Below are 72,089 nucleotides of genomic sequence, written 5' to 3' on the forward strand. Positions count from 1 at the left end.
ATGAGTTTGATAACTCAAGAGTCTCCAATTATTTAACCAAAGCCAAAAGGGAAGAAAGTCTACCTGAATGAAAATAACTTGGATAAACACAGAGCATTAATAAATTAAAGAGAGCAATCATAAGTCTGAAATACCTCAAATTATATTAAATAAAATATTCAAATCATAACATGGAAAGGTTCAAAAATTAAATTGGAAAAATAAATAAAAATAAAGAACCTGGGATTGAGAGTCACTCCTAAAGCTAAGAGAAGTCCTAAATCCTAATTCTAAGAGAGATGAGAGAACCTCTCTCTCTAAAAACTACATCTACTCCTAAAAGTGTGAATATGAGAGCCTGTCTATGAATGGATGCAATCCCCCACTTTATAGCCTCTAATATGTGTTTTCTGAGCCGCGAACTGGGTCGAAAACAGCCCGGAAATTGCTGGAGAAGAATTCAAACACGCTGATTTCCGTCACTGCGACGCGGGCGCATGGAGCACGCGGTCGCGTCACTTAGCTTCAAGGCAACTATGACATATTATATATCAAATCAAAGCCCTGGACGTTATCTTTCCAACGCAACTAGAACCGCATCATTTGGACCTCTGTAGCTCATGTTATGACTGTTTGAATGCGAAGAGGTCAGGTTGACAACTTTGCAGTTTCTTCAACTTCTTGTATTCCTTCCACTTTTGCATGCTTCCTTTCCATCCTCTAAACCATTTTTGCCCTGTAATCTCTGAAATCACTTAACACACATATCAAGGCATCTAATGGTAATAAGAGAGGATTAATAATAAGCAAATATAAGATCAAAGAAGCATGTCTTCAATCAAAACACATAATTAGGAAGGAAATATAAAACCATACAAATAGTATGAATAAGTGGGTAAAGAGTTAATAAAAACCACTAAATTGAGTACAAGATAAACCATAAAATAGTGGTTTATCACTCATCACCATATATCTCTTCTTAAATTGTTAATTGTCTTGCAAGTTTGTAAAATATTTTACCCATCTCAATTGTAAAAGTGCTTTAACAATATCTAGGGTTTGGCTATGTATATATGATTCCTTGAGGATGTGAATTAATTTAACTACGTATAAGTTTTATATACAAGTGAATAACAATTAGAATTTCATGATTCATTTAGGTAGTTGCATTTAGGATAGATTGCATTGTATGAGATTCCACCACTTTAACCTTACCTTACTCTTTATCTTGGACTTAGCATGAGGACATGCTATTGTTTAAGTGTGGGGAGGTTGATAAACCCATATTTTATGATATATATTGTGCTCAATTTAAGTGATTTATTCAACCCTTCACCCACTTATTCATGTAAATTGCATGGTTTTACTTTCCCTTCTTTATTATGTGATATATGTGAAAAACATGTTTCCTATGCTTTAAAAATAATTATTTTAATTACCCTTTATTACCATTCGATGCCGTGATTTGTGTCTTGAGTAGTTTCAGATCTTCTAAGGCAGAAATGACTTAAATGATGAAAAGAAAACCTACAAAAATAGAATGAAAGCACAAAATGGAGTTTTTGAAGAAACTGGCAGCGACGCAAACGCATGGACGACTCGGCCGCATGCCTAGCGCGAAAAAAGCAGCGACGTGAACGCGTGACTAACGCGGATGCGCGCCTTAAGCAGAACACAGATGATGCGGACGCATGACCGAAGTGAACGCGTGATAAGGAAAACTCCAGATGATGCGACCGCGTGACCCACGCGGACGCGTGACAGATGCCACTAACCAGAAACTGCAGAAAACACCTCCAGCAATTTCTGAAACCCTTTTTGGCCCAAATCCAAGTCCAGAAAGCACAGATTAGAGGTTATAAAGTAGGGGAATGCATCCATTCAGGAGGAGACCTTCAATTATTTACTTTTCATAGTTTAGATGTAGTTTTTAGAGAGAGAGGTTCTCTCCTCTCTCTTAGGTTTTAGGATTAGGATTCCTCTTAAGGATTTAGAATTTCAACTCTTCATCAGGTTCAATATTCCTTTTACTTTATATTTCTCTTTTACTTTCAGATGCTTTAATACTTTCATTCAATTACTTATGTTGCCAGATTGATTTATGAACTCTTTATGTTTAGATTGATTTTCTCTTATTAATGCAATTGAGATATTTCAGATCTAAGATTCTTATTTAGCTTTTTATATTATTGGCTTTAATTGATTAACTGGAAGCTCTTGAGTTATCAACTATCCGTGATTGGTTGTTATGTCGGCTAAATTGACTGGTATTCCACTAATTCTAGTCTTTCCTTAGGAGTTGGCTAGGACTTAGGAATCTAACTAATTAGTTCACTTAACTTTCCCTTGCTTTCATAAGGGTTAACTAAGTGGGATTAACCTCCATTCTCATAGGAGTAACTAGGATAGGACTTCCGAATTTTCATACCTTGCCAAGAGTTTATTTTATAGTTATTTATTTATTTTATTTGTCATTTAAATTACTTGTTCCTTACCTTTAAAACCCCCAATTTACAAAACTCATAACCATTAATAAGAACATACCTCCCTGCAGTTCCATGAGAAGACGACTCGAGGTCTAAATACTTTAGTTATCAATTTATTTAGGGGTTTGTTACTTGTGACAACCAAAACGTTTGTACGAAAGGATTTTCTGTTGGTTTAGAAGCTATACTTACAATGCGAATACATATTTTTACATTTCTTTACCGATAGAAAAAATCGATCGTCACACATTCGGTGAGAGTTCGATGGCTCAACTACATGTTTTCACCATAATCATTCTTATTCATGCAATTTTGTAAATCTTTTTGATAATTCAATACAATTATGGGTTGGATTTGATTCCTATTGCTTTAGCCCTTATGCTTACATATGTTCTCTTGGAAGTTGATTTGTTTTGACCAAGCATTTGCATTTATATAGATAAGTTGCATTTAGATAGTTTGCATATAGTTTAGTTGCATTGAATAAATGTCATACCCCTTGTTTCCTTCTTGGTTTAGCATGAGGACATGCTAAGGTTTAAGTGTGGCGAGGTTGATAAACCCCATTTGTAGGGTTTATCTTGTGTTGAATTTAGAGAATATTGTTAACCTTTTCTCACATTTATTCAATAAAATAGCATGATTTTGTGATTGTCTCCTAATTTGTGCTTAAGTGTGAAAACATGCTTTTTAGATCTTTAATTTGATAGTTTTAATCTCCTTTTGATTCCACTAGATGCCTTGATGTGTTTGTTAGTGATTTCAGATTGAAAAGGGCTAGGAATGGATCAAAGGAGTGAAGAGAAAGCATGCAAAGCGGAGAAATCATGAAGAGCCAAAGATTTGGGATGCGCCCATGGACGCGCGCGTGCACTAGACGCATACGCGTGGATTGCACAATACTTCAAGGACGCGTACGTGTGCTGTACGCGTACGCGTCGATGTCCGCACGTGACTTCTTTAAAGAAATCGTGCCTAGCAATCTCTGAAGAGCTTTTGGCCTAAATTGGAGTTGAATCTTGGCGGGAAAAGGCTAAAAGACCAAGGAGTGAAGGGGAATCATTCATTCATTCCATCTTTAGCACATTACACACTTGAGATCGAGTTCTAGCTTGGTTTTCTAGAGAGAGAAGCTCTATCTTCTCTCTAGAATTAGGATTAGGTTTAGGTTAGAATTTCTTAGATCTAGGTTTTAATCTTTGCTTTCATCTACTTCTACCTTTCAATTCCTTGTTTCTACATCTTGCTCTTCTGTTCCCTTGTTGTAATTTCTTCTATTTTGTTTCTATACTTTGTTGTGGATTTACTCTTGTTCTTTTATTTTCTTTTAATGCAATTTGAGGTAATTCATGTTAATTGTGTTTTCCTTGACTGTTGTTGTTAATTCTTTTGCATTTAATTGTTGTTAGAATTCATTCTTGTTGTCAATTTACTATGCTTTCCTTTTATGCCTTCTAAGTGTTTCATAAAATGCTTGGTTGGACTTTAGAGTAGAATTTTATGTTCTTGGCTTGGAATGGTAACTTAGGAATTCTTGAGTTACTAATGTCGATGTAACTGATGATTGGGAGTGACGAACGGTTTTTCTATCGGTAAATAAATTTACAAAAATAATCGCATTGCAAGTATAGTTTCTAAACCAACAGAGAATCCTTTCGTACAAAAGTTTTGGTTGTCACAAGTAACAAAACCCAATAAAATTTATAACCGAAGTATTCAAACCTCGGGTCATCTCTCAAGGAATTACAAGGAAGTATGATTTATTATTGTTTATGGAAAAAGGTATATTTTTGGGTTTTTGAAATAAGGAACAGGAAAATAAACTGGCAACAATTAAAGTAAATTAATAACTAGAAAAACTCTTGGCAAGGTATGAGAACTGGAAATCCCATCCTAGTTATCCTTATCAGGTGTGATGAGAATTGTTTATCGCTCCCACTTAGTTAACCCTTACTAAATAAAGAAAATTCAAGTGGACTAATTAATTTGATCCTCAAGTCCTAGTCAACTCCTGTGGAAAGACTAGCTTTAGAGCGATCCAAATCAATCAGCAATTCCCAAATCTCAATCAACTGTTGAGTTTGACAACTCAAGTGTTACCAATTACTTAACCAAAGCCAAAAGGAGAAAAATCTAAATTAAATTGAAAGCATCATAAATAGACTAAAACAATCATAAATCTGAAATACCTCAAATTGCATTAAATAGAATATTCAAATCTTAACATGAAGAGTTCATAAGCCAATTGGAAAGATAAATAACAATTAAAGTAATAGAATAAACAAAAGTAGAAAACAATTTAAAGGAATATTGAACCTTGGATGAAGAGAAATAGCCTAATCATAATAGAAATCCTAAATCCTAATCCTAAATCCTGAGAGAGAGGAGAGAGCCTCTCTCTCTAAAAACTACATCTAAAACCTCAAATTGTAAATTATGAAAGTTGTATGAATTGTTGTTATTGATTCTCCCATTCTCTGGCTTCTATTATGTGTTTCTAGGCTTGGATTTGGACCGAAAAGGGCCCAGAAATCGCTGGGGGCGATGGTGCACGAAATTGTGATCATCAATGGCGCCAACATCATGGTACGCACAATTGTAATCTCAACTCTTTGTCACAACTCCGCACAACTAACCAGCAAGTGCACTGGATCGTCCAAGTAATAAACCTTACGTGAGTAAGGGTCGATCCCACGGAGATTGTCGGCTTGAAGCAAGCTATAGTCATCTTGTAAATCTCAGTCAGGCGGATTCAAATGGTTATGGAGAATTGATAATTAAAATATGAATAAAACATAAAATAAAGATAGAGATACTTATGCAATTCATTGGTAGGAATTTCAGATAAGCGTATGGAGATGCATTGTTCCTTCTGAACCTCTGCTTTCCTATTGCCTTCTTCCAATCATTCATACTCCTTTCCATGGCAAGCTTTATGTTGGGCATCACCGTTGTCAACGGCTACTTCCCGTCCTCTCAGTGATATTGGTCCAAATGCATTGTCACCGCACAGCTAATCAGTTGTTGGTTCTGGATCATGTTGGAATAGGATCCATTGATCCTTCTGCGTCTGTCACTACGCCCAACACTCGCGAGTTTGAAGCTCGTCACAGTCATCCCTTCCCAGATCCTACTCGAAATACCACAGACGAGGTTCAGACTTTCCGAATCTCAGGAATGACCGCCAATGATTCTGGCCTATACCACGAAGGTTCTAATCTTAGATTAGAAACCCAAGAGATACACATTCAAGCTTGTTTGCATGTAGAACGGAAGTGGTTGTCAGGCACGCGTTCATAGGTGAGAATGGTGATGAGTGTCATGGATTATCACATTCATCATGTTGAAGAACGAATGGATATCTTAGAACAGAAATAGGCTTGAGTTGAATAGAAAAATAGTAGTACTTTGCATTAATTCATGAGGAACAGTAGAGCTCCACACCTTAATCTATGGTGTGTAGAAACTCCACCGTTGAAAATACATAAGTGAAAATAGTCTAAGCATGGCCGAATGGCCAGCCTCAAAGGTCTAAGGACTAAACGCCCCAAGATGAAAATACAATAGTAAAAGGTCCTATTTATAGAAAACTAGTAACCTAGGGTTTACAGAAATCACTAAGTGATGCAGAATCCACTTCAAGGCCCACTTGGTGTGTGCTTGGGCTGAGCGTTGAAGCTTTCACGTATAGAGGCTTTTCTTGGAGTTAAACGCCAGCTTTGGTGCCAGTTTGGGCGTTTAACTCCAGCTTTTATGCCAGTTCTGGCGTTTTGACGCCAGAATTTCTATGCTAAATTAGAACGCCAGTTTGGGCCATCAAATTGGGCTTCTGTGGCTCCAGAAAATCCACTTCGAGTGCAGGGAGGTCAGAATCCAACAGCATCTGCAGTCCTTTTTCAGCCTCTGAATCTGATTTTTGCTCAGGTCCTTCAATTTCAGCCAAAAAATACATGAAATCACAGAAAAACATACAAACTCATAGCAAAGTCTAGAAATGTGATTTTTAATTAAAAACTAATAAAAATATAATAAAAACTAACTAAAATATACTAAAAACATACTAAAAACAATGCCAAAAAGCGTATAAATTATCCGCTCATCACAACACCAATCTTAAATTGTTGCTTGTCCCCAAGCAACTGAAAATCAAATAGGATAAAAAGAAGAGAATATACAATGAATTCCAAAAATATCTATGAAGATCAGTCTTAATTAGATGAGCGGGGCTATTAACTTTTTGCTTTTGAATAGTTTTGGCATCTCACTTTATCCTTTGAAGTTCAGAATGATTGGCTTCTATAGGAACTCAGAGTTCAGATAGTATTATTGATTCTCCTAGTTCAGTATGTTGATTCTTGAACACAGTTACTTTATGAGTCTTGGCCGTGACCCTAAGCATTTTGTTTTCCAGTATTACCACCAGATACATAAATGCCACAGACATATAACTGGGTGAACCTTTTCAGATTGTGACTCAGCTTTGCTAGAGTCCCCAATTAGAGGTGTCCAGAGCTCTTAAGCACACTCTTTTTGCTTTGGACCACGACTTTAACCGCTCAGTCTCAAGTTTTCACTTGACACCTTCACGCCACAAGCACATGGTTAGGGGCAGCTTGGTTTAGCCACTTAGGCCAGGATTTTATTCCGGTGGGCCCTCCTATCCACTGATGCTCAAAGCCTTGGATCCTTTTTATTTTACCCTTGCCTTTTGGTTTAAAGGGCTATTGGCTTTTTCTGCTTGCTTTTTCTTTTTCTTTCTTTTTCTTTTTTTCGCCATTTTTTTCTCTTTTTTTTTTCTGCAAGCTTTGCTATTCACTGCTTTTTCTTGCTTCAAGAATCATTTTTATGATCTTTTAGATTATCAATAACATTTCTCCTTTTCCATCATTCTTTCAAGAGCCAACAATTTTAACATTCATAAACAACAATTTCAAAAATATGCACTATTCAAGCATTCATTCAGAAAACAAAAAGTATTGCCACCACATCAAAATAATTAAACTATTTTAAAATTCGAAATTCATGTACTTCTTGTTCTTTTGTGATTAAAACATTTTTCTTTTAAAAAGGTGATGGATTCATAGGACATTCATAGCTTTAAGACATAGACACTAAGACACTAGTGATCATGTAATAAAGACACAAACATAGATAAACATAAAACATAAAAATTCAAAAAACAGGAAATAAAGAACAAGGAAATTAAAGAACGGGTCCACCTTAGTGATGGCGGCTAGTTCTTCCTCTTGAAGATCTTATGGAGTGCTTGATCTCCTCAATGTCTCTTCCTTGCCTTTGTTGCTCCTCTCTCATGATTCTTTGATCTTCTCTAATTTCATGAAGGAGGATAGAATGCTCTTGGTGTTCCACCCTTAGTTGTCCCATATTGGAACTTAGTTCTCCTAGGGAGGTGTTAATTTGCTCCCAATAATTTTGTGGAGGAAAATGCATCCCTTGAGGCATCTCAGGGATTTCATGATGAGGAATTTCCTCATGCTCTTGTCCATGAGTGGGATATCTTGTTTGCTCCATCCTTTTACTAGTGATGGGCTTGTCCTCATCAATAAGGATGTCTTCTTCTATGTCAATTCCAGCTGAATTACAAAGGTGACAAATGAGATGAGGGAAGGCTAACCTTGACAAAGTAGAGGACTTGTCTGCCGCCTTGTAGAGTTCTAGGGATATAACCTCATGAACTTCTACTTCCTCTCCAATCATGATGCTATGGATCATGATAGCCCGGTCTATAGTAACTTCAGACCGGTTGCTAGTGGGAATGATTGAGCGTTGGATGAACTCCAACCATCCCCTAGCCACAGGCTTGAGATCATGCCTTCTTAGTTGAACCGGCTTCCCTCTTGAATCTTTCTTCCATTGAGCGCCCTCTTCACAAATGTCTATGAGGACTTGGTCCAACCTTTGATCAAAGTTGACCCTTCTAGTGTAGGGGCATGCATCTCCTTACATCATGGGCAAGTTGAATGCCAACCTTACATTTTTCGGACTGAAATCTAAGTATTTCCCCCGAACCATTGTAAGCCAATTCTTTGGGTCCGGGTTCACACTTTGATCATGGTTCTTGGTGATTCATGCATTGGCATAGAACTCTTGAACCATTAAGATTCCGACTTATTGAATGGGGTTGGTGAGAACTTCCCAACCTCTTCTTCGAATCTCATGTCAAATCTCTGGGTATTCACCCTTTTTGAGCTTGAAAGGGACCTCGGGGATCACCTTCTTCTTGGTCACAACTTCATAGAAGTGGTCTTGATGCACCCTTGAGATGAATCTCTCCATCTCCCATGACTCAGAGGTGGAAGCTTTTGCCTTTCCTTTCCTTTTTCTAGAGGTTTCTCCCGCCTTAGGTGTAATAAATGGTTATGGAAAAACAAAAAGCAATGCTTTTACCACACCAAACTTAGAAGGTTTGCTTGTCCTCGAGCAAAAAAAGAAGAAAGAGAGTAGAGGAAGAAGAAATAGAGGAGATGGAGGGGGGTTAGTGTTTCGGCCAAGGGGGAGAAGTAGTGTTTAAGATGTGTGAAAATGAAGGGGTGAAGATGGGTTTATATAGGAGTGGGGAGAGGGTAACGTTCGGCCATGTATGGGTGGGTTTAGGAGGGAAAGTGGTTTTAATTTGAATGGTGAGGTAGGTGGGGTTTATGATGGATGGATGTGGATTGGTGAAGGGTTTATGGAGAAGAGGGTAGGATTTAATAGGTGAGGGGTTTTTGGGGAAGAGGTATTGAGGTGATTGGTGAAGGGTATTTGGGGAAGAGTATTATGAAAAGGTGTGAAGAAGAGAGAGAGTGAGTTGAGGTTGGTGGGGATCCTGTGGGATCCACAGATCCTGAGGTGTCAAGTATTTCTCATCCCTGTACCAATTAGGCTTGCAAAATGCCCTTTGCTGCCAATCCTGGCATTAAACTCCAGGTTGCTGCCCTTTTCTGGAGTTAAACGCCAGTCTGGTGCCTATTTCTGGCGTTAAACGCCCAGAATGGTGCCAGATTGGGCGTTTAATGCCCATTATGCTGCCCTTACTGGCGTTTAAACGCCAGTAGACTTCTCCTCCAGGGTGTGCTGTTTTTCATTATGTTTTTCAGTTTGTTTTTGCTTTTTCAATTATTTTTGTGACTTCACATGATCATCAACCTACAGAAAACATAAAATAACAATGGAAAATAGAAATTTAACATAGACAAGTAAAATTGGATTGCCTCCCAACAAGCGCTTCTTTAATGTCAGTAGCTTGACAGTGGGCTCTCAGGGAGCCTCACAGATACTCAGAGCATGATGATGGCCTCTTAACACCAAACTTAGAGTTTGGTTGTGGTCTCCCAACACCAAACTTAGAGTTTAAATGTGGGGGTTTTGTTTAACTCTGTATTGAGAGAAGCTTTTCATGCTTCTTCTCCATGGTTACAGAGGGAGATCCTTGAGCTTAAAATACAAGGGAGTCCTCATTCACTTGAAGGACCAATTCTCCTCTGTCAACATCAATCACAGCTTTTGCTGTGGCTAGGAAGGGTCTACCAAGGATGATGGATTCATCCATACACTTCCCAGTATCTAGGATTATGAAATCAGCAGGGATGTAGTGGTCTTCAACCTTTACCAAGACATCCTCTACCAGTCTATAAGCCTATTTTCTTGAATTGTCTGCCATCTCTAGTGAGATTCTTGCAACTTGTACCTCAAGGATCCCTAGCTTCTCCATTACAGAGAGAGGCATGAGGTTTATGCTTGACCCTAGGTCACACAGAGCCTTCTCAAACGTCATGGTGCCTATGGTACAAGGTATTGAGAACTTTCCAGGATCTTGTCTCTTCAGAGGTAATTTCTGCCTAGTCAAGTCATCCAGTTCTTTGGTGAGCAAGGGGGTTCATCCTCCCAAGTCTTATTACCAAATAGCTTGGCATTTAGCTTCATGATTGCTCCAAGGTACTTAGCAACTTGTTCTTCAGTAACATCTTCATCCTCTTCAGAGGAAGAATACTCATCAGAGCTCATGAATGGCGAAAGTAGATTCAATGAAATCTCTATGGTCTCAGTGTGAGCCTCAGATTCCCATGGTTCCTCACTAGGGAACTTCTTGGAGGCCAGTGGAAGTCCATTGAGGTCTTCCTCAGTGGAGATCACTGCCTCTTCCTCTTCTCTAGGTTCGGCCGTGTGGGTTATGTTGATGGCCTTGCACTCTCCTTTTAGATTCTCTTCTGTATTGCTTGGAAGAGTACTAGGAGGGAGTTTAGTAAATTTCTTACTCAGCTGACCCACTTGTGCCTCTAAATTTTTAATGGAGAACCTTGTTTCAGTCATGAAACTTTAAGTGGTTTTAATTAAATCAGAGACTACAGTTGCTAATTCAGAGTGGTTCTGCTTAGAATTCTCCGTTTGTTGCTGAGAAGATGATGGAAAAGGTTTGCCATTGCTAAACCTATTTCTTCCACCATTATTATTGTTGAAGCCTTGTTGAGGCTTCTGTTGATCCTTCCATGAGAGGTTTGGATGATTTCTCCATGAAGGATTATAGGTGTTTCCATAGGGTTCTCCCATATAATTCACCTCTTCCATTGCTGGGTTCTCAGGATCATAAGCTTCTTCTTCAGATGAAGCTTCTTTGGTACTGACTGTTGCTGCTTGCATTCTAGACAGACTCTGAGAAATCATATTGACTTGCTGAGTCAATATTTTGTTCTGAGCCAATATGGCATTCAGAGCATCAATCTCAAGAACTCCTTTCTTTTGACTTGTCCCATTATTCACAGGATTCCTTTCAGAGGTGTACATGAATTGGTTATTTACAACCATTTCAATGAGTTCCTGAGCTTCTGTAGGCGTCTTCTTCAGATGAAGAGATCTTCCAGCAGAGCTGTCCAATGACATCTTGGACAGTTCGGACAGACCATCATAGAAGATACCTATGATACTCTATTCTGAAAGCATGTCAGAAGGACACCTTCTGATCAATTGCTTGTATCTTTCCCAAGCTTCATAGAGGGATTCACCTTCCTTCTGTTTGAAGGTTTGGACTTCCACTCTAAGCTTGCTCAATTTTTGAGGTGGAAAGAACTTTGCCAAGAAGGCATTGACTAGCTTTTCCCAAGAGTTCAGGCTTTCTTTAGGTTGTGAATCCAACCATGTTCGAGCTCTGTCTCTTACAGCGAAGGGAAAGAGCATAAGCTTGTAGACCTCAGGATCAACCCTATTGGTCTTGACAATGTCACAGATTTACAAGAATTCAGCTAAGAACTGATGAGGATCTTCCAATGGAAGTCCATGAAACTTGCAATTCTGTTGCATCAGAGAAACTAATTGAGGCTTAAGCTCAAAGTTGTTTGCTCCAATGGCAGGGATTGAGATGCTTCTCCCATAGAATTCGGGAGTAGGTGCAGTAAAGTCACCAAGCACCTTTCTTGCATTGTTGGCATTGTTGTTGTTTTCGGCTGCCGTGGCTTCTTCTTGTTTGAAAGTTTCTGTTAGGTCCTCTATAGAGAGTTGTACTTTAGCTTCTTTTAGCTTTCTCTTCAAGGTCCTTTCAGATTCAGGATCAGCTTCAACAAGAATGCCATTGTCCTTGCTCCTGCTCATATGAAAAGAGAGGAGAAGAAAATATGGAATCCTCTATGTCACAGTATAGAGATTCCTAGAGGTGTCAGAGGAAAATAAAAATAGAAGGATGAGGTAGAGAAGAGAGAATTCAAACTTATCAAGAAGGACAAAGTTCAAATTGCTGATAATGGAGAAGTGTTAGTCCTTTAAATAGAAAGATTTGGGAAGAGGGGAAGAATTTTTGAAATTAAAGTAAAAAGATTTTGAAATAATTAAAAGAAATTTTGAAAATTTGGTAAATGATTTTCGAAAACTAAGATTGGAAAAGAAATTAAGTGATTTTTTGGAAAAGATTTTGAAATTAGAAATAAAAAAGATATGATTAAAAATTAATTTTGAAAAAGATGTGATTGAAAAGATATGATTGAGAAGATATGATTGAGAATCAAATTAAAAAGAGAAATTTTTTTTAAATTAAAGTTGATTACTTGACTAACAGGAAATTAAAAGATATGATTCTAGAATTAAAATTTGATCCTTTCTTAATAGGCAAGTAACAACTTGAAAATTTTGAATTAAATCATTAGTTGTAGCAAGGATTTTTGAAAATAATAATAATTTAAAAAAATGGAAAGAAATTGATTTTGAAAAGATATGATTGAAGAGATATGATTTGAAAAAGATTTGATTTTGAAAAATTATGAATATTTGAAAAAGATTTGAATTAAAAACAGAATCTTCCCTCTAGTGTCCTCCTGGTGTTAAACGCCCAGAATGGCATCCATTCTGGCATTTAACCCAAAATGCTACCTTTTTAGGCGTTTAACGCCCAGCCAGGTACCCTGGCTGGCGTTTAAACGCCAGTTTTCCTTCCTTACTATGCGTTTTGAACGCCCAGCTTTTTCTCTGTAATTCCTCTGCTGCATGTTCTGAATCTTCAATTCTCTGTATTATTGACTTGAAAAGACATGGTTGGAAAACTAAGATTAAACAAATAATGCATGAAGGACACCAAACTTAGAAGTTTGTATGCTAAGGACTATAAAAATTTGAAAATGCATATCAGAAACAACAAAAGACACAAAACAAGAGAATTTAAAGATCAGAGCAAAGAAATCATCAAGAACAACTTGAAGATCAATGAAGAACATAATGCATGTAATTTTCGAAAATTAGAAGAATGCAATTGACACCAAACTTAAGATTAGACACTAGACTCAAACAAGAAACATAAAATATTTTATATTTTAAGATTTTATAATTTTTTTTTTTGAAATTTTTCGAAAATTAAAAGGTAAAAAGCTTAAACATAAAATAAAATTACCTAATCTGAGCAACAAGATGAACCGTCAGTTGTCCAAACTCAAACAATCTCCGGCAACGGCGCCAAAAACTTGGTGCACGAAATTATGATCATCAATGGCACCAACATCATGGTACGCACAATTGTAATCTCAACTCTTTGTCACAACTCCGCACAACTAACCAGCAAGTGCACTGGGTCGTCCAAGTAATAAACCTTATGTGAGTAAGGGTCGATCCCACGAAGATTGTCGGCTTGAAGCAAGCTATGGTCATCTTGTAAATCTCAGTCAGGCGGATTCAAATGGTTATGGAGAATTGATAATTAAAATATGAATAAAACATAAAAAATAAAGATAGAGATACTTATGCAATTCATTGGTAGGAATTTCAGATAAGCGTATGGAGATGCATTGTTCCTTCTGAACCTCTGCTTTCCTAGTGCCTTCTTCCAATCATTCATACTCCTTTCCATGGCAAGCTTTATGTTGGGCATCACCGTTGTCAATGGCTACTTCCCGTCCTCTCAGTGAAAATGGTCCAAATGCGCTGTCACCACACGGCTAATCAGCTGTTGGTTCTCGATCATGTTGGAATAGGATCCATTGATCCTTTTGCGTCTGTCACTACGCCCAACACTCGCGAGTTTGAAGCTCGTCACAGTCATCCCTTCCCAGATCCTACTCGGAATACCACAGACAAGGTTTAGACTTTCCAAATCTTAGGAATGACCGCCAATGATTCTAGCCTATACCACGAAGGTTCTAATCTTAGATTAGAAACCCAAGAGATACACATTCAAGCTCGTTTGCATGTAGAATAGAAGTGGTTGTCAGGCACGCGTTCATAGGTGAGAATGGTGATGAGTGTCATGGATTATCACATTCATCATGTTGAAGAACGAATGGATATCTTAGAACAGAAATAGGCTTGAGTTGAATAGAAAAATAGTAGTACTTTGCATTAATTCATGAGGAATAGTAGAGCTCCACACCTTAATCTATGTTGTGTAGAAACTCCACCGTTGAAAATACATAAGTGAAAATAGTCTAAGCATGGCCGAATGGCCAGCCTCAAAGGTCTAAGGACTAAACGCAGGGAGGTCAGAATCCAACAGCATCTGCAGTCCTTTTTTAGCCTCTGAATCAGATTTTTGCTCAGGTCTCTCAATTTCAGCCAGAAAATACCTGAAATCACAGAAAAACACACGAACTCATAGTAAAGTCTAGAAATATGATTTTTAGATAAAAATTAATAAAAATATAATAAAAACTAACTAAAATATACTAAAAACAAACTAAAAACAATGCCAAAAAGCGTATAAATTATCCGCTCATCAGGCGACTTCTGCAATTTTCTGCACGTGGCGTCTGTCACGCGTGCGTGTGGGTCATCGAAACGCGTCATCTGGAGTTTTTTCTTATCACGCGTACGCGTCGCTTGTGCTTTTTGCTTGGCACGCGTTTGCATCGTCCATGCGTGCGCGTCACCTGTGTTCTGCGCGAGGCACGCGTCCGCATCGTCCATGCGTGCGCGTCGCTACCATTTCTTCAAAAACTCTATTTTGTGCGTTCCTTCAATTTTTGCATGTTTCTTTTCTGTCCTCTAAGCCATTCCTGCCCTATAAAGCCTGGAAATACTTAACATACAGATCACGGCATCAAATGCTAATAAAGGATAATTAAAATTAATATTTTTAAAGCATAGGAAACATATTTTCACATATATCATAAAATAAGGAAGGAATTGTAAAATCATAAAATTCATATGAATAAGTGGGTGAAGAATTGATAAAAACACTCAATTGAGCACAAGATGAATCATAAAATAGGGGTTTATCAGGGAGCCATTAACTCTATTTCTCACTAATTGGATTAGTGGAGAGTTAGGACTTATGGACATGGATTGATATAGCTCATTTGACTTTCCTTTACTACTAGTTGGAGGATGATTTAATGGGATTGATCCTTGCCAATTCTCATGTTGTGGTTAGTGATAAGGATAGAGTTCCTTGACCACCAAACCTTGCCAAGACCATTTTATAATTTCAATTCCTTGCAATTTACTTTTCTTGTCTCTTATCCAAAACCCCAAAATATACAACTCATAACCAATAACAAGAACACTACCCTGTAATTCCTTTGAGAGACGATCCGAGGTTTAAATACTTCGGTTATTAGATTTACTAGGGGTTAGTTACTTGTGACAAACAAATTTTTGTATGAAAGGATTATTATTGGTTTAGAAACTATACTTGCAATGAGATTTTATTAGTGAAATTCTATACCACACATTTTTCCGTTCATCAGGTTCCAGCATTCTTTAGTCCAAAAGGAATTACTACATAATAATAGTTATCATTGGAAGTGGTGAAAGAGGTCTTTTCTTAGTTCAGCTTATACATTGAGATTTGGTTATATCCCGAGTATGCGTTCACGAAGGACAAATACCGATAACCTGAGGCCAAGTCCACCAGAGCATCGATGCTTGAGAGCGGATATAAATCCTTGGGACAAGCTTGTTGAGGTCGGTGTAGTCGATACACATCCTCTACTTTCCATTTTGCTTATTTACCAGAACCACATTAGCCAGCCATAATGGATACTTTACCTCTCTTACAAATTTGGCTTCCAATAATTTTTGCACCTGTTCTTCCATGACCTGTGTCTTTTCAGGCCTGAGTTTCCAAACCTTTTGCTGGATAGGTGTATAACCCAGGTAGAAAGCGAGCTTGTGAGACATCAAGTCGGGATCTATACCAAGCATGTCAGAGGCTTCCCAAGTGAATAGGTCAGAGTTTTTTTGTAGGAGTCAACGAGCTGTGCTCTCACACCTCCTTCTAGGTTATCCCCTATATTCATTGTCTTTTCAGAATGATATCCGATTTACACTTCTTCTACCTTTTCTCCATGTTGGGGGCGTAGTTCTTCCTGAGTTTGAACACCACCGAGTTCGATAGTGTTGACTTCTTTTCTGCCCGGGCTGCCTTTTAGATTAAGGCTTTCATTGTAGCACTTTCGTGCCAACTTTTGATCTCCCTTTATGGTGGCAATTTCCTCTATCGTGGGAAACTTCATGCACAAGTGAGGTGTGGAGACAACTATTGCTAGTCGATTTAAAATAGTCTGATCTATTAGGGCATTGTATGCTGACGTGACTGATGATCGGAAAATTGATGGTGTAGAATTTCACAATTGAAGTCTTGTTGCAAGTATAGTTTCTAAACCAACAATAATTCTTTCATACAAAAATTTTGTTTGTCACAAGTACAAACCCCTAATAATTTTAATAACCGAAGTATTTAAACCTCGAATCGTCTCTCAAAGGAATTGCAAGGTAGTGTTCTTGTTATTGGTTATGGATTGTATATTTTGGGGTTTTGGGTTAAGAGACATGAAAAGTAAAGTGCAAAGGAAATCAAATAACAAAGAGGTCTTGGCAAGATTTGGTGGTCAAGGATCTCTATCACTACAAGGAAACCTAATTTCAGCGGCTATATTAGGGGAGCGGTCAATTAGAACCGCCGTCGCTGCTACCCTAATTTTACATACCCGCGGTTGAGAGCAACCCGCCTCTGAAAAACAAATCCAGCGGCGGCCATCGTTTTCACTCCACGGCGGTTCATGGAATTCACGCCATTCTATGCTTAAACCGCCTAATTTCTCTTTCGTTCGCACTTCTCGCTAGCTCCACTACCCACTATCCGCCATTACCTCAGTTCTTCATTTTTCCAAAACCTAGCTTGGCACCCAAAACCCCAATTCCAGTGAACAAAACCTCTTCGTGCAGAAGGAAAATCTGCAAGGAATCATGGCTTAGCAAAAGTATACGGATTTTTTCCTGTCTCTGGTAAGCTAATTGTGTTTTTCTTTGTTCTTTTCCAATTCAATTTTATACTTCTTCTAGTTAATAATCACTGATAACTCATTATCTTATTATCTAGTTGTTTCTCCTTCTTGTTCATCACTGTGAGAACGCACGAATTTCTCTCCTGGAAGTGCAAATTTCTGCAATTTAAGGTTACTCTGTCTCTTTCTCTACTATTAGGAATTTAGGGGTTTATTGGATATAAACTGTAAAGAGGAATTCGTACTTATTACTTAATAATGTCTTGATTAAAAGACAATCTAGCTTGAAACTAATAACAGGAAATGGTCCGATAAAGTAGTGCGCTTGAAGAAGTTCTTTATGTGATTTAATTTGTATGCAATCTGTGTAATTTCATTAATGAATTCATCATTGGGATCGGATCAGAGTTGCATATTTGATCATATTTTCTGTTTAAATTAGTTCTCAATTGAGGTTTAAATTATGAAGTAAAATGAGCAACTAAGAGAAGAAATGAGGGTGTGTTTGTTTATTTGTGAGCTAAGTAAAAATTCTACAGAGAACAATAATCATGACAAATAAAAAAACAAACAAAATCTGAGATACAAAACACAAGAAGAAATAGACCCAAAACTGATTGTAGGTAGAATCTGACTACAATAGAATAATAAAACTCCAAAGAAACCACCACGCATGCATATCAGAGAGGTATTTGATTTGTTTGATTAATTGATTAATTGGGTTTTGCAGGTCTTAAGCTGAAATAGTTATCCTAACAAAGGAAGCCAAATTGAGTCAAGACCAACTTTGGCACAGGTAATAATTATTAGTATTTTAAGATTTGTCTAATTTTGTTGATGAATATTGATAATTAAAGTTAAAAAATGGATTATTTAGTTTACTATGAATGCTAGCCCTGTTTTCTGATGTATTCATACTTCTATAGTCAAATAGCTACTGCCAAGTGTCAATACTAAAAGTATAGATTATATTATTCCTATTCCACCACAGAACACATGCAAGTAACCAATAAAATGCTGTTTACTAATTCTCCTATCAATCAAGTAAATAGCTACTACCCCTTTGTGTTTGTCTCGTCTATACTTGGTAAAACTTTGGTAAAATTTTTTGTTGTAGTGCATCAAGACAGGATCTCTTCCATTCTCAACCTTTGAGGTTCTTACAGCTCATCTCTGGAAGGTAAGTTAGTTAAGTTTGTTGCGTGCTATTTATTTATCTATTTCTTTATTGATTATTATTAAAGTTTAGCTAATAATGAGTTCTTTTAATGAAACATTTTCAAATATTTAAAAAAAATGTTTTGACAAAGATCTGATTAGCTGATATGAATGTTTATTTGTTTCTTGACCTCTTTTGTTTGCTACTTATTCAAGGGAAGTAAGTATGTGCACCCACCATTATAATTGTTGAATCTAATAAACACAATGACATAAACATGATTTGGCAAGTTTTTGAAAGTATTAGCACATGCAACAATAGGCAAGGGATCCACTGTTCATGTAACAAGCGACAATTGATATTCTTTAGTTTATCCCTTCTCTAGTTTATCCCTTCTCTATTTCTGTAAATTAAAAAAAAAAAAAACCTAGACAATTTAAACAAAAATGCCCTTTAAGATAATAATTTATACTACCATCAAGAGTTAAAAACTTGATAAATGGCAAAGACAATAGATTTATGTCCATGGATGAAAAATGATTGTTTCTGTTTTTTATTGATGTCATAAAGCACACATGCATCTGCTGCTGTCTTCGACTGAAACCAAAAAGGTGTTATGGAAGATTTCAGGATTTAAACTAATTGACAACAAAAACAACCCAAGAAAAGAAATTGGAAATAAGTGCAAGATAAAGAATAAGTTAACCTGATTTTTTTATTATTACTTTACATGCTTTTCTTTGATTAGAAACAGAACACGTGCACACACATTTAGAGGTCCAAAAGGCTTGAATCATTATATAGTTATTTGTTAGTTTGGTGCCTCTTTATACATATATATGTGAGTCATTTAGCTTTTACAAATTTTTATAAACTAAAATAGTTCATGAGTACTCAGATAAGATGGATGAAATTAGTTCTTTGCATAAACTTAAAACAGCTGATTTCCTATCCACTACTTCTCTTCCATGTTCGGTGTTGTGCACTTTCTTAATTGAAATTTTACTATATGCTTCAATAATAGATCATATGATGCAGAGACTCCATGCAGAGAACAATAAGCATTAGTCTATTGAAGCATAGACCATTCAACTTTACATAGCGAATTTGACTAAAACAATTAGTATTATGCTAACTGCGTAGTTTAATGGAGACATCCTCATCAAAGTTGGTTGGTGATGGGGATTAGCCTGTTATTTTTTTTCCGATAAACTGATTTAATTAGTAATTTTATCAAGTGTTTTTAAAGTATATATTCGTTAAATTATTTTTAATTTATTATTATATTTGTTAGGAAAAAATTAAAGATTTAGCTAGAGAATACTAGAAATAAAAGAGAAATAGTATTTTTTTTTAAGATTGATTCACTTATTATTTTATTAGTATTAAATTGAAGATGAGTTGTAATTAATTGAAAAACAATGATATCAGGGGCATTTCTCGGAAGAAAGAAGTAGATCAGGAATTTAATAGTTGAAGCATGTAATGGGCTATTTTGTGCAATAGGTTTGTGTCTATTTAAAATTCACACGTAGTGATATCATTGACATTTTTGTATACTTTTACATTAGGACTTTTCATGAATGAGAGCTCAATGAGTAAAATTACATCTTATATGGTTGACTAAGGACTCCAGACTAGTTTTGAATATAATTAGTACTTAATCAAAGGTAAATCAGAATGAGTACCTAACTTCTAAACATGACAGATAGCCTGGTAATGGAACGTAAAAATTAGTTAACTTGCATAAAAACTCTAGATCATAAATTAATTTATATAATCATTCATTAGTGTGTTCTCTGTGGTCTGCGATTATTTAGTTTCACTTGCTGTAAACAACACCGGACGTGCATTTATTCTGATCATATTTTCATGCATTTGCTATAGAGATATTTATTTTGTTGTTAAGATGGTCTTGAAGTTATATTGTATAGTTTTGAGTGCATAGCTAGCTAACTAATTATGAACTTTTTTTTGGATAGAATTGAAAGAATGGAGAATGTATAGTAAATAGTGATGATGCATTAACAGTTAAGTCTTAAGAGTAGTACCATCTCTCTCTTACTTTCTTTGTGAAACTGCAAATGCTACTGCATGTGGAACTGTTGCGTTTTATGTCTGAAATTGGTGCTAAGTAAGAGAATATTTATTCCAACCCGTAAGAGCAATAAATGCATGCAATGATATCCAATTTTTATTATTTTAAGAGAGGGGGAGGGGGCAAGGAAAACTATGATTTGAGTTGGTTTTTGGAATTGTATTTTTGAGGTGCGTTTGGCAGGATAACAAGCCAACCTCTTGTGGTTTTTGCCAACCTACATAGCTACTATCTTTCATCCATGTTAATTCATTTTTCTGATTCTAATTCTAATTCTTATTTTATTATTTTTCTTTCACAGTGAAGGCTATTTTGTTTGGAAGTAACATACCTACCTATTCCATTTTACTTATCTGCTGATTTTTTTTTTTGAAAAACAAGTAGCATCTCTTTCCCTATGGTTGGTAGATTAGTATTTTTAAAAAAATATATATTTACATAGTTGTTACTAAATAGTGCACATGGCTTTAAACCAGAACAAAACACTTTAAAGCTATGGAAGTTCTGGATAAATCGTGGATTAAGAGACCACGAAATTCTCTTGAGTATGCACAAGGTGTGTCAAGATTTATTGAGTTTGCTTTTGCACATCATTCTGCCGATGGAATAATCATATGTCCATGTAATGCATGTGCTTTTAAGAAGTGGCTAACAAGGGACGAGGTGTACGATCGTTTGATTTGTACACAATTTCCAATAGGATATACATTTTGGTTTTATCATGTAGAGCACTCGATAGGAGAAACTAGCAACGTCTCAAGTAGTATTTTTTTAGACTTACAACAAAATTCTATGGCCGACGAGCAACATCCTATGGTCGAGGTTGATCCAATTCGAAACTTGATTAGTGAAGGTCTAGGAGTTGGTGGGAACATCAGAAATGGAACACCCATCATAGCAAATGAAGTCATTGATGGTGGTGCTCAAAGATTGGATCCTACTGAATCTCATACAACTCTTGAAGCAAAAGGGTTTAGCGAGCTGCTTAAGGATGGAGAAGAGTCGTTATATAAAGGGTGTACGAGATACTCGAAGTTATCTTTTCTATTGAAGTTGTTCCATATTAAATCCCTTTGTGGTATGACCGACAAGTCCATGAAGATGATTTTAGAACTATTGAGTGACGCAATCGAATATGCAAGGATTCCAAGTTCTTTTTATGAGGTAAAAAAGATCATTTCTAAACTCAGTTTGGATTGCACGAAGATACATGCTTGCCCAAACAATTGTATGTTGTATTTGGGCGAAGATGAGAACAGGGAGACATGTAACGTCTGTAATAGGTCTAGATGGAAGACATATAAGAAAAAAGGTCCAGCTGAGGCATTGAGTATTATTGGTAACAAAAAGAAGAAGCATCCAGCAAAAGTTCTTCATTACTTTCCTTTAAAATCTCGATTGAAAAGATTGTTCTACTCGTCAAAGACTGCTGCTGATATGCGATGGCATGCTACAGCTGAGAATGAGGATAACGCAATGAGACATCCAAGAGACTCTGAGGCCTGGAAAAGGTTTGATTTGGAGCACTCCAACTTTGCATCCGATCCACGAAATGTGCGTCTTGCATTAGCTATCGATGGCTTCAATCCACATGGAACTTTGAGTACAAATCATAGTATTTGGCCTGTCATTCTCATTCTGTATAATACTCCTCCATGGACGTGTATGAAATCGACATCATTCATAATTTCAATGATAATTCCTGGCAAGAAAATGCTAGGAAATAACATAGATATTTATTTGCAACCTCTAATAAAAGAGTTGAAGGAGTTATGGGTTGAGGGTTGCGATGCATATGATGCTTTAACACAAGAAGTGTTTAAGTTGCACGCAGCTTTATTGTGGACAATTAGTGACTTTCCTAGGTTAGGGACGCTTTCTGGATGGAATACATACACAGGAATTGCTTGCCTATCTTGCAACTTCGATAACATCCCTCATCGTCTCAATCACAACAAAAAGTATTGTTTTATGGGTCATCGTCGCTTTCTGGATCAGAGACACAAGTTTAGATTAAACACCGTTCAATTTAATGGAAGACAAGAAACAAGGCTTCCACCAAGAACATTATCTGGCAGTGAAATCCTTTCACAAGTTGAGAATATTAATGTCACCTTTGGCCGAAGAGAAGAAGTAGGAAGAAGTGGTAAAAGATTACGCACTGGTGGAACTGTTGAAGGAGGTGGTACTCAACAATGGAAAAAGAAGAGCATTTTTTTGAGTTGCCATATTGGAAGTCTAATTTGCTACGTCACAATCTCGATATGATGCATATTGAGAAAAATGTATGTGACAACGTGCTATATACTTTGTTAAATAATAGTTCGAAGTCAAAAGATCACATAAATGCTCGAAGAGACCTTCAAGAAATGGATATCAAGCCTGATCTGTGGCTAAGGGAAAATGGAAAGTGTCCTCCGACAATTTATACTCTGAACAATTTGGGTAAGAAGAGATTCTTGACAACTTTGAAAAATGTCACTGTTCCCGATGGTTATGCAAGCAACATATCAAGGTGCATTGACCTAAAGTCTCTTAAGTTGAGTGGGATGTTAAAAAGTCAAGATTGTCATATACTTATGGAGCAATTATTACCGTTAGCCATGCGAACAGGGCTGCCTGATAAGGTCTCTGCAGTGCTTATTGAGATGTGTTCATTCTTTAGACAATTATGTGGTAAAGCGTTAAGTGCCCCCTGTTTGGAAAAGTTGCAAGATCAAATTGTCCTCACGTTATGCCACATGGAAATGTTATTCCCTCCTTCATTCTTCACAGTTATGGTTCACTTGATGGTGCACCTTGTAGAAGAAGCTAAACTTGGAGGCCCTGTCCATTATAGATGGATGTACCCTATTGAGAGGTAAAATTATTAGCTTAGATTGTTATTTATAACTTTGTTGGATAGTATTTAATCTTCATTCTTGGATAGGTATTTAGAACACTTGAAGTCATATGTACGTAACAAAGCACAACCAGAAGGATCTATAGCGCAAGGATACTTAATGGAAGAAATTCTTACATTTTGCTCCAGATATTTAGAGAACATTGAGACTAGATGGAATCAACCTCGCCGAGTTGATGATGGACTAACCCATGAAGAATTAAATCCTTGGTTAGATACTTTGTTTCCTCAAGTAGGTAAACCACTTGGTGTTTCCTCATATTTCACTTTAACAGCCACCGAGAAGTTACAAGCTCATAGACATGTGTTGACTAATTGCTCCATAGTTGACAACTATCTCCAGTGAGTATCTCAGCATGTTCTAATTCATATATGTAAAATTCTTTTAATGACCTTTAATCCTAATATTAAGACATATATAGAGAGTTTAGAAACATTGTACGAAAGCAATTAAGAAGTCGCACAAGAAATACATCAGAGATAGACAAAAAAGTTCATAGAGAGTTTACAAGTTGGTTCTCTACCCGTGTGAGTCAAATTCTTCCTCGTTGAAGTTATTTTTTTCAATTTCCATCATATGAAGTTGATAAAAAGTTCATCATGCTTTCTTAGATTGTTCGAGATCTTGATAAAATTGAAGAATCTAAGAGAATGGTATTTTTTAGTCTTGCTAAAGGGACGATTGACCAAGCCAGAAGATTTTCTGCATATAATGTCAATGGATACAAGTTTAGGACTGTAGAACGTGAAAAGGTTTAAAAACTCAAAACAGTAATATTTTTGGGACATTTGGAACAAGAAGTTACTCCCGCAATAGTGATCCCAATATGAGGTTTGGAGCAGTTCCTTATTATGGAAAGTTAGTCGACGTTATTGAACTTAATTATGATAGTATATTCTTTGTAACCTTGTTTAAATATGAATGGACTAACACAACAAACCCAAAGGCCATGAAAGAAGACAAATTAGGTTTTACCTCTATCAACTTTAGTAGATTGATACATACCGGTGAGCATGAGGATGATGAGCCATATATTAAGGCTAACGAAGCTCAAATGGTTTATTATGTAGAGGATGAGAAAGAAAAAGGTTGGAGCATACCAATTCAAGTAAAGCCAAGAGACTTATATGATATGGGCAATGAGGATGAAGACATAATTTATGACAGTGTAGGTTATCCATCACAAGATTTGGGACAATTTTTTCCAGATAACATTTCACATGTACCATTAGCAAGATCAATTATAGACGAAGAAAGTTTAGAGTAATGTAAGTCTTTAGTTGCAAGTCATAGAGTGTTATTTATTGTTTTCTTTCATAATTTTATGTTTTATTACATATACTTAATAGTTTGAATTAGTGGTTTCTTGTTTCTTTGGTTCTTAGCTGATAAAATTAAGTACTATTATTTTATTTTCATTATGTTATTGATATATTAATCTTAATATCTCTTGATATGTTGTAGAAATGACTAAGAGAAAGGTTGTTTCTTCACGTGAGAATACATCTACTCATGAGTTCAATGATTCACCCCCTGTTGATCAAGATGAGTCCTCTCAATCCATAGAGCCTGAAGCTACTTTATCTATTGATTCAGAAGTTCCACATGTTCAATTAGATGTACAAGGAAGAAAGTCTAATAAGTACTGGACAGTTGAATTCGAAGGTACATTATTAAGTTTAGTTCAATTATAGCACTGTATATTTAAATTTCTACAAGGAAGGAAGTATAATAATGTATGGTATACTACTTGAATAATTTGATAGATGCAAATGGAATGATTAAGGAAGGTCACTTAAGGTTGAAAGATGTGTGGGTGCTGTCTCGTGAGACTAAAATTATTGTGCATTGGAATGAGCATGTCCAACCAATTGGTGAATCTGGTGGACTTTTAGGATTGTTTTTGGGAGCTGTTGCTGGAAATTTCAAGAACTTTCCTATAAGTTATGAGAAATAGCCTTTAGTTCCAAAAGAGCCATACAAAAATGGAGCCTATAAGGATATTATTCAGGTTCTTTTTTATTTAATTATTTAATAATGATTTAATTATTTTCAATACATGCATTCCTATGTTCTAGTATTGTGTCATCCAAGGACAATTTCAGCTATTATTTATTAATGAATATAATATAGCTGGCCAACTCACTAAATGCCCCCTAGCCTAATACGTATTGTTGTTGAATAATTGAAGATGGGCTATTCATGAAAAAGTTACTAGCTAGCTTATTCTCTTAATTAAATCTGTATTGGCCACTTACCAGATATTCTATGCTTTATTTATTTAACTATTGAATGTGCTTGGTTTGGTAATCAGATAATCAACTATTTTTTAACTAACACTAAAGTTAATTTCATTCTTCATTCTTTTCTCATCCTTCTTTTTACTTCTGTTTTTTTTAGCAGAAAAAGAATTGATGTTTAAATTTTTTGTTGTCAAATTTATAAATAAAAAAACCAATTTAAAAACTGGATCTATGTTTCTTTTTATTGGTGGCAAGAAACTTGTCTTTCATTTTATTTTATTTGATTTTCAGGCATTCACTGTTTTACTATGTGCTTTCCTGGCTTTTTTATTTAGATAAATATGTAAAATATATTACTTCTCTACACGTGCATAAGTGTACCACACTAATATATTTCTTATGCTGCATGCCCCTTATGGTCATATTATGCTATTATTTTAGTTATAAATTACATTTTGTGGTTCTGATATGCTAATAATTAACTTTCTTGGTGCCATATTATGCTAATAATTAACTTCCTGCATCTCAGATTGGCAATTGGGCATAGCATGAGTCTATGAACATTTTTGTGAATTATGTTCCAATTTTAGTTATTAATAAGTTTAAACAATTTTACCTATAAGTCTATGTTACAATTATTTAGGTTAATTATTTTTATGTTTATACTATGTAGAGATTCTTTAAAGTTGATGATGGACAGCAAAAGAAGTACATACTACAAAATCTTGGTAGGAAGTGGAAAGATGATAGATGCAAATTGTTTAACGATAATTATAATTGGAATCTTACTCGAGAGCAAATATAACATTGTTACCAAAAGGAGTTGGAGTCAGCTTAGGTCAATGGGCAACTTTTATTGATTATAGATTAAAGTCCAGAACTCAGGTAATTGTATGAATACACATTCTATCTTTCACTTTATATTGACAAGTTGCTAATTGAATTTATCTTTATAATGCCTCATGTTAATTTTATCTTTAAATCACACTTTAATTTTATCTTTCATTATATTATTTTATTTCACTTTATAATGCCGTATTACATTTATATAATGAGTTAAATTATTATATTTCTTTATGTAAAAAAATTATCATTCTCACACAAATTCCTCGATTATGACTCCTTTTTCCAGTTACTATTGTCGCTCTGCCAACTTAACACTAGTCACAAATCAAAACATTTGGGAGTCATCAATATTGGGTTAATTACTTGAAATTTTAAAGAACTAATTTGAGACACGATACAAATATTTTTACTTCAATAGTCAATATACCTGCATAAGTTCCTACAAAAATTCAATTTAAGCTAATTTATACATCTATAAAGTAAATATATTCCTTCTAGGATTTGGTTTGCCACTAGAATGACATTTACATGTACGATGTATGAACCTGTTTAGATAGGGACTTTAATTTTAGGCACCACAAGAACAATGTTTTATTGTAGTGAGGGAAAAAAGATAAAAAAAAAAAAGAGTTAATTTTAAAAGTATTTAGATTGCTTTTGTAAAAATATTCTTGTGATTAAAAAATAAATAAATTTACCTCTTATTTTTTCAAGCTAATAAATGTAAGCTTAAAAGAACAACACTCAAAAAATAGATTCTTCATAATTAAAAATACTTCTTAAATTATTTAGCAAACAATCTAGTAACTATCAATGATTATGAAGAGAAGCCAAGATGTTTTTTTCTGAAATAATAAACGTGTGAAAAATTTTTGATATACCAAGTTAGCAATATAAAAATAATTAGTAGTCATGTATATTTTAAAACAAGAAACTATATTTGGCATTATTTGCACTGTCTTAATTTTCGGTATATTTTAGTGGGTACATTTTTCCTTTTTTTTTTTTTTGGGAATAAAAGTATATATTTAATTTTTATATTTATTTTTATCTCATTCTATCTTTCACTTTATATTGACAAGTTGCTAATTGAATTTGCATGGGTAGGAAATGTGTGAGAAAAATGCAAGTAATCGAGAAAAACAAACAATTCCTCATACACTCGGATCGAAGACGATTGCTAGGAAGAAACACGAGTTGGTTTGTGATTGAGTCTTTATCAGGATAATATTATGTTATTTAATTTTTACATGCGTTGGAATTGAATTTCGATTTATTGAATTGATAGGAAACTGCAAACAAGAGAGTTTTTACTAGAGCTGAAATGTATCCAATTAGTCATAAGAAGAAGGATGGATCTTTTATTAATGATGAGGCTAGAGAGAAAAGTGTAAGCATTTTCACTTTATTTTGGCTTTATTTCTTAATGATGATAGATATTATTCTAATGATTATGCATTTCTCAAATTTTTACCATAGGAACAATTAACTTTGCTTCAAGCTAATGAGAGTTCTACTGATGATGCATATATCAAGTTATTTGAAAAAGAACACCCGGGTCGTGTTAAAGGTGTAGGATTTGGTATTTGTCTCTCCCAAGTCATGAAATCTTCTAATAGTTTAGGAGGGGCATCTTCTTCATGCAATCATGACTTTGATATGGCTAAAGTTCGCTCTATGGAAGTAGAATTACAAGAGAATAAAGCAACAATTTCTTTATTACAAGCCCAGGTGACATATTTCATTAATCATTGTATGGGTGGAAAAGTGCCACATGACTTTCCTACAGCTACGAATAATGGGGTAAATATTATATATAGATTTTTTTCTTGAATCTTTCATTGTGCATGATTTAGTAAAATAATGATTTAGTTATTGTTGTTCATTTTCTTAATTTGTGTAGATGACTTATGCCTTTTCATATTAGACTTAAATTATTTAACGGTCTTTGTTTTTATTCTAACATATTTTTATTTTTTTTTAATCCTAGATTGCAGAATCTCCAATAGAGACAAGGTCACCTTCTACTATTCCATGAAGTAGTTGTAGAATTTTATGATTGAAGTGACTGAAGACCTTTATTATCAAAGTAACTCTTTATTTTAGGTTTTTAGCTTAGTTAAATATTAATAGCATAATTCTTTTCCAATTCAATTTTAGTATTGCATTATTTGAATTTACTTTGATATGTAAATATAGGTGTTAAACACTGATTGTGTTGGATTTATGATTATGTAAGACTTATTAAATATATATTATATTTTGAAATGCAGTGTTTATATTATTTTGGTCACTTTTTTTATTTTACTTTGAGATGTAGATTTTAATATTTGTAGTAGTTTTTTTTTTTATTAGGATTGAAGCAGTTGGAAATAGTTTATATATAAATTTATTTATTTAAAAAAAAAAAAACATGATACAGTTTTTGCGGCGGTTTTTAACCGCCGCAATTATCATGGTAGAAATTCCTATCGACCTTTTAGCGGCGGTTTAAAACCGCCGTGAATGTTCAACTGTAACTAAAATTTCGAATTTTGCGGCAGTTTTTAAACCGCCGCCGTACACCCACTCTGCTTGGTTCATGCACATAGTGGCGGTTTTAAATCGCCGCTATTTTCCGATAGACTCTGGCGGCGGTTGTTCCAGCGGTTCTTCAAAACCGCCGCCGCTGCTGTGCCGACAGTTGACCTGGCCGCGTTTCGCTCACCGCCGGGAGCTGATTCTAGCGGCGGTTATAACCGCCGCAACCCCCCCCCCCAAAATAACCGCCGCCGTTTTGCTGTTTTGTTGTAGTGTATCCTTATCACTAACCACAACATGAGAATTGGCAAGGATCAATCCCATTAAGTCATCCTCTAACTAGTAGTAAAGGAAGGTCAAATGAGCTATATAAATCCTAGTCCATAAGTCCTAGCTTTCCACTAATTCAATTAGTGAGAACTAGAGTTAATGGCTCCCAATCGTCAATTACTTGGACATTAGTGACTCAAGAGTCCCTAAGTTACCTTCCCAAACCAAGAGCACTAAAATCTACTCTAACATCCTTCCAAGTATTTTGACAAACACTTGGAAGACATAAAAGGAAAGTAAAATCAAATAGCAAGAGTTATTAATCTACAACTACTAATTGCAGAAAATTAACAACAATAAAGCAAATCAACAATAAAGGAACATAGAACATGAATTGCATTAAAGAGAAAATAAAGTGTATCAACATAAAAGTAGAGAATTACAAGAATGAAATACAAAATTAGAGAGAGGAAGAGTAGAGGAACAAGAGTTACAAAAGGAAAAGTAAATTAAAGCATGAAATTAACCTAGATCTAAAAATTCCTAATCTACCTCTAATCCTAATTCTAGAGAGAAGAGAGAGTTTCTCTCTAGAAACTAACTTTTTCTCCAAAACTAAACTAAACTAAACTAATGGTAACTAGAGATATCTGATTTCCCTTCAATCCTTGGGTTAAATAGCATCAGAAGTGAGTTGGGTTTGGGCCTGAGAAGCCCAGAATTTGCCCCCAGCGTTTTGCCTTTAAGTGAGTCACGTGCGAGCATCGATACGTACGTACCATGTATGCGTACGCGTCGCTTGGCAATTTCCTATCCACGCGTATGCGTCAAGTACGCATACGTGTCGCCTTGCAACGTCACAATCCACGCGTGCACGTCCTCTGCGCGTGCGCGTCATTCTCAGCATCCCAAATCCTTGTTTCTTCATGAGTACTCCACTTGAATGCTTTTCCTCTCCATCCCTTTGATCCATTCCTAGCATTTCCAATCTGAATTCACTAACAAACACATCAAGGCATATAATGGAATCAAAGGTGAATTAGATTTAGCTACTTAAGGGCTCAAAAAGCATGTTTTCACACTTAAGCACAAATTAGGAAACAATTATGAAACCATGCTATTTCCTTGAATAAATGTGGGTAAAAGGTATTAGAATTCCCTAAAATCGATACAAGATAAACCCTCAAAATGGGGTTTATCAGTGACGTCGACCACAATATAGTCAATGCTTAATGTCCTTGATTCGTGCCCTTTCCAAAGGTGGTGTATAGGGAGATAAATCCAAGAGGTTCGATTGGTGTGTCCCCCAGCCCGAAGAGGTTGTCTGGGTAAGCCTATAGATCTTTTTCTTCAAGCCTGAGTTTGTTAAAAGTGGGCTTAAACAATATGTCCACTGAACTCTCTTGATCCGCCAAAGTTCTATAGAAATTTGCATTGGTAAGGATTATTGTTATTACCATTAGATCATCATGGCCAGGTGTCACTCCTTGAGCATCTTCTTTGATGAATGAGATAGTTGTTAAATCGGGAGTTTTGTTATCTTCCCCGATTTGGTACACCTCTTTAAGATGTATTTTTCGTGACGATTTTGAGATTCCTCCTCCAGCAAACCCTCCATTAATCATGTGTATGTGTTGTTTAGGAGTTTGTGAGGGCATTCTTGTCGACCCCCATCTTCATCTTTCTTCTTTTTCCTCTGGTCGACCGACCCCTCAGCTAAGTATTTGTCTAGCCAACCTTCTCTGACCAACTTTTCTATGACATTCTTTAAATCGTAACAGTCATTAGCAGAATGTCCATAAAGCTTATGATACTCGCAGTATGTCTGGCTTCTTGCCTTTTGTGTTTGATTGGAAGAAGAGGTGGAAGCTTTTTAGTGTGACATATCTCCCTGTAGACGTCTACAAGATAGACTCGGAGTGGGGTGTAATTATGACACATTCGAGGTTTTTTCGAGTTGTACTCTTCTTTTTTCTTAGCTTCTTTCTCCTTTTCCCAAGGTGGGTAGAGCAGATTGGGCCTCAAGAGAGGCTCTCTAAGTCGGAAATTTTCCTCCACGTTGATGTATTTTTCTGCCTGCTCTTGCACTTTGTACAAGGAAGCTGGGTGTCGCTTGGATATGGATTGAGAGAATGATCCTTCTTTAAGGCCATTAAATAATCCTATTATCACTACTTCAGTAAGCAAGTTTTGTATTTTCATGCACGCTTTGTTGAATCTCTCCATATAGTCTTGGAGTGTCTCTCCGAATTCTTGTTTAACCCCTAGCTAGCTTGGAGCATGCTTCACTTTATCTTTCTTAATTGAAAACCCGGAAAGGAACTTCCTTGATAGGTCATCAAAGCAAGTTATCAAACCACTTCATCGCGGCTTTAGTCAAATTTGTCGGAAAGGCTTTGCAATGAGTCACATCAGAGGCATTGGATAGGTACATCCGACTCTTTAAATTACTGAGGTGGTGTCTCAGATCAGTTGTTCCGTCTAGAGATCCATGTCGGGAGTTTTGAAATTTCTAGGAACATTAGCTCGCATGATCTCTTCAACAAATGGATCTTCTCCTCCTAGAGGATTTTCCTTTGATCTGCCTAATTACTTCATCTTCGGAGATCAACCTCCAACTTTAAAAGCTTTTCCTCTAGCTCTTTTAGTCATCATATCTCCCTTCGCAATTCTTGCTCCGCTTGTCATTGTCGTTCAGCTCCTAGTTCGAGTTGTTCTAGTCATCCACAGTGGCCGTGAACTAACCTTAGTATTTCAGTTGGATGGGGTGGTTCTTCGTCCTCGGGTGGGTGAACCTCTAAATAGATCTACCATGGTTGAAGGGTATCTCGATGTTTCTTCCCCGTGGGGACATTCGTTCTTTCTCCAAGTGGAGGTAATGCTAGCATCATGTCATCATGTTGATGCTCTGGTCATGACTCAAATGTCATGTGATCATCTTCATATTGATTGTCCGCCATTATCAAGGGCTGAACGATGCCAATGTTCTGAGGATTACCTGAAACGGTGATTTGAGCCTGAACATAAGTTCCAGACTCTTTGTGAGGTAGCGTCCGACCTGTGCTAGTGTCGGCGTGCTGCCATCCGAGTTCCTCATCAGGAGGTGGGGAGTCGTACCTACAAGAGACTTTGATGCTTAAGTTATCAAGGGCTTTAGGTAGGTTTTAGTAGATTGAGACCGGAATATAGCTAAAGGTGTCAGTGTATTTATAATAGAATAGATAACCACCTTTTATAGTAGTTCTACCTTTTATCTTGGGAGTTTGTTGACATCTACCTTCTAGAAGAGGTAGAGATAGTAGGAGAGACTCTGTAAGTTAGTTATTTATTTGGATAAGTGGAACTGAACCTCCCTAGTCGCGTCTGACCTCCTAATAGGCCAGGCAGGTAGAAGTGGCTACCCTTTTTCGGGTAGGCCTTCTTCGTTGCTGGGCCTAACTTTATATTTTTGGGTCAGAATACGGTGATGCTAGGTAACCAAAGAATAATTACAATATATAAATGTCACATAAAAATTCTCATTCTCTTTATAAGCAAGTGACATACACTTCCTTATTATTCACCCTCCTTATCACCCACCTTTTTTAGTGTTTGGAGTCACTAATGTTCTTTCCCAAATCAATTTCAATTTTTCCCAAATGAAATCCTTTACATTCCTCAATTTAATTATTACCCATTAAAATACAATTTCTCTACAGAAATTATAGAGATTAAATTAAAAAATTTTAACAACTTTTACTATACAACTCATATTTTACATATAGACTATTATAAAATAAAAAATAAAATATAAAATATAAACAAAAATTAAAAAATAAATTTTAAAAAATAATTATTAACTCGTCATATTAAAATCAATAAATAAGCATACATATTAATATTAAATAAAAAATATTAAAATAATTAAAATCATGACCCATTAGTTCACATATGAGATCATTTGAAGAATACAATAAGATGCATAGTTTAAAATTTGATAATATTAATTGTAAAAATTTATTAATTATAGAAATCATATGTATGAAATTATGAATATTATGAGTACAAAATTATGGATGTTGTTAATATAAAATTATGCATGTTATGTGTTGAATTTATTGATGTTATGAGAAAATTTATCGATTAAATAAATTAATTTAAGATTTTGAAATTTTTTCAAATGCAATTATGATAAAATTTAAAAACATGTGATAACTTGTTATTTACTTATGCAATAACTAAAAAATGATATGTGTATAGATGTAATATGTAATAAACATGAATTTAATTTTTAAATGTTAATTGTACGTAATGGATGTTTTGTATATGAACTTATGAATGTTATGTGTATGAACTTAGTTACTACAGTATAAGTATAACTGCACAAAAAATTACGCACAAAAAAATTTAATCAGTTTATTACCATAACTCATCAAAGCTAGTGTGGTTTTTCATATTCTCGGAAATTGGTTGACTGACAACAACCTCGTCGGGTGAGTCCGTCTGTTGTTTAAATTATTCTTCAACTCCTTCCAACATAGATACCGTATTAAGGTCAAATTCAAATGTCATACTATTTGCAATGATAACAGCGATTTTTTGTAAATTTCCTTGGCCAATCCCAATTGTGTTTGTGATTGAACTAGAGTTGTGATTTTTGGCTTGAGGAAGTAAACGACCTTCATGATCCTTCTAACAATGAAAAACCTAAAATACAAAACTTTCACATTTGCCAATTCCTGCAATGATAATAAATGAATTAAAGGAAATAAAAATTAATTACAATTAAAATCATTTAATGTGTATTATTATTACCGCTTTTTATTGTTATTTGTCCTTATTGTTTCTTAAATATAACATTCAAATTATAAAAGGAAATATTAAGTAGTGATTATAAGAACACCTAATACTTAGGCATATGATATTAATTAATATCATTAATAAGTGTGGCTGATAAGAATATGATAAGTGGATTGATAGGAGAGATAAAAATTTAAAATATTATTAAGTTATATAAATAAAATAAATTATGAAAAGTTTTGGCTAGTTATAGCTGAAAATTTGTTGTTACAAATTTCTTTCATATACACACGTGACTACAAAGACTTTGAAGTTTGATGTCTCTATAATCTCTATAAGCAAACATCTAATCCTAAAACCATGGTTGCCTACCTTAGGTTAACAATCCAAAATTGTGAGGAAGAAAAAACAAAGAAAACCATTAATGCATATCTAACTGAAGCCACGTCGTCAATATGTTCATGTCTTTTTCGTCTTCGTCTTCCTTAATTACTTTTCAATTTTACATCCAACCTAAAACCTTCATTCTTAACCCTTTCTACTCAAACCTCACATACACCTCTCCCTTTTTTTTCCTTGTCATCAACTTCTTCCCTTCATTATATCGTCAAGCCCATTCTCATTCCCTCATTGTTTTCAATTTTAATTTAGAATCTTTTATTGTTTATTTTCTTATATTTGTGCTCTTCTCTCTATTTGTTTAATGTAAGTACCTATTATCAATTTCTGTGGTGCATTTTTTTTTTCAGAGATGAATATCAATTTCCATTTTTCTTTAGACAAATGCATGCCATGTCTTACCCATTATTTATTCCAAGGTTTTTGGATTACAACATGAAAATCTATAATGAATAATTGTTTATCGGAAAGGAGTTTTGTTGAATAAAATTTTCTCTTTTTTCCATACGTAATCCACATTTCCTAGTTTTTTTTCATCTTTTTTGACTAAATCAAAGTCAAATTTGCAATACAATAAAGGTAAGTATGAACCCTAGTTTATTGATATGGTTAAAAATTATTACCATTTCAATATATTAGATTTTATAAATCATGATTGCGTCAATGCTTATTGATTATAATTTCATATATAAAGAATTACTACATGATGCTACTATGAATGTTGGGGATATAGATTTTAATTTTCTTTTGACTTATGATGTTTCTAAATTTGTGGCAGTTATAACATTGTCGCATATGGAAATGTAATTTTCCTCTACGTGAAGTAACGTAGGGCCTCCAACTTGTGATTACATGGAAAAGGAGGGGCCAAAAGAATCGAAGGAAATAAATCCTCATGCATTTGAAAAGTTAGAAGAAAACACATTCTCGATCAATAATGAAGGTCAAGTGAAAGAATCAAAGAATAATCTGGAATTTACAGATGATGATGATGATGAAGATGTTGGTGGTAATAATGCTTTTGATTTAAACATTGAACAAGAAGAAGATATATCAGACAAGATATATAACTCTCAAAACGAAGACCAATACGTGGAATCAAGGAAATCAGAGAGTCAAAATTTTGTTCATTATGAACTTGATTATGACAACAAACAAGTTGATGTATTTCCCATTCAGAAGGTTTATAATCAAGATCAAAAACCAAAGGAGTCAGAAGCTCAAATTATTGGTCATGATAACCGTGAAGAGTTTGACAATGAAGTAGATTCATTAAAAAAGATAAATGAGGTCATAGATATAAAATCCAATGTTCACCATGAGGAAGATGCAAGTAGTTCAACGAGATATGAAACTCAATTCAATGTTGATAATGGAACAGAGTATTTTGGTACCCAATATATTGGATTTTATAATGCAGATGAAGAAAACAAAAGTATAGAATCGACGTGGAATGCGGAAACGAATAACTTGATGATTGTTAACGATGAAATTGAGTATGTTGGTGCTCAACAAAACGGATTCTATAAATCCAAGGAACAAAGCAGAAGTATAGAATCAACATCAAACGAAAACAATGATGTGAAGTTTGAAAACATTGAAATTCAACTCATTGTTGATGGAACAAAGTATTTTGGTGCTCAACATAACGAATTCCATAAATCCAAGAAAGAAACTGAAAGTACAGAGTCAACGTCAAACGAGAACAGCAACGATGTGAATCTGGCAAATGAAAAGGCAAAAGTTTGTAGAACAGCGACCACGGTCAGCAACAACCATAGAAACACATCTTCTACTAATGTTTACGATGTAAACTACTCAGAGGAACAACCAAGCATGGTTGAAAAGGCTGTAGCACTTAGAAACTTTGTTAGACAGAAAAGCATGGTAGTAGTGTCCTCTATGTTGCGTCATCTTTCCAGAAAATCCGAGGAAAAAGTAGTAGTAGCTAGTAACTTCGACGATAACGTTAAAGATAGTGAATCTAAGAAGGACATTTGTGACAATGATGCAAAAGAAAACAATGATCAAAAAATTGATTTAGTAATCAAAGGTCCACTAGAACCATTAGCCATAAAAGGAAGGGTAATATTGTACACAAAGCTAGGATGCCCTGAAAGCAGAGAGGTTAGACTATTTTTGAACAGTAAAAGGCTTAGATATATTGAAATTAACATTGATGTGTATACTAGTAGAAAGAAGGAATTGGAGAAACGTAGTGGATCTAACTCTGTTCCTAAGGTATTTTTCAATGAAATTCTTATAGGAGGATTAAGTGAATTAAAGGCTTTAGAAGAGTCTGGAGAGCTTGGTGATAAGATTGACTATCTTATTAGTGACACACCTTCCTTTCAAGCACCGTTACCACCGTTTTCTGGAGAGGATGATCCATCTTGCAGTGGGTCGATTGATGAATTGGCTCTGATTGTTTGCAATATGAAAAAATCTATTGTTGTGAAGGATCGGTTTTGCAAAATGAGGAGATTCACTAACTGTTTTGTTGGTTTCGAAGCTGTGGACTTCTTATCACAAGATCAATATTTGGAAAGGAAAGAGGTGAGTCATGCCTTATGTCTTAAGCATGATCTAATGGTAATATGGTAAAATTAGCTTTCTGGCTAGCTATTAACTAATGATTTTCTATGTTATCTCATAATTTAAAATTTTAATTTGGTGCCAATCATGGAAAACACCCAAAATTTTGTTTCATTTAATAATAATAATAATAATAAGAATAATAAATGGGTTTAATTTTTCATGCAGGTAAAAAGAATTTTAATTGTAGTTCTTGACTTCCTTATCATGAATGCTATTTATCAACATTCAACATCCAACTAATAGTATCTAGAAAATTTCCTTTTTATGATATTATTTATTAGATTATTTAACCTTTTGTTTCCTTTGTCTTGCTTTGATTTTTTTTTTTAAGAAAAAGTATTTACTTATTATGGCTTATTTGCTTATTATACCTTATTTTATTAATCTTTTTTAAAAAAATCTTACACACTCATGTCTTGATTTTCTTTCTATCGAAAATATAAAGTATAATCTAGTGTTTGGTAATGTTAACCAAATAATAATCTAAAGTTAACCTTCATAATTTCACGCGTGTAAAATTTATAATTACATGCTTATTATATCTGAAACTACTTAATTATTTTAGTAGTAATTAAAGAATATAAAATAAAAATATTTAAAACAAAATAAGATAACTTTATGCTGTTTTGAATTGATTTTTCATTGTCTCCTAAATATTTTTGTTTTGTGACATAACTTGATTAGTTGATTATTGCGTATTTCCTTCCTTTCGTTAATTTCTGCAAACTAATCTTATTGCGTGTGTCTATAGTGTTCTTTGTTATATAGTTTTCCTCTTAAGTATTTTGTCCTTTAAATTATAGCAATGGTTTTCAAAGTTGATTTTTATAGTCATGAATTTCATGAGTTATTTTAGGACTATTTTTAGTTTAATGAATAAATAAAGCAAATTATTTTTACATAATATAAATAAAAAATTTAGTTTCCTTGATATTTCCTTATATCCTACATATTGACAAACATTTTTAGCATGTCCTTTCGTGGCGAGTAATTAAACAAGCGTTAGAATTTCTAATCTTCTAAATCTCAAGCAATTTATCCTCTTACTTTCAGTACTTGTGAGTAGTGACAATGCATTATTAGTTGTTAAATTAACACATTTAAACTCAATACCGCATATGAAATTTATGTTCTTGTATTAATATCAATTCTATTAGTGGATAATTTTCTTTCTTACGTTTAATTAGTTCTTGTATGATATTTAAATAATATAATTCTTTTCTACAAATTGGTTCTTAAATTTGAAATAATAATGTTGTCAAACATATCATCAATATAATGCTCAATAAAAGTAAGATATGAATACACCATAGTTACATAAGATTGCCATTGTCTTTCTAATATTTATCTGATGGTATAGGCTGTAGAGTTTGGTCGAAAGCTCGCTAGAAAACTATTTTTTCGCCATGTTCTTGAGTGAGTTTCATTATTATATTAGGTGTTTTCAGTTTCCAATGCTTCTTTTCATTACATATTTGACTATTCTAACTTGCTTAATTTATGTAGTGAGCATGTATTTGAGGATAGTAACCACTTATACCGATTTCTAGATGATGATCCAATCGTGGCATCATGCCAAAACATTCTGAGAGGAATAATTACTACGAGGCCTAAGCCTATTGCAGAAATTGCATCCAGATTAAGGTTTCTTTGTTATGCAATCTTTGAAGCTTATGCATCTGAAGATGGACGCCATGTTGATTATAGAAGCATACATGGTAGTGAGGAATTTGCAAGGTTTGGCATTATCTAATTTTTCCTTAAACAAAAAACTTTTCAATTAAGTTGGATTTTTCTAATTTAAGAGAAACTAATTTTAACAGAGTATTTTAGAAATATAACTTTTGATACTTATGAAAAGTAAATTCATTTAAAATTTAAATTTGAATTAGAATTGATAGATATAAATAAAACTGGCCTCACTTTAGAGAAATAATATCATCTTAATAGAAAATCAATAAAATTTTATCACATATATAATTATCTTGATGAAATAATTAAAAATAATATAAAATTCATCAAATTGAATTCAGCTGAAGTGATGACAGTTCTCATATTTAACTTTTAATCACTATTTATGAAATTTCATAAATACTAATATATTATTTTGTGAGACTTAAAATAAAATTGAAATGAAATCTAACATGAGAGAGTTGCTATAAAAGAGCTATTAATCTTTTTCACTAACTTTATTTATTAACGTAGGAATAAATGTGTGATAGGCCATGGCACATATTTACATTCAGCACATTTCTTTTTTCCTACATCACTTGATCTTTGAAAAAATAGTAGCAAATTAATCATGATTTTTGGCAAAAAAATAACAAATATGTGCTATAAAAGAATAACAATCTGTATTATTAATCACTTAACTAAAACATCCGTACACATTTCCATTTTAGTAAAATTTTCATCATCCTTTTAATATAACTTTTATTTCAGGTATCTAAGAATAGTAGAAGAGCTTCAAAGAGTTGAATTATGGGATTTGTCCAGAGAAGAAAAGCTTTCTTTTTTCATTAATCTTTACAATATGATGTCCATCCATGCAATTTTAGTATGGGGTCACCCAGATGGAACACTAGAGAAAAGAAAATTTTTTGCAGATTTTAGATATGTTATTGGTGGAAATACCTACACACTTTTAGCTATTCAGAATGGTATTTTGAGGGGAAATCAACGACCGCCATATAATCTTATGAAGACATTTAGTGCAAAAGATAAACGATTGAAGGTAAATTCTCATCTCTACTCCAACATAAGTGTTTGCGTGCGTATTATGTTCGTAAGTCTCATTGTGATATATTATTAGATATTTAGAGTATCAACATGAGTAGATGTTAATAGATCTCTGTCGGGGTAAGTACATGCCCTTCATCCTACCTCAATTATAAATTTGTCATCTCCTATCTCTAACTTTACTTCTATCATATCTTCCTATTTCATCTAAAAATTTGATAAAGTATATCTTTTATCTTTAATTTTTTTATAAATTTTTATTATTTAATTTATTTTAATTTTATCCTTAACACTTTTAATAGATTTTAGCTCTCTCTCTCTCTCTCTCTCTCTCATTATTGAACTCACCGTACCTCACCCCACTGCATCTTACCCCACCATCATCAACATCAACATACAACAACAACCAACCCTCCTCTTTTTATCTCAAATCACCTTACTGACATGCCAATTCTGTCTTGTTATTTGGCATGCTATGTCTTTCTCTTTTTCTCTTTTTTATCTCTTCCTTCTCCCAAATCATTGCCTCTTTTCCATCCTCTCTTATTACCATAACCATATGCCACCTCGATCACACATTCAACTCTAACCTTAGTCTGAAATCAACAATAATAACATGAACAAGCACACCAACAATCGAGAAAGAGAGAAATTAAAGAGAAGGAAGAACAAATCTAAAGAAAACCAAAAGAGAGAGTTCCAAAAAAGAAAAAGAAGAAAAGAGACGGTGCCAAAGAGATAGTTTGATATTTTTATACAAGTGATATTGTTGTGTTAGTTTTATGAAATAGTTTTGATTTAGTGTATTATGGACTTAAATATAATAAAGATAGTTTTGATAAATAAGTAATTTGGATAAATCGTATGAAAATTTTGATAGTTATATGGGTTAAGGAGAGAGTACAAAGGCTAGTGGGGTTTGATATGTTTGTTAGTTAGTTACAATGAATTCTATGATAGCCTATTTATAGGCTTCATAAGTTGATTCTAGATCATTCCAAATCTTAGATATTTCTACATATTAACTTAAATATTTCTAGATACTAATCTTAGATATTTCAAGTATTTGATTTATTTACTTAACTTCAAGACTTTTCCATCATAATATCTAGATATTTTATTTTTATGAAACAAAATCATGAAAATTCTAGAAAGTTCTACAAATGTGTAGCATCGTTAATACTCCTCCTTGATGTACATTTGTGTAACTCCAAGCATCTCTCAACAGAGTTCAAACTTTGATCTTGGTAGTGCCTTAGTGAAGATGTTTGTCAGTTGCTCATCTGTGTTGCAATATTCGATCTTTATCTTTTTCTCCCATACCAACAAATATCAATCCTCAAAGCATCAACAATCCAATCCTATCTTCATTCCCTCAATCCAATCTTTGCCTCCTAAACCTGAAATCACTTAACAAACATATCAAGGCATCTAATGGAATCAAGGTGAATTAAATTTAGCTATTTTAAGACCTAAAAAGCATGTTTTCACTCTTAAGCCCAATTAAAGGAGAATAACAAAAACCATGCTATTTCATTGGATACATAGAAAAAAAAAGTTGACAAAATCCTCTAAATTCAACATAAGATAAACCCTAAAAATGGGATTTATCAGTCAACTAACCTAAGTTTTCACGATACATTATATTTTAATTACGAGAAACCAAAATCATATCTTGACCGATTCCTCCCTAAGCTTGGAACCCCTCAAGTATCCACCGTTAACAAATATCCACAGCCCCAAAATTCAAGCTCAAGCTTCCAAATTTTCCAATTTGCCTCCACTATCACCAGATTATTTCCAAATACGTAATTTAATCTAAATTTTTATATAACAACACTAGAATTATCTTAGAGTACACAAATTTAGTAATTTGACAAGGGTTAAAGTTTTCTTACCATTATCCACGAGTCAAATGGATAAAATATAGTGATTACCTACCACTAGAGTTCACCTAAACCATCAAAACCCCCCAAAACCCTCAATATCCAAAACCCAAAAATCACGATTTGAAGAGGGGAGAAATGGACTTGAAATCAGAATCTCCTTACCAAATTGTTCGGTAGGTTTTGTAGAGAATTCTGAGACGAACGCGTGGCCGCTGACGGCTCGTCAAGCGGAGCTTCTGATCGAAAGTTATGTGAAATTGAATTTGTGATGAGGGTTTTAGGTTTCTTCCGTGTTCTTCCCCCCTTTCCCAGCGTGATTTCTTGTGTTTGAGAAGCAAATAAGCTGAAGCTCATGAATATTAATGAATTGGGTTGGGCCTTGGGCCCATAATGGGTTCAGTTTGCTCGGTTCAGTCCATTCGCTCCAATTTTGGGCCAAAACCTTTTAAATTAGTGTCAAAATTCATATTTTAATTATTTTTACTTCATTAAACTATAAAATTAAATTTTTTAATTTTTTTATTAATAATTAATTTATGGACTAATTATTCACTAATTACTCGAGATTTACATAAAAGTTTTCATTTGAAAATGTCAGTCCTCATAATTATCTTTTGACAATATGCGCACAAAAGTATTAATGGTTGAGATAGTCATAGTTATGGGAAAAAAAAAATTTTTTTGAGTGGGTTATAATGTGGTGGATCTGTATAGATGATAGGTTAGGAAGAAAGATTCTATGCCTAATAACGTAGTTCCGATGCCACTGTTAGTTTTATGAAATAGTTTGATGTTGGTTTTGTGTATTATGGACTTGAATATTGTAGCAAGGATAATTTTGATGAATAAGTAATTTGGATAAATAGTTTGAGAAATTTGATAGTTATATTATTGATGGGTTAAGGAGAGAGTACAAAGGTTAGTGGGATTTGATATGTTTGTTAATTAGTTACAATAAACTCCATGATGGCCTATTTATAGGCTCCATAAGTTGATTCAAGATAATTCTAAATCTTAGATATTTTTAGATATTAACCTAGATATTTTTAGATACTAATCTTAGATATTTCTAATAATTGATTTATTTACTTAACTTTTAGACTTCTCTATCATAATATCTAGATATTTATTTTTATGAAATAAGATCATAAAAATTTTAAAAAGTTCTATAGCACTATTAATATGTTGGTGTAATGGTAAAGTATGATGATAAGAGATGACACAATGATAAAGTGTGGGATGAGGGTGGTGCAGTAGCAATGTGGTGGGGTGAGGGTGGTGCGACAAAATTGTAGTGGTGGTGGTGGGGTGGGGCAGTCATGGAATGAGGGTTAGAGAGGTGACGAGAAAGAAAAGGGATGATAATAATGATCATATTGTATATAAAGGAGGGGTAAAACTAAAAAAATAGTTGACTATATGTTTGACCATCAAAAATTTAAAAATAGGGGAAATAATTGAACTTTATTGAAAATGCTAGAAATAAAATCAAAACACTAAATATTATCATGTTTTTAAAATTTATAGAAAACATTAAGCACAAAAAATAGAGTTTATTTTATAAATTTTAATAGAGAAAGTAAATTTCTATATATATTAGAGGTATGAATGGAAAAATTATTTTTGAGATGAGAAGCTATATAAGATTATAACTAGAAAACCAATGGTATGAAATATATTAACAAAGTTTTGTATGTTTGATAATTGATATACACATACTCTCTCTTAAGAAGATATGATAATTTAAAAATTAGTAGAAATTTGATGAATATTCAATGGTTGAAACTTGATTATCGTCTTTGTCTCCATTTGCTAGTGGTGTATGTAACTCTCAATTTATAGAGCCTAAGTGTGTTTCTATTTTAGTCCTTACGGCTGGTATATCTCAATGATTACTCCTCTTGACATAATTTTTTGGGAAATGACCAAATTTATTAGTTTGTTCCGTTTTATGATTGGCTAGCCAACCTATTTATTTTTTTCAATTATAATAAACATTAAAACTTTAAATTCAATAAATTTATTCCAAAATCTATGATTCATTATTTTGTTCTCTTAATACACTTTTCTACATATTTTTTCTCTATAAAAAGGAGACGACGTGCTAGGACAATCCACCCACCAAATCCCATGGATTATGTTATACAAGTTTGGACTAGTTAATATTTGTTATCAACGGTGTTACCAGTTATTTAGTAGAACATAATTTAAAACTCTAATAACTATATTAATAATAATAAAGTCTTATGGCATTAGATCAATTATATGGATTAAATAATAATATTGTACTTTTTTATATATCACGTTTACAATAAAACTATTTACATATAGATTTTTTTTTTTTTCATTATTTTGTGTATGGTTTTTTTATATCTTTTTCTCTCTTTTATTACTTGTCTATCTTTTCAACAATATACTATTCTAACTTTTTCTCTTATATCCTCATTCTTCATTCTGTCCACACATATTTAGCTGCTCTTCTATCTAAGGATCCTTATCTCTTTGATAATAATTTATGCTCATGCTCATTCTTGTTGTCTAACTCTTCCCTCTCTATAATATAACTTGTTTAATGATAGTGCGATAAAATTTACTCTTAATTTTTGAAGGTATTTTTTGTTATAAAATAACCAACGCACTTCCTTAACTAGATCATGAATCCTGTAGTTTACATCTTCAATTTTTCTATTATCTTCTATAATACGTCAACAAGAATCTTAAGGTAGAGTGTTTTTTTCAAATTTCACTTTTGTTTTAGTGCTTCTCCTTCAAGTCTCGTGCTAGAGTTAAATCCCACACACACGTGTGTATATATATAAATCATTTATTTCTAAAGATTCTCTCCACAAATCTTGCTTTTTATTTAAATTTTTTATTTATTTTTTCATAAGAATAATGTCATCGGCAAAAGATTTGTAGGGTTTGTTTGGCTGAGTTTTTAAAAAAAGATCTTTTTTTGAGTTTTTAAAAAAAAATCTTTTTTTGAGTTATCTTTTTTTAAAAGATCTTATGGAGAAGTAAAAGTAATTTTATGTTTGGATATCTCATGTAAAAAGATCTTTTTATCTATCAATTATGTTTGGATATAACAATATAAAAGTATTTTTTTGTTTATTTATTACACGAAAAAAAAATCTTTTAAAAAAAGATGTAAATTGCAGCTTCTCAAAAAAGATCTTTTTTTAATTTTTCTAATCTTTTTATTTTTACTACTAAAAATTTACCAAATATGCTAAAAAATAAAAAAGATCTTTTTTTATTTTTTAACAGAATAATAGCACCTAAACAAACACTTAATATGGTATGAGTTTTTAGATATATTAAATAATCACTTTAAAAACGAACGTGAAAAGATAAGTTTAGAGATGCCTTTTAATGTAGTAGTTTTGCACTAATTTATTAAAAAATTAAAATATTTAGATAATTTTTTATTTAAGTAATTAATTTTTTAATAAATTCAAAACGTACAGAGACATTTATTTTTAAAAAGAATCTATAACTTATTTAAAAGATATCAAATCTATTGCCACCTCTTGCTAGCTTTTTGTCTTTTAAAACACTACGTGGCTCTTTATCGATTAGAGAGTCCTAAGTTAGTTACGGATCGTAGTCAAATCAAACACTTTTATAATGCTAAAAACTACTGATGGACTGAATTTTTTTTCTCACTTTTTTCTCATTCTCTCTTATGCATTCATACATCATCACTTCTACATGCATACATCACATGTGACATGTATTTGAGTTCCTACAATTATGCTTTATACATATATACATCACATGTTGCATGTAACTCTAACTAATGCTTTGGTTTTGAATTTAAAGTAGTTAATAAAATTTGATTACATTGAGTAGCTCAATAGCATACATAACACCTTTTAATTAAGGTAAAATTCTAGCTCATTTTTCTTTCATTTTCTTCCTTTGATATTGTATTCTCATTCAACTACGTATCTTCTTTTGATGCTTCCTATTGACATGTAATGTTTCTGGTAATTCCTATCACGTGCCTTCAATTACTCTACTTTATTTCTTAGTTTGAATTCAAAGTAGTAGGTAATAGGTGGTGTGTTATTAGTCATTTCACGACACTTTATATTAGACTTTTAATTAATATATCTACCTAAAAGCATTTTGTTGGGTAGTATTAAGCGAATTTGTTTTACTATAAAATGGGTGATATTTAATTGCTTCATGATCTCATACAACCTTGAATCCTCACAAAATCGTGCATCTTTCTGGAGGTTATTCAAGAACATGCAAAAAAAATATATGGCACTTATGAAAAAAATTACTCAACACATTTAGATTAACTATTTACAAAGTTAAATCTTAAATAATAATTTATTAAAGAGACTGAATTAAACGTTAATAGTTAAAATAAATATATGGCACTTATAAATAAATCTAAATATATTTATATATCATGTTTATATGCTATCATGTTTATATGCACGGATGCTACTCGCGCATTGCACGGGTTTTAAACTTGTTATGCACTAAATTAAGGGTGATAATAGAATGGGCAGATTGAATATGTTAATATCTACCGATCTACATTTATTTGCTCCATTATTCAATGGTGTTTAATTTTATTTGTTGTCATAAATCTATATTTGTGGATATTTAATAGACTTATATCTATCTCGGCTTATTAGAACGTGAGAATTTTTTATAACATTCTTTCTGTCTGGAAAATAATATATGACCTATAAAAATAAATAATAAAATATTAAAAGATTGTGTAAATCCTAATATAATTAAAGTCACCATGTTATTTATCAAAAAAAAAAAAAAGTCACCACGTTATAAATTTTAAGTGATATTAAAAAAATTTAAATTCATCAAATTAAATTTACGAAATTCAAAAATCTTTTTGAAATATCTATTCGTATATGTTCTTGGAGGGTACAAAATGGGTATGGAATATAGCAACCATTACCCATACCCACCCCACATATAAATACTTATTATTAGGTATCATCTGGATACACTTCAGAACCTAGTCAAGGATTGAAAAATTGATCCTATTCAAGACGGTTCATTCAGATGGGGTCAGCTCAATTACAATCTATTTTAATTTCACTTATCATTCTTTTATTATAATCATGGTCTTAAGTGAGTGGAAGCATATTCTATTTTATAAGAATAATGAAGTTACTTCCTTACCTTGAGCCTCCCATTTATCTTTTCAGGTATCCCTTCCTTACCCTGAGCCTCTCATACATTTCGCTTTAGTATTTGGTAGTCGGTCAGGGCCTGCTCTTCGGTGTTATTCTGTTGGAGACATTGACCAAGAATTAGTGGACGCTGCCCGTAGTTTCTTGAAAAGTGGGGGTCTGTCGATTGATTATTCCGCCAAAGTTGCATATGCCAGCAAGATCCTTAAATGGTAAGTTTTATATTTATGGGATTGTGAATATGAAAAAATGCACTTTAACTTAATGGGATTTTAAATGAACTTTTAATTTGTGTTATAATTCTACTTTTCTCACTAGGAGAAAGTGTAGTCTGTATTTTATAAAACATGGCAATACATATATGCTCACTCTTTGACTAGTGGACGATGAATGGAAATTAATGAGAGCAATAGAATAACTATTCTTTGAAAATTTTTGTAATTGATTTACATGACATCGAAAAAAAACACAGAAAATCATCTTTAAGAAAATTTTTGTAATGAATTAATAGGTCTTACGGATATAAATAATACCAAGTTGGGTAAACTACATACTAAAACAATACTTAAAAATTTATAAATTTATGGTAGAATTCTTAATTAAATAACGCACGTATGAAATATATAGTTGATAAAAGTATCATGCAACCAACTAATGTTTTATTAAGAATTTTGAAAATTCTTGTTGATATATACTCAGGTTTAGTGTAGATTTTGGCAAGAATGAGGTGGAGGTATTGAAGCATGTGTCGAACTACCTAGACCCAAATGAATCAGAAGTATTGTTGGATTTGCTTGCCACATGTGAGTTGAAAATAATATATCAACCTTATGACTGGGGCTTGAACTTCTAATATATGGTATGCAATTGTTGTTACGCAGACTATATTAGACAATTTAGCATTAAGTATTCGATATCATAGTTAAGTTAATTTTTCTGCAATTATTTATTGATAGTATATTCAACCTTGTTTGCCGTGAGAACTTACACGAATACGAGCAGTGAAATTTTCCAAAGTCATATCTTAGGATGCTTGTTATATACCATGTTGAAAAACATTGCCATCAAGGGAGAACCATCTATCGTCCACAAAAGATTAAGAATATTAACAGTTTAGTTCGTAAAATACTATATTTCATAAAATTATATTATATGATTAATGCATTAAAAAATTAGTCTCTTAAAGATTATCATTATATTGAAAAATCAGCCCATAAATGATAAATGTGTTCAAATTTGTGTCATCTAAAATGAGAAATGTATTATTTATCTCTCTGACATAATTTGTCCCCCTTTTAAGCAAAATCTTTTTATCTTTTGAATTAGTTGGTGGCCTATCATTGTGTTTTTTTTGCATGCATTTACGTTATTGATCGTTTGTCTCATATGGGACTTGAATTCGAATTAGCGAATTTTCAATACACATCTAAGTGAACTTTTAGTAATAATAAAGGTAAAGTATGGTAACGTTAGAGTAAATTACAAAGTTAACTTTAACGTTTAAATCGTCTTATTTTAATATCTAAATTTTTAAAATTATCTTAATATTATATTATCATTAGTGATTTATTAACAGAATTGATGATAGAACAATGTTGAGACAATTTTAAAATGTCTTAAAAAAAAATTACCAAATTAAATAAAATAAAAATAAATTTTTAATCACATATAAATAAATTACTCTTAATTACATTATTTTAATCTTAAATAAATTTATTTTTTAGTTTTATCCTTAATTCCATTATTTTAATTCCATTATTTTTATTCTAAGTAAATTTATTATTGATTAAGAGTAAAATTAAAAAAATTAAGTGAATAATTATCTATCGTAAAAAAAATTGATATTATTAAAGGATAAAATTAAAAATTATTTTAAAGTTAAAAATAAAATTTAATTAAATTAAACATCAAAAAAATTCAGTATATTAGACAAAAAAATATATAATTTATGTTTTATTGTATATGTATCAAATCTTTTTTTTTTCAGAAGTTTACCCATTAGACATTCTATAAATATAAGTAAAAATCTTGAATTCTTAATATAATTCATTTTGTTAAAATTTATTTTTATTTTACTTAATTTGATAATTTATTTAAGAATAATGTATAATTTTTATCTCCAATATTTTAATCTTATTTAAATTCATAATTTTTTAAATTTATTTTAATATTATTTTATTATAAATTTTATTAATAGATCACTAACAGTAAAATAATATTGAGATGCTATTAAAATATTAAATATTTAAATAGGATAATTTAAATATTAAAAACAATTTTAAAATTTTTTTAAAAACTTGAATAAAAATGCTACTTTACTCTAATAAGAATAATAATAAAACTGGATTGTGAACTTTTAGTTCCATATAACATTCATTTGATCGTTACTAATATATATATATATATATATATATATATATATATATATATATATATATATATATATATATATATATAAAGGAAATTTTGAAAAATTACGAGAGCATAAAGTGATACAATGGATGTAGTAATTTTTTTTCTCGACACAAGATGATATTTATTTCTACCCCATTTTTAAAAGCCGAACTAAGCTGGTCGGTTAATCTAAAAAAAATCAAGAATCAACGTTAAGTTCGGGGTTGGGTTTAGGAATGTCAATATTTTTCACGCAACGGGATTCTCCTACTAGTGAATGCCTCGAACAAGGCTTTGAAAGTGGGGAATAATACTCGTATAAACTAGATGAAAACGATTTTAATAAAAATACAAAAAATATATTTTTTTAATAATGTGTATATGTCTCATATTATGATTGGACATTTTTAATAAATTATTTAATAATTTATTTTTTAATAAATAAGAATAAAATCGGTTTATTATAGCATCAATAATAAACTTAATTGTCTGTATTATAATTATTAGATCCGGTTTGATCCGATTGATTTACACAATCTGAATCGAATTATCTTTAAATTTTTTTGATAAAAAGACAAATATATCTTTAACATTTTATTTTGCGGACATTTAAATTTCTAATAATTTACAAATACAATTTAAGTCCTTAGAAAAAAAAATTCTAACCCTAATCCCTTGTCTCTGTCGAAGCCTAAATTCAAGTCCAATCTCTCACTAATCTATCAAGTTGTTAAAAAAATCTAGCCCTAGCATCTCCTTCCTTTCTCTTTTCTCACTGAAACTCGAGTTCTCATTTTCTTGCTCACTGGCTCAATTTCAAGCTCTCTCTCTCGTCTCCGGTCAAGCACTCAAGGTCCTTGTCGCTCTCCGCATTATCAGTCGTCACCATCTTGTCAGTCGTCACCGTCTTAGACTCAGTCGGGCTTAGACGACTTTCCTGAGCTCGTTGTTACCGGCAGAAGAAGCAACTTATCACACCTCGAGTTTTTGAAAAATTAAATAATGAGTTATTCATAATTTATTATTTTATTTAAAAAAAATTATTTTTTTTAAAAGTAATTAAATTAAATTTTATAATAATTTAAGTTTAAAATCTATTAAAATTTTAAAATAATTTTTATTAATATGAGATATTTTAAAAAAAATAAAAATTATTATTATTATTATTATTATTATTATTATTATTATTATTATTATTATTATTATTATTATTATTTAGTTTCATTTTATTATTATCGTTACTATACTATAATATGGAGTAAAGTATCGTTTTTGTTCCCAACGTTTGGGATAAGTTCTAAAGTTGTCACTAACGTTTCAATCGTCCTATTTAAGTCCCTAATATTTTAAAATTGATTCAATAATGTTCTCCTGCTGTTAGGGATCCGTTAACAAAATTGACAGCGGGTCAAAATTGAGACGATTTTGAAACGTTAGGGACTTAAATAGGACAAAATGTTGGGACAAAAATGATACATAGAAATAAATTTTAATTTTATCCTTCAATAATATCCATTTTTTACTATACATAGTATTCAATTATTTTTCAATCACATCTAAATAAATTACACTTAATCATATTACTTTTATTTTAAATAATTTTTTTTATAATTTAACTCTTAAAGATTTTTAGTTATCATGAAATTTTTGTAGAATGACTAGTATATAAACTTGCAGAAAAGAAAAAAATAATATATATACAATAAAATATAAATTATACCTTTTGTCTCTAATGTATCAAAATTATTTCAAATTATAAAAAATAAATTTATTTAACATGAAGAGAGAGTACCTGGAAACGACGGCAGAAAAGTTTAGGTTAGGTTTTTCACAAGAAGAAGATCAAGAGTAGAAAGAAAGAGCAAAAAGAAGAGAGAGTATTGAAAACGACGGCAGAAAGCTTAGGATAGGTTTTTCACAAGATAATAAAAGGGGGTAATAGGGAAATAATGAAAAATTACTATGGGCAAAAAGAGAAAAAAATTTTCATTAAAAATTCCGTGTCCACCTTCTTATTTTCGTGTCCATCAGTGTCCTTCATTTAGAAGTGGGCACAAAAATAAAAAAAAGTGTTTCAGAGACACTGTGTCCACTATCCATGTCTCTCTATTCAAACACGTTTTACATATGTATTGTCGATGTGTTTGTGTCCTGTCCACCATAAACAAACGCAGCCCTAGTGAACACCTCGAACAGGACTTTGAAAGTGGGGAATAATACTCGTATAAACTAGATGGAAACGACTTTAATAAAAATACAAAACATATATATTTTTTAATGACGTGTATATGTGTCATATTAAGATTGGACATCTTTATTAAATTACTTAATAATTTATTTTTTAATAAAGTAGAATAAAATCGGTTTATTATAGCATCAATAATAAACCCAATTGTCTGTATTATAATTATTAGATCCGATTTGATCCGATCGATTTACACAATCTGAACCGAATTATCTTTAAATTTTTTGATAAAAAGACAAATATATCCTTAACTTTTTATTTTGCGGACATTTAAATTCCTAATAATTTACAAATATAATTAAGTCCATAGAAAATAAAATTCTAACCCTAACCCCTTGTCTCTGTCCAAGCCCAAATCCAAGTCCAATCTCTCACTAATCTATCAAGCTGTTAAAAAAATCTAACCCTAACATCTCCTTCCTCTCTTTTTTCTCACTGAAACTCGAGCTCTCATCTCTTTGTTCACTGGCTCAATTTCAAGCTCTCTCCCTCTCTCGTCTCCGGTCAAGCACTCAAGGTCCTCGTCGCTCTCCGCGTCATCAGTCGTCACCATCTTGTCAGTCGTCACCGTCTTGGACTCAGTCGCGCTTGGACGCCTTCCCTAAGCTCGTTGTTACCGGCAGAAGAAGCAACTTATCACACCTCGAATTTTTGAAAAATTAAATAATGAGTTATTCGTAATTTATTATTTTATTTAAAAAAATTATTTTTTTAAAAGTAATTAAATTAAATTTTATAATACTTTAAGTTTAAAATCTATTAAAATTTTAAAATAATTTTTATTAATATGAGATATTTTGAAAATAAAAATTATTATTATTATTATTATTATTATTATTATTATTTAGTTTCATTTTATTATTATCGTTATTATACTATAATATGGAGTAAAGTATCATTTTTATCCCCAACGTTTGGGATAAGTTCTAAAATTGTCCCTAACGTTTCAATCATCCTATTTAAGTCCCTAACGTTTCAAAATTGATTCAATAATGTTCTCCTGCTGTTAGGGATCCGTTAACAAAATTGACGGCGGGAGAAAATTGAGACTATTTTAAAACGTTAAGGACTTAAACAGGACGAAAATGTTGGGACAAAAATGATACATAGAAATAAATTTTAATTTTATCCTTCAATATTATCAATTTTTTACTATACATAGTATTCAATTATTTTTCAATCACATCAAAATAAATTACACTTAATCATATTACTTTCATTTTAAATAAATTATTATTTTTTTTATAATTTAACTCTTAAAGATTTTTAGTTATCATGAAATATTTGTTGAATAACTAGTATATAAACTTGCAGAAAAGAAAAAAAAGAATACATATACAATAAAATATAAATTATACCTTTTGTCTCTAATGTATCAAAATTCTTTAAAATTATAAAAATTAAATTTATTTAAAATGAAAGTAATGTGATTAAGTGTAATTTATTTAGATGTAATTAAAAAATAATTGAATACTATGTACAGTAAAAAATTAATATTATTAAAAAATAAAATAAAATTAAAATTTATTTTTATGTATCGTTTTTGTCCCTAATGTTTTCGTCCTATTTAAGTCCTTAACGTTTTAAAATCATCTCAATTTTGTCCTGTCGTCAATTTTGTTAATGGATCCTTAATGACAGGATAATATTGAGTCAATTTTAAAACGTTAGGAACTTAAATAGAACGATTGAAACATTAAGAATAATTTTAAAATTTATCCCAAATATTAAAGACAAAAACAACACTTTACTCTATAATATATTAATGACCGAAGCCATTAAGAAAGTAAAGTTAAGGAAAGCCAATGCATGTAAAGATATATGTATATATATAAAGCATAACATCTAGCCTAGGATCACCAATAACTTCAATCATAATCGTGTTCCATTTGATTTAAATGGTCTTGCTCCATTTGATTTAGTGGGTTGAAGCCATTTGAGGAAAAGGAAAGAAATAAAACGTGGCCTCATGCATATATACATATATATAATTATGACATGTACATCTCTTAACTAATAATGCTTAATTATAATCATTATTAACTATCTTTATTTACTCTTCATTTATTACCAATCAGCTATGCATGTTTCATTTTTTTTTTGAAGAAAGAAAAGAAAAGAAAGCACCGAGAGAGAAAAAGAAAACCGTGAGAGAGAATGAGAGAAATCATGGCACCGTAAAATTTTTAACTCCGATTTTTTGTGATTTGTAATTCCAATAAAAAATCTAATCCGATAAAAGTGTTTGTATTTTTTTTCTTTACGTGTTGGTGTCACTTTTGTTCGGCGAAACGTAATGGTAACATAACTCTCCTTCCCTTTGAGTTCGGTCAACTGAAGTTTTAGAAAATACAGACGATTTCTGACATTTTTTTCTTCGACAGCTCGGTCAAAAAGTTTCTCCATCGCCTCGAGTATTTTGATTTCGTACAGAGGTAGGGTTTCAATAAATTCTCACCAATTAAATTTGTGTTGCATAAGTGAATGGTTGTTGTGATTGATTATTGATGGAGTTTGATTGACTTTATATTAAATTTTGTTGATATATTGTTATATTGATTAAGCTTGTGATTTGGTCATGTTTGTGCTGTCCAAACTGTGATAATGAGACTGATTTGGGACTGTCATTATGTTAATTTTTTAATAAAATGGGTGAGGTTTAATGGTCGAGGAATTAAAAGCGGTGAAAAATCGATAATCATAAAACTAAAAAACGGATTAAGATTTAAATTTATATTTTAAAAAGAAAATATGGAGTGTTTTGGTTCTCGGTGAAGAGAAGAATTAGCCAAGAAGAATTATTTTTGAGGAAATATACTTGCATTTTTATGAAAAGATTGAGTTTAATATTATAAAAAATTTTTTGGGTATTTTGGATAATAAATAAAGTTCAGGAGTAAAACGGGTATGTTATAAAAGTTCAGGGTTATTTATATAAATTTGAAACAAAGTGAAGGTTTAAATATAATTTTATAAAATATTGAAGTCAAAAATAAAATATTAAAGAACTCATGGTTTAAAAAGTAATTAATAAAAGTTTTAAAATAAGTTTTAAGAGTATTATAAATATTATTTTAAATATTTATTTAAAATTACTCATTTACATTATAGTAAATTATTATTACAAATTATTATTTATCAAGATATTATTTTTTAGAATATTATTGTATATATTACGAAAAAAAATAAAATAGAGAGTGATAAATAGACAAATTTTTCTAAAAGCTTTAGAAAGACAAATCTAAACTAGGAATTTCATAATTCCCTCTTCATAAAACATTTAGGGAAAAATGAGGGAAGAGTGTGAAGATAATTTTTTATATTAATAGTATGGAATTAAAAGAATAATGAGAAAATAAAGGAATATATTAGTTAAAAGAACCTCTGCCACAGGAGAGCAGAGAGTCAAAAGATTAAAAGAATCTAAATAACTTCTGCCACAGCAGAGCAGAGAATAGAAAAGAAAAGAAAGAAAGAATGAAAAGAAAAAGAGAGAAGTAGAGATGATTGTTTACCTACTAAAAACGAGAAGAGATATGGTGGCGAGTCCACCGGGATTTGCTTTCCAGAGATCATCGGTCTGAAGGATGGTTGTACCTGTAAGACAGAGACTGCTTACAGAGGTTATCGCTACATACATTGGCTAGAAAAAGCCTCACCTGTAAGACAGAGGTTGCTTACAGAGGTTATGTTTGTATACATCGGCTCAAGAGAGTCGAACCTGTAAGACAGAGGTTGCTTACATAGGTTATGACACTGGAAACCAAACTCAGACAAAGGTTGATGAGTTACGTCGGGAGCGGATCGAAAATGACAGATGAGATCATTACCTGCGCTAGGAATAGACATGCATCATACTTGTTTGCGCATATTTGTTTGTGAGTATAAATTTTTGTGATTATGGGTATGCTAAATGACTGTTTGAATTCTGCGTTCTTTAATTATTGAATTAGATGGTACCTCGTTGACTGTTATTGCTGACCAAGTATATATAGAATGAACTTAACTCCTAACCCCGACCCTACTAAGAACTCCCCAGTTCTTACCCCCTATTTTCACCCCTTTCAGCTACAGGTGCAAAGGCGCTTATTGTGAAGTTGTGGGAGCATAGAGAAATATGTTTACGAGTTGAGTTGTTAGAATTTATTTTTCCCTCGCCTTGTTAGTTAGAGTTTTATTCAGAGGGGTAGGTTCTGTAAATACTTTTGTATATAACACTACAACGTATTATTAATATTAAGTATATGAATATGTGTTGTTTGTACTTGTTGAAAAAGTTATAGTTTTAGTAAAATCATCGATAGACTTACGCATAAAGGCTCAATATTAAATTGATAATATCTTGTGCTCATTTGAGTGGTTTTTATCAAGTCCTTACTCACTTATTCATATGATTCGCATGTTTTACGTTTTCCTTCCTGATTTTGTGCTATTATTGAAAACATGCTTCTTTGGTCTTTAAATTTGCTATGTTTAATCTTCTCTTATTACCATTCGATGCCTTGATATGTGTGTTAGTATTTTCAGAGATTACAGAGAAGGAATGGCTTGGAGGATGGAAAGGAAGCATGCAAAAGTGGAAGGAATATAAGAAGTTGAAGGAAATGCAAAGTTGTCAGCCTGACCCTCTTGCACTAAATCGATCATAACTTGAGTTACAGAGGTCTAAATGATACGGTTCTAGTTGCGTTGGAAAGAAAATGTCCGGGGCTTCGATCTGATATATAATTTGCCATAGTGGCCATACATCTAGGCAACGCAAACGCGTGCTCCACGCGGACCGCAGTGACGAAAATCAGCGTGTTTGAATTCGCAACCAGCGAATTCTGGGCTGTTTCTGGCCTAGTTTTCGGCCCAGAAAATACGGATTAGAGGCTATAAAGTGAGGAAAAGCGTACAACAATCAAAAATGACATACACATTCACAAATTTTAGGATTAGATGTAGTTTTTAGAGAGAGAGGTTCTCTCCTCTCTCTTAGGATTAGGATTAGGATTTCTCTCAATTTTAGGACTGCTTATCTTCATTACAGATTCAATGTTCCTTTTATTTATTTTTCCAATTTAATTTATGAATTTCCATGTTAGATTTGATTTCTTTTATTTAATTTAATTTGAGGTATTTCAGATTTAAGATTTCTTTCTTTTATTTATGTTACTGTTGCTTCCCATCTGAAGGCATTTTTATTCAAGTAGATTTTCTCCCTTTTTTCTTTGGTTAAGTAATTAGAGACACTTGAGTTATCAAACTCCTTGTTGATTGAAAATTGGAATTCTTTGCTGATTGATTTGAATTCCAATAACTCTAGTCTTTTCTTAAGAATTGACTAGGACCTGAGGAATCAAATTGATTCATGATGAGCGGATAATTTATACGCTTTTTGGCATTATTTTAGTATGTTTTTAGTAAATTTTAGTTAGTTTTTATTATGTTTTTATTATTTTTTAAATAAAAATCATATTTCTGGACTTTACTATGAGTTTGTGTATTTTTCTGTGATTTCAGGTATTTTCTGGCTGAAATTGAGGGACCTGAGCAAAAATCTGATTCAGAGGCTGAAAAAGGATTGCAGATGCTGTTGGATTCTGACCTTCCTGCACTCGAAGTAGATTTTCTGGAGCTACAGAAGCCCAATTGGCACGCTCTCAATTGCTTTGGAAAGTAAACATCCTGGGCTTTCCAGCAATATATAATAGTCTATACTTTTCTCGAGATTTGATGGCCCAAACCGGCGTTCCAAGTCAGCATAGAAATTCTGGTGTCAAAACGCCAGAACTGGCATAAAAGCTGGAGTTAAATGCCCAAACTAGCACAAAAGCTGGCCTTTAACTCCAAGAAAAGCCTCTACACATGAAAGCTTCAATTCTCAACCTAAGCACACACCAAGTGGGCCCGGAAGTGGATTTTGCATCATTTACTCATTTCTGTAAACCCTAGGTTACTAGTTTTCTACAAATAGGACCTTTTGCTATTGTATTTGATATACTTTTACACACTTGATCATACTTTTGATCTTGGTTCTTCTGGTTCCCTCTCTGGGGCCGAAGCCAATGATCACCATTATCACTTTTGTATTTTCAACGGTGGAGTTTCTACACACCATAGATTAAGGTGTGGAGCTCTGCTGTTCCTCATGAATTAATGCAAAGTACTATTGTTTTTCTATTCAATTTACGCCTACTTCTTCTCTAAGATATACACTCGTTCTTCAACTTGACGAATGTGATGATCTGTGACACTCATCATCATTCTTACCTATGAACGCGTGTCTGACAACCACTTCCGTTCTACATGCAAACAAGCTTGAATGTGTATCTCTTGGGTTTCTAATCTAAGATTAGAACCTTCGTGGTATAGGCTAGAATCAATTGGCTGCCATTCCTGAGATCCAGAAAGTCTAAACCTTGTCTGTGGTATTCCGAGTAGGATCTGGGAAGGGATGACTATGACAAGCTTCAAACTCGCGAGTGTTGGGCATAGTGATAGACACAAAAGGATCAATGGATCCTATTCCAACATGATCGAGAACCAACAGCTGAATAGCCGTGCGGTGACAGCGCATTTGGACCATTTTTTCTGAGAGGATGGGAGGTAGCCATTGACAACGGTGAAACCCAACATAAAGCTTGCCATGAAGGAGTATGATTGATTGGAAGAAGGCAATAGGAAAGCAGAGGTTCAGAAGGAACAAAGCATCTCCATACGCTTATCTGAAATTCTCACCAATGAATTACATAAGTATCTCTATCTTATTTTATGTTTTATTCATCTTTTAATTATCAATTCTCCATAACCATTTGAATCTACCTGACTGAGATTTACAAGATGACCATAGCTTGCTTCAAGCCGACAATCTCCATGGGATTGACCCTTACTCACGTAAGGTTTATTACTTGGACGACCCAGTGCACTTGCTGGTTAGTTGTGCGGAGTTGTGATAAAGAGTTGAGATTACAATTGTGCGCACCAAGTTGTTGGCGCCATTGATGATCACAATTTCGTGCACCAAGTTTTTGGCGCCGTTGCCGGGGATTGTTCGAGTTTGGACATTTGACGGTTCATCTTGTTGCTCAGATTAGGTAATTTTATTTTATCTTTAAGCTTTTTACTTTTTATTTTTCGAAAAATTTAAAAAAAAATATGTATTTCTATTTTGTTCTTCAGAGTTTTTAAGAATGAATTCTAGAGTTTCATGATGATTTGTTGAATTCTGGCTGGCTATGAAGCCATGTCTAATCTTTTGGACCGAGGTTTCAACTTATCATCACAAGGGCTTGTTGATTTCTATCAATCTTGCTGTTGAACGTAATGATTTGCTAAAGCTTGGCTGGCCATTGGCCATGTCTAGTGTTTTGGACCGAAGCTTTCACTGAAAGCTTAGCTGGCTAGTAAGCCATGTCTAATTCCTGGACTGGAGTTTTAGACTAACATTGCATGATTCCTGGAATTCTCATTAAGAATTTTGAAGTCCTTTTTTCTCTTTTTCCACTTAATTTTCAAAAAAATTACAAAAAAATTTATAATCTTAAAATAAAAAATATTTTATGTTTCTTGTTTGGGTCTAGTGTCTAATCTTAAGTTTGGTGTCAATTGCATTCTTCTAATTTTCGAAAATTACATGCATCATGTTCTTCATTGATCTTCAAGTTGTTCTTGATGATTTTCTTGCTCTGATCTTTAAATTCTCTTGTTTTGTGTCTTTTGTTATTTCTCATATGCATTTTCAAATTGTTATAGTCATTAGTATACAAACTTCTAAGTTTGGTGTCTTGCATGCATTGTTGATTTAATCTTAGTTTTCCATGATTAGCTGCATTTTGATTATTTCCCATCATTAAAAAAATTTCAAAAATTTTTTTTTCAAGTCAATAATACAGAGAATTGAAGATTCAGAACATGCAGCAGAGGAATTATAGAGAAAAAGCTGGGCGTTCAAAACGCCCAGTGAGGAAGGAAAACTGGCATTTAAACGCCAGCCAGGGTACCTGACTGGGCGTTAAACGCCCAAAAAATTAGCATTTTGGGCATTAAACGCCAGAATGGATGCCATTCTGAGCATCTAACGCCAGGAGGACACTAGAGGAAAGATTTTGTTTTTAATTCAAATCTTTTTCAAATTTTCATAATTTTTCAAAATAAAATTTTTTTTCAAATCATATCTTTTCAATCATATCTTTTCAAAATCAATTTCCTTCCAATTTTTTTTATTATTACTATTTTCGAAAATTCTTGCTACAACTAATGATTTAACTCAAAATTTTCAAGTTGTTACTTGCCTATTAAGAAAGGATCAAATTTTAATTCTAGAATCATATCTTTTAATTTCCTGTTAGTCAAGTAATCAACTTTAATTTTAAAAATTTCTCTTTTTAATTTGATTCTCAATCATATCTTCTCAATCATATCTTTTCAATCACATCTTTTTCAAAATTAACTTTCAATAATATCTTTTTGATTTCTAATTTCAAAATCTTTTCCAAAAATCACTTAATTTCTTTCCCAATCTTAGTTTTCGAAAATCGTTTACCAAATTTTCAAAATTTCTTTTAATTATTTCAAAATTTTTTTACTTTAATTTCGAAAATTCTTCCCCTCTTCTCAAATCCTTCTATTTAAAGGACTAACACTTCTACATTATCAGCAATTCAAACTCTGTCCCTCTTGATAAGTTCGAATTCTCTCTCCTTTACCTCTTCTTTCTATTTTTATTTTCCTCTGACACTTCAAAGAATCTCTATACTGTGACATAGAGGATTCCATATTTTCTTCTCCTCTCTTTTCATATGAGCAGGAGCAAGGACAAGGGCATTCTTGTTAAAGCTGATCCTGAACCTGAAAGGACCTTGAAGAGAAAGCTAAAAGAAGCTAAAGTACAACTCTCTATAGAGGACCTAACAGAAACTTTCAAATAAGAAGAAGCCATGGCAGCCGAAAACAACAACAATGCCAACAATGCAAAGAAGGTGCTTGGTGACTTTACTGCACCTACTCTTGACTTCTATGGGAGAAGCATCTCAATCCCTGCCATTGGAGCAAACAACTTTGAGCTTAAGCCTCAATTAGTTTCTCTGATGCAACAGAATTGCAAGTTTCATGGACTTCCATCGGAAGATCCTCAATAGTTCTTAGCTGAATTCTTGCAAATCTGTGACACTGTCAAGACCAATGGGGTTAATCCCAAGGTCTACAAGCTTATGCTCTTTTCCTTTGCTGTAAGAGACAAAGCTAGAACATGGTTGGATTCACAACCTAAAGAAAGCCTGAACTCTTGGGAAAAGCTAGTCAACACCTTCTTGGCAAAGTTTTTTCCACCTCAAAAATTGAGCAAGCTTAGAGTGGAAGTCCAAACCTTCAGACAGAAGGAAGGTGAATCCCTCTATGAAGCTTGGGAAAGATACAAGCAATTGATCTTCTATGATGGTCTGTCTGAATTGTCTAAGATGTCATTGGACAGCTCTGCTGGAGGATCTCTTCATTTGAAGAAGATACCTACAGAAGCTCAGGAACTCATTGAAATGGTTGCAAATACCCAATTCATGTACACTTCTGAAAGGAATCCTGTGAATAATGGGACAAATTAGAAGAAAGGAGTTCTTGAGATTAATACTCTGAATGCCATATTGGCTCAGAACAAAATATTGACCCAACAAGTCAATATGATTTCTTAGAGTCTGTCTGAAATGCAAGCAGCAACAGTCAGTACCAAAGAAGCCTCATCTGAAGAAGAAGCTTATGATCCTGAGAACCCAGCAATGGAAGAGGTGAATTACATGGGAGAATCCTATGTAAAAACCTATAATCCTTCATGGAGAAATCATCCAAACCTCTCATGGAAGGATCAACAGAGGCCTCAATAAGGCTTCAATAACAATAATGGAGGAAGAAATAGGTTTAGCAATGGCAAACCTTTTCCATCATCTTCTCAGCAACAAACAGAGAACTCCAAGCAGAACCACTCTGAATTAGCAACTGTAGTCTCTGATTTAATTAAAACCACTCAAAGTTTCATGACTGAAACAAGGTCCTCCATTAGAATTTTGGAGGCACAAGTGGGTCAGCTGAGTAAGAAAGTTACTGAACTCCCTCCTAGTACTCTTCCAAGCAATACAGAAGAGAATCCAAAAGGAGAGTGCAAGGCCATCAACATAACCCACACGGCCGAACCTGGAGAGGAGGAAGAGGCATTGATCTCCACTGAGAAAGACCTCAATGGACGTCCACTGGCCCCCAAGGAGTTCCCTAATGAGAAACCATGGGAATCTAAGGCTCACACTGAGACCATAGAGATTCCATTGAATTTACTTTTACCATTCATGAGCTCTGATAAGTATTCTTCCTCTGAAGAGGATGAAGATGTTACTGAAGTACAAGTTGCTAAGTACCTTGGAGCAATCATGAAGCTAAATACCAAGCTATTTGGTAATGAGACTTGGGAGGATGAACCCCCCTTGCTCACCAAAGAACTGGATGACTTAACTAGGCAGAAATTACCTCTGAAGAGACATGATCCTGGAAAGTTCTCAATACCTTGTACCATAGGCACCATAACCTTTGAGAAGGCTCTGTGTGACCTAGGGTCAAGCATAAACCTCATGCCTCTCTCTGTAATGGAGAAGCTAGGGATCTTTGATGTACAAGCTGCAAGAATCTCACTAGAGATGGCAGACAATTCAAGGAAACAGGCTTATGGACTTGTAGAGGATGTCTTGGTATAGGTTGAAGACCACTACATCCCTGCTGATTTCATAATCCTAGATACTGGGAAGTGTATGGATGAATCCATCATCCTTGGCTGACCCTTCCTAGCCACAGCAAAAGTTGTGATTGATGTTGATAGAGGAGAATTGGTCCTTCAAGTGAATGAGGACTCCCTTGTGTTTAAAGCTCAAGGATCTCCCTCTGTAACCATGGAGAAGAAGCATGAAAAGCTTCTCTCAATACAGAGTCAAACAAAACTCCCACATTCAAACTCCAAGTTTGGTGTTGGGAGGCCACAACCAAACTCTAATTTTGGTGTTAAGAGGCCATCATCATGCTCTGAGTATCTGTGAGGCTCCATGAGTGCCCACTGTCAAGCTACTGACAATAAAGAAGCGCTTGTTAGGAGGCAACCCAATTTTACTTATCTATGTTAAATTTCTATTTTCCATTGGTATTTTATGTTTTCTGTAGGTTGATGATCATGTGAAGTCACAAAAACAATTGAAAAAGCAAAAATAAATTGAAAAACAGAATGAAAAACAGCACACCCTGGAGGAGAAGCCTACTGGCGTTTAAACGCCAGTAAGGGCAGCAGAATGGGCGTTAAACGCCCAGTCTGGCACCATTCTGGGTGTTTAACGCTAGAAATGGGCAAGAAGCTGGCATTAAACGCCAGAAATGGGCAGCAAACTGGCGTTTAACGCCAGGATTGGCAGCAAAGGGCATTTTGCAAGCTTAATTGGTGCAGGGATGAGAAATCCTTGACATCTCAGGATCTGTGGACCCCACAGGATCCCCACCAACCTCAACTCACTCTCTCTTTTCTTCACACCTTTTCATAATACTCTTCCCCAAATACCCTTTACCAATCACCTCAATACCTCTTCCCCAAAAACCCCTCACCTATCAAATCCTACCCTCTTCTCCATAAACCCCACCTACCTCACCATTCAAATTGAAACCACTTTTCCTCCCAAACCCACCCATACATGGCCGAACCTTACCCTCTCCCCACTCCTATATAAACCCATCTTCACCCCTTCATTTTCATACATCTTAAACACTACTTCTCCCCGTTGGCCGAAACACTAACCCCCCTCCATCTCCTCTATTTCTTCTTCCTCTACTCTCTTCCTTCTTCTTTTGCTCGAGGACGAGAAAACCATCTAAGTTTGGTGTGGTAAAAGCGTTGCTTTTTGTTTTTCCATAACCATTTATGGCACCTAAGGCCGGAGAAACCTCTAGAAAGAGGAAAGGGAAGGCAAAAGCTTCCACCTCCGAGTCATGGGAGATGGAGAGATTCATCTAAAGGGTGCATCAAGACCACTTCTATGAACTTGTGGCCAAGAAGAAGGTGATCCCCGAGGTCCCTTTCAAGCTCAAAAAGGGTGAATACCCAGAGATCTGACATGAGATTCGAAGAAGAGGTTGGGAAGTCCTCACCAACCCCATTCAACAAGTCGGGATATTAATGGTTCAAGAGTTCTATGCCAATGCATGGATCACCAAGAACCATAATCAAAGTGTGAACCCGAACCCTAAGAATTGGCTTACAATGGTTCGGGGAAAATACTTAAATTTAAGTCTGGAAAATGTAAGGTTGGCATTCAACTTGCCCATGATGCAAGAAGATGCACGCCCCTACACTAGAAGGGTCAACTTTGATCAAAGGTTGGACCAAGTCCTCATAGACATTTGTGAAGAGGGCGCTCAGTGGAAGAAAGATTCAAGTGGGAAGCTGGTTCAACTAAGAAGGCATGACCTCAAGCCCATGGCTAGGGGATGGTTGGAGTTCATCCAATGCTCAATCATTCCCACTAGCAACCGGTCTAAAGTTACTATAGACCGGGCTATCATAATCCATAGCATCATGATTGGAGAGGAAGTAGAAGTTCATGAGGTTATATCCCTAGAACTCTACAAGGTGGCGGACAAGTCCTCTACTTTGTCAAGGTTAGCCTTCCCTCATCTCATTTGTCACCTTTGTAATTCAGCTGGAATTGACATAGAGGAAGACATCCTCATTGATAAGGACAAGCCCATCACTAAGAAAAGGATGGAGCAAACAAGAGATCCCACTCATGAACAAAAGCATGAGGAAATTCTTCATCATGAAATCCCTAAGAGCCTCAAGGGATGCATTTTCCTTCACAAAATTATTGGAAGCAAATTAACACCTCCCTAGGAGAATTAAGTTCCAATATGGGAAAACTAAGGGTGGAACACCAAGAGCATTCTATCTTCCTTCATGAAATTAGAGAAGATCAAAGAATCATGAGAGAGGAGCAACAAAGGCAAGGAAGAGACATTGAAGAGCTCAAGCACTCCATAAGATCTTCAAGAGGAAGAACTAGCCGCCATCACTAAGGTGGACCCGTTCTTTAATTTCCTTGTTCTTTTTTTTTTGTTTTTCAAATTTTTATACTTTATGTTTATCTATGTTTGTGTCTTTATTACATGATCATTAGTGTCTAAGTATCTATGTCTTAAAGCTATGAATGTCCTATGAATCCATCACCTTTCTTAAATAAAAAGTGTTTTTAATTGCAAAAAGAAAAAGAAGTACATGAATTTCAAATTTTAAAACAGATTAATTATTTTGATGGGGTGGCAATACTTTTTGTTTTCTAAATGAATGCTTGAACAGTGCATATTTTTGAAATTGTTGTTTATGAATGTTAAAATTGTTGGCTCTTGAAAGAATGATAAAAAAGAAAAAATGTTAGTTGATGATCTGAAAAATTATAAAATTGATTCTTGAAGCAAGAAAAAGAAGTGAAAAGCTTGCGAAAAAAATGGTAAAAAAAAAAGAAGAGAAGAAGAAAAGAAAAAGAAAAAACAAGCAGAAAAAGCCAATAACCCTTTAAATCAAAAAGCAAGGATAAAATAAAAAGGATGCAAGGCTTTGAGCATCAGTGGATAGGAGGGCCTAAAGGAATAAAATCCTGGCCTAAGCGGCTAAACCAAGCTGTCCCTAACCATGTGCTTGTGGCGTGAAGGTGTTAAGTAAAAAGCTTGAGACTGAGCGGTTAAAGTCGTGGTCTAGAACAATAAGAGTGTGCTTAAGAGCTATGGACACCTCTAATTGGGGACTCTAGCAAAGATGAGTCACAATCTAAAAAGGTTCACCCAGTTATGTGTCTGTGGCATTTATGTATCCAGTGGTAATACTGGAAAACAAAATGCTTAGGGTCACAGCCAAGACTCATAAAGTAACTGTGTTCAAGAATTAACATACTGAACTAGGAGAATCAATAACACTATCTAAATTCTGAGTTCCTATATGTAAGACCCAGAATCTTTGAAAAGTCTTATTATGATCAAGTCTCAAATCCTACAGTTATTTATAGCCTTAATTTCAGAGATTATTTTATTAAAGATAATTATGGCAAGTTTTGATTTATTGGATTTGAGATAAGTTATGATTATTATCCAATTTTATAATTATTGGATTATTTTCTATATTCAAAGTATAAAGTTGATAGTTATGAAATAATAAGGATTTTATATGTTTTGGACTAAGTAACTAATATTTTGAATATTAGTACTGCTATTTTGGAAAATAGAGAAATTAATTATATTATTTCTAATCTTTAGATTTGGGCATTTTGTTGAAAATAATTTGTAAAAGTAGATGAACAAATAGTGTTTTTCCATATACAATAAATGTTGGATTTACATTGGATTTCAATTACCATATTATTCCTAATTTTATGTGAAATTACCATAATGCCCTTAACCCTAATTTTCACATAAGGAAAACCCTAACCCGGTAACCCATTACCCGACCCGGTTCTCCCTCAACCCCAGTCAGCTCCCAAACCCAGCCGCCACACTTGACCTATTTTCCTTCCTTTTTTCATTCACGACACACAGCTTCCTTCTGTTTCCATGAAGGAAAGAAAAGAGGAGCAGAAAGTGGGAGAAGAGGAACGGGAAGGAGAGGAGAGGAGGAGGACGGCGTCGGCGGGCGTCACTGCCGCCGCGCCGTCGCGTCGCGTAGAGACGAAAGGAGCGAGATCTGAGGATGAGACAAGGATTTGCGCCGGTGGCACTGGGGTTTGCTGCCGCCGTTTGATGCCGCCGTGGGTCCCTTTCCGTCGAACTCGAAGGAGGAGGAAGGCTGAGACTGGGCGACGCTGGGAGAAAAGGAGACGCGAGCTGGAGGAGCTGCGTCCAGTCGCCGTTGATCGCCATTGAACCGCGCCGGACCCAGAACTGCGAACGTGAGGGGTGCGATGCAGGAGCCCGGCGCGAGGAAGAGGGAGCGTGCGTGCACGCGCAGGAGAAGGGCGACGCTGCTGTCACCGCCGTTGCTGAGCTGCGCCGCCGTCAACCTTGCCGCAGTGTCAGTCGCCGTCCTCTATGGCAAAGCCAGAGAGAGAGAGTGTTCGGGAGCAGAGCAGACGAGAGAGATCTGAAGGTGTGCTGGGAGTTCAGCCACCGCGCCCGGCTGCCGTTCGCGTTGCCGGCGCCGCCTCCGTCGGAACTGCCGCCGTCAGAAAAGGGTTCTGACCGCCAGGAGTGGTTCTGTGACTTCCGAGACCACCGCCGGAGCTTCTGGCTACCGCTGCTGTCGCCAGAAAACTCTGCCGGTAAGGGTTTTTAATTCGGTCTTCACTCGTTTAAGATTCTGGAAGCTTTAACATCTCTGTATGTGGGTTTCAGGCGCCATTGCCGGAGTCCGGTCACTGCTTACTGCTTGAGGTGGCTGCCGGGCTGCTGCCGTTGAACCGGTTCAGAGACCGCCGCTGTTCCGGTTTAGCTGTTCCTTCTTTATTCGGTAAGCGTTTTCAATTTGAAAGCTCTCTAGTTACTATTCTGGCTTCATACACTAAGGTTTTGCGGCATCAATTGCTATAAGATTGAGTTTCTATTGTTATATGTCGCGATTAGTGTTGCTGTGGTTACCGCGGGAGTGGCTTGGAGCCGAGGTTGCGGTTGTTGGTGATTTCGGTTTAAGAGAGGAGGTTCCTGTGACGCGTTTGGATTATGGAATTGCGTTTTGAGGTAGGGGCGCTTTCCAAAAACTATATTTCTATATGTTGGAATTATTACATATGGATACTGATGTGAGAAAATGTGTATTTGGTGATTGTATCGGCCTTATGTATTATTTGATTAACTCGAATGTTTATGAATGTTGGTTTGGCTGAGTTGTTGTGCGGCTTTGTGAAATGTAATGTTTTGAAGCTGATTCTTTAAATATTTGAAATCTGAGTTTAATCCGTTGAGGATTGATTTGAATTGAATTGATTATTTTGATGATGTGAAAGATAGAATACCCTTGAAATTCAGCCTGGTTTGCTTTAATTGATTTGGTTTTGATAAATTATTTATTGCTGAACTGATTCTTTAAAGCTTTGGAAATGAGTTAAATCGGTTGATATTGAGTTGACTTTGAAATGGTTTTCTCGAGATATGCCACTGAGGCGACTGTTGGAATTTAGCTTGCTTTGAATTGGTTTCTGGTTTTGAGCTGTTGAAAAGGAATGAGAAACGGTTTAGTTGGGACCCGAACCGGGTGGCAAAAGTCCAAGTTTTAGGGGAGGTGCTGCCGAAATTTCTGCAAAATCCTAGTCGTGTTTGAAAAGTTATTTAAAAAGGGCTGGATTTGAGAAATTGTATTAATTGATTTATTAAGAGAATATTTATGTTTTCAAGCTTAATTTATTTAATGAACTTTATGCGTTGAGTTCGGCTTATTTAGAAACGAACTATTTGTACAGTTTGAATCACTGAAGGAAAGAATGATGCTCTAACATTGATTTCAATATAAAAAGGAGCTTTTAGTGATTTTAAAGGAATTTAGACTTTTGATTGAGTAATCAAGTTTGAGGCATTTTGGAAGAGTTAGAAAAATGGGTTCCAAAAAGAAACCTGAAAGTGGTTTGATTCAAATGAACCGGTTCCATTTCAAATGAGTTGATTTTTGGACCGGGTTGGAACTTGTGATTTTGTATGATCGGTTTCATAATAAATTCAGTTTTATTTACTTGAACCGAGAATCTATGATTTTAAAAGTTTCAATGAATTTTAAGGAATTTATATAAGTTGACCTTCCCTAAAGACTTGGGACTCTGGCAAGAAACTTTTGTTATAAAATCCCATTGTTGGATGGGTGATTTTGAATGTTCCCAAAAAGAATCTTTAACTTTCCATGGTTTTGGAAGTTTTGGAAAGAGAATGCCGAGAGTGGCTTTGTTTTAAAAAGGGAACTCACTTTGAGTAAATTTGGCTTATGAGCCTGAGATGATTTGAGAAATGAGATCTTTAAAGCCAAGGCTAAAAAGAGTTGAAATTTGATTTCAAAGTGAAATGGCTTGAGAAAAGTGATTTATGGCTTAAATGCCGGTTTTATGAATTTGATGATGTTGAAAGGTGGAAGTGTTGTTTTGTTGTGAGCCGGAATGGCCGTGTATGCTATTGAACTATGGCTGATTGCCGAATGAGTTGTGAGCCGTATGGCTGATTATGAATTATGAACTTAAGCCGAAGGGCTGTATTTATTGATAAATTGGCTGGTTCTGGATTGAACCGTGAGCCGGATGGCTGAGATGGATGGTGATCCATGGTTGAGTATAAATGCATGTATGCAATCGAATGAATTGTGAATTTAAGCCGGATGGCTGAGATGAATGTTGTATGCGAGTATGCTTGTGTTTTCTCTCTGGTTGTAAGGGTGACAGGGCACCGATACCCTCTAATAGCGACAGGGCGCAGATACCCTCTAATGGTGACAGGGCGCAGATACCCTCTAATGGCGACAGGGCGCAGATACCCTCTAATGATAATAAAGCGCAACAGAGAGACTGTGTCCGGGTTAGCTACCGGACACGTCGGGTTGGCTTGGTAACCGACAGATGATATCATCAGCCACTAGGGACAGGCATGCATCATATGCATCTATGTGACATTGTTTGGGTGTGTATATTATACTTGGTTTGCCTATGTGATTAATTGCTAATTGTTCTACTTGTAATAACTGTTTGTTTGTGCTTGCATCTTCCTATGTGTGTTTGCTACTGGGACTCTGTTGGATTGTGGTGATTTGTTGATGGTTGGATTGTCTGGGCCTAGTGCCGTGGTTGGAATGAGATGAACCGATTGTTGATTTCGGTTTTGTGTTTCTGGCTTGGAATAAAGTATGAAAAGCTATTTTGGTTCAGCATAGATAAACCGTTTTGAAAGGCTCTTGAGTTTTTGAGAATTGAACTGTTCCTTTTTCAGAAAAGATTTCCGATTCCTCTTTTATTGTAAACCGCTGTTTTTGAAAAGAGGCATAAGACGGTTATTAATCACTGGTGCGGTTATCTTCATGTATCCTATTACAGTAATTCCCAAAAACCCTCTACTGAGAACCCTTTCGAGGATGATGTTCTCACCCCCCTACATTTTTCCCCTTTCAGGATATGGGCGCAGAAGTTACGAAGAGTTCATTTAGTTGTTGTTGAGATGCTTTGTATTGTGTTGATTATGGTTTATTGTACCCTCGCCTTTATCTTGATATAATCTGTAAGAGGGATAGGGATTGTATTGGATTATGTTTGTAATATTATTTATATATATATATTTGTATATATATACAGATGTACTCTTTTATGAGTTTTGTAAGTTGTATGGTATTTATGGATGTATGTTATCGGATGAAAGTGTTTTTGGGAGCGGTGTTGCGGTTTAAAGTTTTAAACAGGCTCATATTTTAGTATTAAATAGTATAAGTGTCGTCGTAATGTCCGAGCTATCAGAGTTGCGCAGCCGGAAGCGTGAACTTTGGTAGTTAGGGTGTTACACTATAGATGCCAATCATTCTAAACTTCAAAGGATAAACTGAGATGCCAAAACTGTTCAGAAGCAAAAAGCTAATAGCCCCGCTCATCTAATTAAGGCTGATCTTCATAGATGTTTTTGAAATTCATTGTATATTCTCTTCTTTTTATCCTATTTGATTTTCAGTTGCTTGGGGACAAGCAATAATTTAAGTTTGGTGTTGTGATGAGCGGATAATTTATACGCTTTTTGGCATTGTTTTTAGTATGTTTTTAGTATATTTTAGTTAGTTTTTATTATGTTTTTATTATTTTTTAAATAAAAATCACATTTCTGGACTTTACTATGAGTTTGTGTATTTTTCTGTGATTTCGGGTATTTTCTGGCTGAAATTGAGGGACCTGAGCAAAAATCTGATTTAGAGGCTGAAAAAGGACTGCAGATGCTGTTGGATTCTGACCTCCCTGCACTCGAAGTAGATTTTCTGGCGCTACAGAAGTCCAATTGGCGCGCTCTCAATTGCGTTGGAAATTAGACATCCTGGGCTTTCCCGAGATTTGATGGCCCAAACCGGCGATCCAAGTCAGCATAGAAATTCTGGTGTCAAAACGCCAGAACTGGCATAAAAGCTGGAGTTAAACGCCCAAACTGGCACAAAAGCTGGCCTTTAACTCCAAATGGATCAATGGATCCTATTCCAACATGATCGAGAACCAACAGCTGATTAGCCATGCGGTGATAGCGCATTTGGACCATTTTTACTGAGAGGACGGGAGGTACCCATTGACAACGGTAAAACCCAACATAAAGCTTGCTATGTAAAGGAGTATGATTGATTGGAAGAAGGCAATAGAAAAGCAGAGGTTCATAAGGAATAAAGCATCTCCATACGCTTATCTAAAATTCTCACCAATGAATTACATAAGTATCTCAATCTTATTTTATGTTTTATTCATCTTTCAATTATCAATTCTCCATAACCATTTGAATTTGTCTGACTGAGATTTACAAGATGACCATAGCTTGCTTCAAGCCGACAATCTCCGTGGGATCGACCCTTACTCACGTAAGGTTTATTACTTGGACGACCCAGTGCACTTGCTGGTTAGTTGTGCGGAGTTGTGATAAAGAGTTGAGATTACAATTGTACGTACCAAGTTGTTGGCGCCATTGATGATCACAATTTCGTGCACCAATTCATCCACTTAACTTACCTTCATAGTTAGAGGTTAACAAAGTGGGAGCAAAATCCAATTCTCATCACAATTGATAAGGATAACTAGGATAGGACCTCAATTTCTCATACCTTGCTAAGAGATTTTATTAATTATTAATTTATTTTCCTTGTTATTTGATGAGCGGATAATTTATACGCTTTTTGGCATTGTTTTTAGTATGTTTTTAGTAGGATCTAGTTACTTTTAGGGATGTTTTCATTAGTTTTTATGTTAAATTCACATTTTTGGACTTTACTATGATTTTGTGTGTTTTTCTGTGATTTCAGGTATTTTCTGGCTGAAATTGAGGGACTTGAGCAGAAATCAAATTCAGAGGTTGAAGAAGGACTGCTGATGCTGTTGGATTCTGACCTCCCTGCACTCAAAGTGGATTTTCTGGCGCTACCGAACTCGAAATGGCGCGATTCCAATTGCGTTGGAAAGTAGACTTCCAGGGCTTTCCAGCAATGTATAATAGTCCATACTTTGGCTAAGAATAGACGACACAAACTGGCATTCAACGCCAGCTTTCTGCCCAAATCTGGCGTCCAGCGCCAGAAAAGGAGCCAAAACCAGAGTTGAACGCCCAAACTGGCACAAAAGCTGGCGTTCAACTCCAAGGAGGACCTCTACACGTGCAACACTCAAAGCTCAGCCCAAGCACACACCAAGTGGGTCCCGGAAGTGGATTTATGCATCAATTACTTACTCCTGTAAACCCTAGTAGCTAGTTTATTATAAATAGGACATTTCACTATTGTATTTGACATCCTGAGTTTTATCTTCGGATCATAGAGTCTTGGTTACTCCGGTTCCCCTCTGGGGCCGAGACCAATGAACTCCATTATCACTTGTGTATTTTCACGGTAGAGTTTCTACACTCCATAGATTAAGGTGTGGAGCTCTGCTGTTCCTCAAAGATTAATGCAAAGTACTATTGTTTTCTATTCAATTCATCTTATTTCACTTCTAAGATAT

At 34.0% G+C, this 72,089-nt stretch overlaps 2 protein-coding genes, 1 non-coding gene and 1 pseudogene across 3 annotated transcripts; all 4 read left to right on the forward strand.

The window, feature by feature from the left end:
* Positions 1-11,399: 11,399 nt before the first annotated feature.
* LOC148553355 (small nucleolar RNA R71) lies at positions 11,400-11,507 on the forward strand. The gene has a single exon (XR_015893301.1). It is a non-coding gene; the product is annotated as a small nucleolar RNA R71 (small nucleolar RNA).
* A 9,406-nt stretch (positions 11,508-20,913) lies between these two features.
* LOC148553356 (uncharacterized) lies at positions 20,914-23,666 on the forward strand (annotated as a pseudogene).
* Positions 23,667-27,520: 3,854 nt separating this feature from the next.
* On the forward strand, positions 27,521-29,203 carry LOC148553357 (uncharacterized). The gene is made up of 5 exons (XM_088494811.1): positions 27,521-27,610; positions 27,699-27,800; positions 27,890-28,213; positions 28,610-28,644; positions 29,035-29,203. Exons 1-5 carry the CDS (start codon positions 27,521-27,523, stop codon positions 29,201-29,203), a joined length of 720 nt encoding a protein of 239 aa, XP_088350937.1.
* A 6,027-nt stretch (positions 29,204-35,230) lies between these two features.
* On the forward strand, positions 35,231-48,407 carry LOC107607381 (uncharacterized). Its single transcript, XM_016309344.3, has 6 exons — positions 35,231-36,934; positions 38,337-38,392; positions 38,483-38,713; positions 39,419-39,710; positions 46,800-46,996; positions 47,484-48,407. Exons 1-6 carry the CDS (start codon positions 35,231-35,233, stop codon positions 47,635-47,637), a joined length of 2,634 nt encoding a protein of 877 aa, XP_016164830.3. The 3' UTR covers positions 47,638-48,407.
* The last annotated feature ends 23,682 nt before the right edge of the window (positions 48,408-72,089 follow it).

The sequence above is a fragment of the Arachis ipaensis genome, chromosome B7 (genome assembly GCF_059453495.1).
Source record: "Arachis ipaensis isolate K30076 ecotype BB chromosome B7, ASM5945349v1, whole genome shotgun sequence".
Taxonomy (NCBI): domain Eukaryota; kingdom Viridiplantae; phylum Streptophyta; class Magnoliopsida; order Fabales; family Fabaceae; genus Arachis; species Arachis ipaensis.

Coding starts and splice junctions, on each gene's coding strand:
- LOC148553357 (XM_088494811.1), top strand. CDS start 27,521: ATGTGTGAGAAAAATGCAAGTAATCGAGAAAAACAAACAATTCCTCAT. Junction 27,611..27,698: donor CTAGGAAGAAACACGAGTTG/GTTTGTGATTGA, acceptor TTGAATTGATAG/GAAACTGCAAACAAGAGAGT. Junction 28,214..28,609: donor CTACAGCTACGAATAATGGG/GTAAATATTATA, acceptor ATGTAAATATAG/GTGTTAAACACTGATTGTGT.
- LOC107607381 (XM_016309344.3), top strand. CDS start 35,231: ATGGAAAAGGAGGGGCCAAAAGAATCGAAGGAAATAAATCCTCATGCA. Junction 39,711..46,799: donor CAAAAGATAAACGATTGAAG/GTAAATTCTCAT, acceptor TTATCTTTTCAG/GTATCCCTTCCTTACCCTGA. Junction 46,997..47,483: donor GCCAGCAAGATCCTTAAATG/GTAAGTTTTATA, acceptor ATATATACTCAG/GTTTAGTGTAGATTTTGGCA.